Source organism: Hemiscyllium ocellatum, unplaced genomic scaffold (assembly GCF_020745735.1).
Source record: "Hemiscyllium ocellatum isolate sHemOce1 unplaced genomic scaffold, sHemOce1.pat.X.cur. scaffold_1696_pat_ctg1, whole genome shotgun sequence".
Classification (NCBI taxonomy): Eukaryota; Metazoa; Chordata; class Chondrichthyes; order Orectolobiformes; family Hemiscylliidae; genus Hemiscyllium; species Hemiscyllium ocellatum.
Genome location: NW_026867851.1, coordinates 1 through 71,208, shown reverse-complemented (window position 1 = coordinate 71,208; position 71,208 = coordinate 1). Strand labels below are relative to the sequence as shown.

At 50.1% G+C, this 71,208-nt stretch overlaps 8 non-coding genes across 8 annotated transcripts; all 8 read right to left on the bottom strand.

Annotated features, from left to right (window-relative positions):
• Window positions 1-12,468: 12,468 nt before the first annotated feature.
• trnar-ccu (transfer RNA arginine (anticodon CCU)) lies at window positions 12,469-12,541 on the bottom strand. Its single transcript has one exon. It is a non-coding gene; the product is annotated as a tRNA-Arg (tRNA).
• Window positions 12,542-31,204: 18,663 nt separating this feature from the next.
• On the bottom strand, window positions 31,205-31,277 carry trnar-ccu (transfer RNA arginine (anticodon CCU)). Its single transcript has one exon. It is a non-coding gene; the product is annotated as a tRNA-Arg (tRNA).
• Window positions 31,278-52,871: 21,594 nt separating this feature from the next.
• Window positions 52,872-52,944, bottom strand: trnar-ccu (transfer RNA arginine (anticodon CCU)). Its single transcript has one exon. It is a non-coding gene; the product is annotated as a tRNA-Arg (tRNA).
• A 1,592-nt stretch (window positions 52,945-54,536) lies between these two features.
• Window positions 54,537-54,609, bottom strand: trnar-ccu (transfer RNA arginine (anticodon CCU)). Its single transcript has one exon. It is a non-coding gene; the product is annotated as a tRNA-Arg (tRNA).
• Window positions 54,610-57,864: 3,255 nt separating this feature from the next.
• trnar-ccu (transfer RNA arginine (anticodon CCU)) lies at window positions 57,865-57,937 on the bottom strand. Its single transcript has one exon. It is a non-coding gene; the product is annotated as a tRNA-Arg (tRNA).
• Window positions 57,938-59,532: 1,595 nt separating this feature from the next.
• Window positions 59,533-59,605, bottom strand: trnar-ccu (transfer RNA arginine (anticodon CCU)). The gene has a single exon. It is a non-coding gene; the product is annotated as a tRNA-Arg (tRNA).
• A 1,595-nt stretch (window positions 59,606-61,200) lies between these two features.
• On the bottom strand, window positions 61,201-61,273 carry trnar-ccu (transfer RNA arginine (anticodon CCU)). Its single transcript has one exon. It is a non-coding gene; the product is annotated as a tRNA-Arg (tRNA).
• A 1,594-nt stretch (window positions 61,274-62,867) lies between these two features.
• On the bottom strand, window positions 62,868-62,940 carry trnar-ccu (transfer RNA arginine (anticodon CCU)). The gene has a single exon. It is a non-coding gene; the product is annotated as a tRNA-Arg (tRNA).
• Window positions 62,941-71,208: the final 8,268 nt, after the last annotated feature.

The window sequence follows — 71,208 nt, the reverse complement described above, 5'->3', positions numbered from 1 at the left end:
TGTTTGGAGGGAGATGGGCCGGGTGCTGGCAGGTGGGACTAGATTGGGTCGGGATATCTGTTCGACCGAGGGTGTGTTTGTGTGCTGTACATCTCTATGACTCGATGACTGGAAGTGTCAGTCTGAGTCAATCCGTTGTCTAGCTACGGGCAAGGTGACTCCATTGGATGATGTGAACCCAGCTGATGACTCCTTTGGCCAAAGCTAGAGAACATTCTGGAAGATCAGGGAAAAGAAGGATATGAACACACATCTGGATGCCAGTCCCTTAGCGAAGCCTTGACTGCGATCTGCAGCAGAGCTCTGACCATGTGCTCCAAACTTGTTCATAAAAACCCGAGAGTGAGGGGGGCAAGCCATTCACCCCAGCAAGTCCACACTCAGCCTCTGATGAGCATCCCATCCAGGCCCAACCACTATCCTCTCAGCCTGCATTCCCCAAAGCCAATCCAGCGAACCTGCACATCTTTGGGCTGTGGGAGGAAAGCAAAGCACCCGCAGTAGCCCATGGAGAGAAGGTGCAAACTCGACACAAACAGAAAGCCAAGGGAGGAATCAAAGTCAGGTCCCCGATGCTGCGAGGCAGCAGTGCTACCCACTGAGCCACCATGCCAGCCCCAGGAGATTCTCAGCAGGTTTTCAGCCATTGTGTCTGTGCTGTCTGTTTCAGGGAATTCAGCTTTAATCCTGCAGATCCCCAAAAGGGCTGCATAAGGCGACAGGGAACACCCCATCCCATCAACTGAATGCAGATAAGCAGTTGTTGGCAAAGCAGATTAAGGACAGACAAGGAAGAGTCAGACACCCCAGATGGGACTTGAAGCCAGAACCCCTGGCTTAGGAAGCCAGTGCCTTATCCATTAGGCCACTGGAGCTGCACAGTTCCACGCAGCATGGCAGACTTTAAATACTGCGCCCTGACCTCTCATTGTGTGTTTTTGTGGATTTTCTCCTCTCAATGCACTGTGAGGATCCAAGATGGTGGTGATCTCGGACGATGGTGTTGCAGAGCTCGGCACCACAGCACAAGCGCCCAATCCGTTCCATCGCGATATCCTAGGAGTCTGAAAATGTTGTGGAGTCCCAGGACATTGTGAAAAATCAACTTTCCTGCGTTTCCTTCGTCCAGAGATGTTGAAGACGGATGGGGCAGTGTCCGAGGCCAGGCCCCCGGCCCAGCCTGCAGGATCCTTGGGCTCGATTGCCTACCAGGCCCTGGCCAAATCTCGCGCGATCTTGGTTAAGCAGATAGAGGAGAAGCTGGCCCCGATCTCTATCGTGCTGCAGAAGCATGAACAGCAGCTGGGAGACCTGGAAAAGAGGACGGATGAGGTTGGACACAGAGGCACAGCGGTGGAAGCTGATACCGCTTCCTCTAAGGATAGGATCCAAGCATCGGAGGCTGAGGGCTGACCATACAGAGGTTTATAAAATCATGAGGAACATGAATAGGGTAAACAGCCAAGGTCTTTTCCCTGGTGTGTGGGAGTCCAGAACTAGAGGGCTTAGGTTTAAGGTGAGTGGGAAAAGATATAAAAGAGACCAAAGGGACAACATTTTCAGGCAGAAGGTGGTGTGTGTGTGTGGAATGAGCTGCCAGAGGAAGTGGTCGAGGCTGGTACAATTACATCATTTCAAAGGCATCTGGATGGGTATACGTATAGGAAGTGTTTGGAGGGAGATGGGCCGGGTGCTGGCAGGTGGGACTAGATTGGGTCGGGATATCTGTTCGACCGAGGGTGTGTTTGTGTGCTGTACATCTCTATGACTCGATGACTGGAAGTGTCAGTCTGAGTCAATCCGTTGTCTAGCTACGGGCAAGGTGACTCCATTGGATGATGTGAACCCAGCTGATGACTCCTTTGGCCAAAGCTAGAGAACATTCTGGAAGATCAGGGAAAAGAAGGATATGAACACACATCTGGATGCCAGTCCCTTAGCGAAGCCTTGACTGCGATCTGCAGCAGAGCTCTGACCATGTGCTCCAAACTTGTTCATAAAAACCCGAGAGTGAGGGGGGCAAGCCATTCACCCCAGCAAGTCCACACTCAGCCTCTGATGAGCATCCCATCCAGGCCCAACCACTATCCTCTCAGCCTGCATTCCCCAAAGCCAATCCAGCGAACCTGCACATCTTTGGGCTGTGGGAGGAAAGCAAAGCACCCGCAGTAGCCCATGGAGAGAAGGTGCAAACTCGACACAAACAGAAAGCCAAGGGAGGAATCAAAGTCAGGTCCCCGATGCTGCGAGGCAGCAGTGCTACCCACTGAGCCACCATGCCAGCCCCAGGAGATTCTCAGCAGGTTTTCAGCCATTGTGTCTGTGCTGTCTGTTTCAGGGAATTCAGCTTTAATCCTGCAGATCCCCAAAAGGGCTGCATAAGGCGACAGGGAACACCCCATCCCATCAACTGAACGCAGATAAGCAGTTGTTGGCAAAGCAGATTAAGGGCAGACAAGGAAGAGTCAGACACCCCAGATGGGACTTGAAGCCAGAACCCCGGGCTTAGGAAGCCAGTGCCTTATCCATTAGGCCACTGGAGCTGCACAATTTCACGCAGCATGGCAGACTTTAAATACTGCGCCCTGACCTCTCATTGTGTGTTTTTGTGGATTTTCTCCTCTCAATGCACTGTGAGGATCCAAGATGGTGGTGATCTCGGACGATGGTGTTGCAGAGCTCGGCACCACAGCACAAGCGCCCAATCCGTTCCATCGCGATATCCTAGGAGTCTGAAAATGTTGTGGAGTCCCAGGACATTGTGAAAAATCAACTTTCCTGCGTTTCCTTCGTCCAGAGATGTTGAAGACGGATGGGGCAGTGTCCGAGGCCAGGCCCCCGGCCCAGCCTGCAGGATCCTTGGGCTCGATTGCCTACCAGGCCCTGGCCAAATCTCGCGCGATCTTGGTTAAGCAGATAGAGGAGAAGCTGGCCCCGATCTCTATCGTGCTGCAGAAGCATGAACAGCAGCTGGGAGACCTGGAAAAGAGGACGGATGAGGTTGGACACAGAGGCACAGCGGTGGAAGCTGATACCGCTTCCTCTAAGGATAGGATCCAAGCATCGGAGGCTGAGGGCTGACCATACAGAGGTTTATAAAATCATGAGGAACATGAATAGTGTAAACAGCCAAGGTCTTTTCCCTGGTGTGTGGGAGTCCAGAACTAGAGGGCTTAGGTTTAGGGTGAGAGGGAAAAGATATAAAAGAGACCAAAGGGACAACATTTTCAGGCAGAAGGTGGTGTGTGTGTGTGGAATGAGCTGCCAGAGGAAGTGGTCGAGGCTGGTACAATTACATCATTTCAAAGGCATCTGGATGGGTATACGTATAGGAAGTGTTTGGAGGGAGATGGGCCGGGTGCTGGCAGGTGGGACTAGATTGGGTCGGGATATCTGTTCGACCGAGGGTGTGTTTGTGTGCTGTACATCTCTATGACTCGATGACTGGAAGTGTCAGTCTGAGTCAATCCGTTGTCTAGCTACGGGCAAGGTGACTCCATTGGATGATGTGAACCCAGCTGATGACTCCTTTGGCCAAAGCTAGAGAACATTCTGGAAGATCAGGGAAAAGAAGGATATGAACACACATCTGGATGCCAGTCCCTTAGCGAAGCCTTGACTGCGATCTGCAGCAGAGCTCTGACCATGTGCTCCAAACTTGTTCATAAAAACCCGAGAGTGAGGGGGGCAAGCCATTCACCCCAGCAAGTCCACACTCAGCCTCTGATGAGCATCCCATCCAGGCCCAAGCACTATCCTCTCAGCCTGCATTCCCCAAAGCCAATCCAGCGAACCTGCACATCTTTGGGCTGTGGGAGGAAAGCAAAGCACCCGCAGTAGCCCATGGAGAGAAGGTGCAAACTCGACACAAACAGAAAGCCAAGGGAGGAATCAAAGTCAGGTCCCCGATGCTGCGAGGCAGCAGTGCTCCCCACTGAGCCACCATGCCAGCCCCAGGAGATTCTCAGCAGGTTTTCAGCCATTGTGTCTGTGCTGTCTGTTTCAGGGAATTCAGCTTTGATCCTGCAGATCCCCAAAAGGGCTGCATAAGGCGACAGGGAACACCCCATCCCATCAACTGAATGCAGATAAGCAGTTGTTGGCAAAGCAGATTAAGGACAGACAAGGAAGAGTCAGACACCCCAGATGGGACTTGAACCCAGAACCCCTGGCTTAGGAAGCCAGTGCCTTATCCATTAGGACACTGGAGCTGCACAGTTCCACGCAGCATGGCAGACTTTAAATACTGCGCCCTGACCTCTCATTGTGTGTTTTTGTGGATTTTCTCCTCTCAATGCACTGTGAGGATCCAAGATGGTGGTGATCTCGGACGATGGTGTTGCAGAGCTCGGCACCACAGCACAAGCGCCCAATCCGTTCCATCGCGATATCCTAGGAGTCTGAAAATGTTGTGGAGTCCCAGGACATTGTGAAAAATCAACTTTCCTGCGTTTCCTTCGTCCAGAGATGTTGAAGACGGATGGGGCAGTGTCCGAGGCCAGGCCCCCGGCCCAGCCTGCAGGATCCTTGGGCTCGATTGCCTACCAGGCCCTGGCCAAATCTCGCGCGATCTTGGTTAAGCAGATAGAGGAGAAGCTGGCCCCGATCTCTATCGTGCTGCAGAAGCATGAACAGCAGCTGGGAGACCTGGAAAAGAGGACGGATGAGGTTGGACACAGAGGCACAGCGGTGGAAGCTGATACCGCTTCCTCTAAGGATAGGATCCAAGCATCGGAGGCTGAGGGCTGACCATACAGAGGTTTATAAAATCATGAGGAACATGAATAGGGTAAACAGCCAAGGTCTTTTCCCTGGTGTGTGGGAGTCCAGAACTAGAGGGCTTAGGTTTAAGGTGAGTGGGAAAAGATATAAAAGAGACCAAAGGGACAACATTTTCAGGCAGAAGGTGGTGTGTGTGTGTGGAATGAGCTGCCAGAGGAAGTGGTCGAGGCTGGTACAATTACATCATTTCAAAGGCATCTGGATGGGTATACGTATAGGAAGAGTTTGGAGGGAGATGGGCCGGGTGCTGGCAGGTGGGACTAGATTGGGTCGGGATATCTGTTCGACCGAGGGTGTGTTTGTGTGCTGTACATCTCTATGACTCGATGACTGGAAGTGTCAGTCTGAGTCAATCCGTTGTCTAGCTACGGGCAAGGTGACTCCATTGGATGATGTGAACCCAGCTGATGACTCCTTTGGCCAAAGCTAGAGAACATTCTGGAAGATCAGGGAAAAGAAGGATATGAACACACATCTGGATGCCAGTCCCTTAGCGAAGCCTTGACTGCGATCTGCAGCAGAGCTCTGACCATGTGCTCCAAACTTGTTCATAAAAACCCGAGAGTGAGGGGGGCAAGCCATTCACCCCAGCAAGTCCACACTCAGCCTCTGATGAGCATCCCATCCAGGCCCAACCACTATCCTCTCAGCCTGCATTCCCCAAAGCCAATCCAGCGAACCTGCACATCTTTGGGCTGTGGGAGGAAAGCAAAGCACCCGCAGTAGCCCATGGAGAGAAGGTGCAAACTCGACACAAACAGAAAGCCAAGGGAGGAATCAAAGTCAGGTCCCCGATGCTGCGAGGCAGCAGTGCTCCCCACTGAGCCACCATGCCAGCCCCAGGAGATTCTCAGCAGGTTTTCAGCCATTGTGTCTGTGCTGTCTGTTTCAGGGAATTCAGCTTTGATCCTGCAGATCCCCAAAAGGGCTGCATAAGGCGACAGGGAACACCCCATCCCACCAACTGAACGCAGATAAGCAGTTGTTGGCAAAGCAGATTAAGGACAGACAAGGAAGAGTCAGACACCCCAGATGGGACTTGAAGCCAGAACCCCTGGCTGAGGAAGCCAGTGCCTTATCCATTAGGCCACTGGAGCTGCACAGTTCCACACAGCATGGCAGACTTTAAATACTGCGCCCTGACCTCTCATTGTGTGTTTTTGTGGATTTTCTCCTCTCAATGCACTGTGAGGATCCAAGATGGTGGTGATCTCGGACGATGGTGTTGCAGAGCTCGGCACCACAGCACAAGCGCCCAATCCGTTCCATCGCGATATCCTAGGAGTCTGAAAATGTTGTGGAGTCCCAGGACATTGTGAAAAATCAACTTTCCTGCGTTTCCTTCGTCCAGAGATGTTGAAGACGGATGGGGCAGTGTCCGAGGCCAGGCCCCCGGCCCAGCCTGCAGGATCCTTGGGCTCGATTGCCTACCAGGCCCTGGCCAAATCTCGCGCGATCTTGGTTAAGCAGATAGAGGAGAAGCTGGCCCCGATCTCTATCGTGCTGCAGAAGCATGAACAGCAGCTGGGAGACCTGGAAAAGAGGACGGATGAGGTTGGACACAGAGGCACAGCGGTGGAAGCTGATACCGCTTCCTCTAAGGATAGGATCCAAGCATCGGAGGCTGAGGGCTGACCATACAGAGGTTTATAAAATCATGAGGAACATGAATAGGGTAAACAGCCAAGGTCTTTTCCCTGGTGTGTGGGAGTCCAGAACTAGAGGGCTTAGGTTTAAGGTGAGAGGGAAAAGATATAAAAGAGACCAAAGGGACAACATTTTCAGGCAGAAGGTGGTGTGTGTGTGTGGAATGAGCTGCCAGAGGAAGTGGTCGAGGCTGGTACAATTACATCATTTCAAAGGCATCTGGATGGGTATACGTATAGGAAGTGTTTGGAGGGAGATGGGCCGGGTGCTGGCAGGTGGGACTAGATTGGGTCGGGATATCTGTTCGACCGAGGGTGTGTTTGTGTGCTGTACATCTCTATGACTCGATGACTGGAAGTGTCAGTCTGAGTCAATCCGTTGTCTAGCTACGGGCAAGGTGACTCCATTGGATGATGTGAACCCAGCTGATGACTCCTTTGGCCAAAGCTAGAGAACATTCTGGAAGATCAGGGAAAAGAAGGATATGAACACACATCTGGATGCCAGTCCCTTAGCGAAGCCTTGACTGCGATCTGCAGCAGAGCTCTGACCATGTGCTCCAAACTTGTTCATAAAAACCCGAGAGTGAGGGGGGCAAGCCATTCACCCCAGCAAGTCCACACTCAGCCTCTGATGAGCATCCCATCCAGGCCCAACCACTATCCTCTCAGCCTGCATTCCCCAAAGCCAATCCAGCGAACCTGCACATCTTTGGGCTGTGGGAGGAAAGCAAAGCACCCGCAGTAGCCCATGGAGAGAAGGTGCAAACTCTACACAAACAGAAAGCCAAGGGAGGAATCAAAGTCAGGTCCCCGATGCTGCGAGGCAGCAGTGCTACCCACTGAGCCACCATGCCAGCCCCAGGAGATTCTCAGCAGGTTTTCAGCCATTGTGTCTGTGCTGTCTGTTTCAGGGAATTCAGCTTTGATCCTGCAGATCCCCAAAAGGGCTGCATAAGGCGACAGGGAACACCCCATCCCATCAACTGAACGCAGATAAGCAGTTGTTGGCGAAGCAGATTAAGGACAGACAAGGAAGAGTCAGACACCCCAGATGGGACTTGACGCCAGAACCCCTGGCTTAGGAAGCCAGTGCCTTATCCATTAGGCCACTGGAGCTGCACAACTTCACGCAGCATGGCAGACTTTAAATACTGCGCCCTGACCTCTCATTGTGTGTTTTTGTGGATTTTCTCCTCTCAATGCACTGTGAGGATCCAAGATGGTGGTGATCTCGGACGATGGTGTTGCAGAGCTCGGCACCACAGCACAAGCGCCCAATCCGTTCCATCGCGATATCCTAGGAGTCTGAAAATGTTGTGGAGTCCCAGGACATTGTGAAAAATCAACTTTCCTGCGTTTCCTTCGTCCAGAGATGTTGAAGACGGATGGGGCAGTGTCCGAGGCCAGGCCCCCGGCCCAGCCTGCAGGATCCTTGGGCTCGATTGCCTACCAGGCCCTGGCCAAATCTCGCGCGATCTTGGTTAAGCAGATAGAGGAGAAGCTGGCCCCGATCTCTATCGTGCTGCAGAAGCATGAACAGCAGCTGGGAGACCTGGAAAAGAGGACGGATGAGGTTGGACACAGAGGCACAGCGGTGGAAGCTGATACCGCTTCCTCTAAGGATAGGATCCAAGCATCGGAGGCTGAGGGCTGACCATACAGAGGTTTATAAAATCATGAGGAACATGAATAGGGTAAACAGCCAAGGTCTTTTCCCTGGTGTGTGGGAGTCCAGAACTAGAGGGCTTAGGTTTAAGGTGAGTGGGAAAAGATATAAAAGAGACCAAAGGGACAACATTTTCAGGCAGAAGGTGGTGTGTGTGTGTGGAATGAGCTGCCAGAGGAAGTGGTCGAGGCTGGTACAATTACATCATTTCAAAGGCATCTGGATGGGTATACGTATAGGAAGTGTTTGGAGGGAGATGGGCCGGGTGCTGGCAGGTGGGACTAGATTGGGTCGGGATATCTGTTCGACCGAGGGTGTGTTTGTGTGCTGTACATCTCTATGACTCGATGACTGGAAGTGTCAGTCTGAGTCAATCCGTTGTCTAGCTACGGGCAAGGTGACTCCATTGGATGATGTGAACCCAGCTGATGACCCCTTTGGCCAAAGCTAGAGAACATTCTGGAAGATCAGGGAAAAGAAGGATATGAACACACACCTGGATGCCAGTCCCTTAGCGAAGCCTTGACTGCGATCTGCAGCAGAGCTCTGACCATGTGCTCCAAACTTGTTCATAAAAACCCGAGAGTGAGGGGGGCAAGCCATTCACCCCAGCAAGTCCACACTCAGCCTCTGATGAGCATCCCATCCAGGCCCAACCACTATCCTCTCAGCCTGCATTCCCAAAGCCAATCCAGCGAACCTGCACATCTTTGGGCTGTGGGAGGAAAGCAAAGCACCCGCAGTAGCCCATGGAGAGAAGGTGCAAACTCGACACAAACAGAAAGCCAAGGGAGGAATCAAAGTCAGGTCCCCGATGCTGCGAGGCAGCAGTGCTACCCACTGAGCCACCATGCCAGCCCCAGGAGATTCTCAGCAGGTTTTCAGCCATTGTGTCTGTGCTGTCTGTTTCAGGGAATTCAGCTTTGATCCTGCAGATCCCCAAAAGGGCTGCATAAGGCGACAGGGAACACCCCATCCCATCAACTGAATGCAGATAAGCAGTTGTTGGCGAAGCAGATTAAGGACAGACAAGGAAGAGTCAGACACCCCAGATGGGACTTAAACCAGAACCCCTGACTTAGGAAGCCAGTGCCTTATCCATTAGGCCACTGGAGCTGCACAATTCACGCAGCATGGCAGACTTTAAATACTGCGCCCTGACCTCTCATTGTGTGTTTTTGTGGATTTTCTCCTCTCAATGCACTGTGAGGATCCAAGATGGTGGTGATCTCGGACGATGGTGTTGCAGAGCTCGGCACCACAGCACAAGCGCCCAATCCGTTCCATCGCGATATCCTAGGAGTCTGAAAATGTTGTGGAGTCCCAGGACATTGTGAAAAATCAACTTTCCTGCGTTTCCTTCGTCCAGAGATGTTGAAGACGGATGGGGCAGTGTCCGAGGCCAGGCCCCCGGCCCAGCCTGCAGGATCCTTGGGCTCGATTGCCTACCAGGCCCTGGCCAAATCTCGCGCGATCTTGGTTAAGCAGATAGAGGAGAAGCTGGCCCCGATCTCTATCGTGCTGCAGAAGCATGAACAGCAGCTGGGAGACCTGGAAAAGAGGACGGATGAGGTTGGACACAGAGGCACAGCGGTGGAAGCTGATACCGCTTCCTCTAAGGATAGGATCCAAGCATCGGAGGCTGAGGGCTGACCATACAGAGGTTTATAAAATCATGAGGAACATGAATAGGGTAAACAGCCAAGGTCTTTTCCCTGGTGTGTGGGAGTCCAGAACTAGAGGGCTTAGGTTTAAGGTGAGTGGGAAAAGATATAAAAGAGACCAAAGGGACAACATTTTCAGGCAGAAGGTGGTGTGTGTGTGTGGAATGAGCTGCCAGAGGAAGTGGTCGAGGCTGGTACAATTACATCATTTCAAAGGCATCTGGATGGGTATACGTATAGGAAGTGTTTGGAGGGAGATGGGCCGGGTGCTGGCAGGTGGGACTAGATTGGGTCGGGATATCTGTTCGACCGAGGGTGTGTTTGTGTGCTGTACATCTCTATGACTCGATGACTGGAAGTGTCAGTCTGAGTCAATCCGTTGTCTAGCTACGGGCAAGGTGACTCCATTGGATGATGTGAACCCAGCTGATGACCCCTTTGGCCAAAGCTAGAGAACATTCTGGAAGATCAGGGAAAAGAAGGATATGAACACACACCTGGATGCCAGTCCCTTAGCGAAGCCTTGACTGCGATCTGCAGCAGAGCTCTGACCATGTGCTCCAAACTTGTTCATAAAAACCCGAGAGTGAGGGGGGCAAGCCATTCACCCCAGCAAGTCCACACTCAGCCTCTGATGAGCATCCCATCCAGGCCCAACCACTATCCTCTCAGCCTGCATTCCCCAAAGCCAATCCAGCGAACCTGCACATCTTTGGGCTGTGGGAGGAAAGCAAAGCACCCGCAGTAGCCCATGGAAAGAAGGTGCAAACTCGACACAAACAGAAAGCCAAGGGAGGAATCAAAGTCAGGTCCCCGATGCTGCGAGGCAGCAGTGCTACCCACTGAGCCACCATGCCATCCCCAGGAGATTCTCAGCAGGTTTTCAGCCATTGTGTCTGTGCTGTCTGTTTCAGGGAATTCAGCTTTGATCCTGCAGATCCCCAAAAGGGCTGCATAAGGCGACAGGGAACACCACATCCCATCAACTGAATGCAGATAAGCAGTTGTTGGCAAAGCAGATTAAGGACAGACAAGGAAGAGTCAGACACCCCAGATGGGACTTGAAGCCAGAACCCCTGGCTTAGGAAGCCAGCGCCTTATCCATTAGGCCACTGGAGCTGCACAATTTCACGCAGCATGGCAGACTTTAAATACTGCGCCCTGACCTCTCATTGTGTGTTTTTGTGGATTTTCTCCTCTCAATGCACTGTGAGGATCCAAGATGGTGGTGATCTCGGACGATGGTGTTGCAGAGCTCGGCACCACAGCACAAGCGCCCAATCCGTTCCATCGCGATATCCTAGGAGTCTGAAAATGTTGTGGAGTCCCAGGACATTGTGAAAAATCAACTTTCCTGCGTTTCCTTCGTCCAGAGATGTTGAAGACGGATGGGGCAGTGTCCGAGGCCAGGCCCCCGGCCCAGCCTGCAGGATCCTTGGGCTCGATTGCCTACCAGGCCCTGGCCAAATCTCGCGCGATCTTGGTTAAGCAGATAGAGGAGAAGCTGGCCCCGATCTCTATCGTGCTGCAGAAGCATGAACAGCAGCTGGGAGACCTGGAAAAGAGGACGGATGAGGTTGGACACAGAGGCACAGCGGTGGAAGCTGATACCGCTTCCTCTAAGGATAGGATCCAAGCATCGGAGGCTGAGGGCTGACCATACAGAGGTTTATAAAATCATGAGGAACATGAATAGGGTAAACAGCCAAGGTCTTTTCCCTGGGGTGTGGGAGTCCAGAACTAGAGGGCTTAGGTTTAGGGTGAGAGGGAAAAGATATAAAAGAGACCAAAGGGACAACATTTTCAGGCAGAAGGTGGTGTGTGTGTGTGGAATGAGCTGCCAGAGGAAGTGGTCGAGGCTGGTACAATTACATCATTTCAAAGGCATCTGGATGGGTATACGTATAGGAAGAGTTTGGAGGGAGATGGGCCGGGTGCTGGCAGGTGGGACTAGATTGGGTCGGGATATCTGTTCGACCGAGGGTGTGTTTGTGTGCTGTACATCTCTATGACTCGATGACTGGAAGTGTCAGTCTGAGTCAATCCGTTGTCTAGCTACGGGCAAGGTGACTCCATTGGATGATGTGAACCCAGCTGATGACTCCTTTGGCCAAAGCTAGAGAACATTCTGGAAGATCAGGGAAAAGAAGGATATGAACACACATCTGGATGCCAGTCCCTTAGCGAAGCCTTGACTGCGATCTGCAGCAGAGCTCTGACCATGTGCTCCAAACTTGTTCATAAAAACCCGAGAGTGAGGGGGGCAAGCCATTCACCCCAGCAAGTCCACACTCAGCCTCTGATGAGCATCCCATCCAGGCCCAACCACTATCCTCTCAGCCTGCATTCCCCAAAGCCAATCCAGCGAACCTGCACATCTTTGGGCTGTGGGAGGAAAGCAAAGCACCCGCAGTAGCCCATGGAGAGAAGGTGCAAACTCGACACAAACAGAAAGCCAAGGGAGGAATCAAAGTCAGGTCCCCGATGCTGCGAGGCAGCAGTGCTACCCACTGAGCCACCATGCCAGCCCCAGGAGATTCTCAGCAGGTTTTCAGCCATTGTGTCTGTGCTGTCTGTTTCAGGGAATTCAGCTTTAATCCTGCAGATCCCCAAAAGAGCTGCGTAAGGCGACACCTCACCCTATCAACTGAATGCAGATAAGCAGTTGTTGGCAAAGCAGATTAAGGACAAACAAGGAAGAGTCAGACACCCCAGATGGGATTTGAACCCAGAACCCCTGGCTTAGGAGGCCAGTGCCTTATCCATTAGGCCACTGGAGCTGCACAGTTCCATGCAGCATGGCAGACTTTAAATACTGCGCCCTGACCTCTCATTGTGTGTTTTTGTGGATTTTCTCCTCTCAATGCACTGTGAGGATCCAAGATGGTGGTGATCTCGGACGATGGTGTTGCAGAGCTCGGCACCACAGCACAAGCGCCCAATCCGTTCCATCGCGATATCCTAGGAGTCTGAAAATGTTGTGGAGTCCCAGGACATTGTGAAAAATCAACTTTCCTGCGTTTCCTTCGTCCAGAGATGTTGAAGACGGATGGGGCAGTGTCCGAGGCCAGGCCCCCGGCCCAGCCTGCAGGATCCTTGGGCTCGATTGCCTACCAGGCCCTGGCCAAATCTCGCGCGATCTTGGTTAAGCAGATAGAGGAGAAGCTGGCCCCGATCTCTATCGTGCTGCAGAAGCATGAACAGCAGCTGGGAGACCTGGAAAAGAGGACGGATGAGGTTGGACACAGAGGCACAGCGGTGGAAGCTGATACCGCTTCCTCTAAGGATAGGATCCAAGCATCGGAGGCTGAGGGCTGACCATACAGAGGTTTATAAAATCATGAGGAACATGAATAGGGTAAACAGCCAAGGTCTTTTCCCTGGGGTGTGGGAGTCCAGAACTAGAGGGCTTAGGTTTAGGGTGAGAGGGAAAAGATATAAAAGAGACCAAAGGGACAACATTTTCAGGCAGAAGGTGGTGTGTGTGTGTGGAATGAGCTGCCAGAGGAAGTGGTCGAGGCTGGTACAATTACATCATTTCAAAGGCATCTGGATGGGTATACGTATAGGAAGAGTTTGGAGGGAGATGGGCCGGGTGCTGGCAGGTGGGACTAGATTGGGTCGGGATATCTGTTCGACCGAGGGTGTGTTTGTGTGCTGTACATCTCTATGACTCGATGACTGGAAGTGTCAGTCTGAGTCAATCCGTTGTCTAGCTACGGGCAAGGTGACTCCATTGGATGGTGTGAACCCAGCTGATGACCCCTTTGGCCAAAGCTAGAGAGCATTCTGGAAGATCAGGGAAAAGAAGGATATGAACACACACCTGGATGCCAGTCCCTTAGCGAAGCCTTGACTGCGATCTGCAGCAGAGCTCTGACCATGTGCTCCAAACTTGTTCATAAAAGCCCGAGAGTGAGGGGGGCAAGCCATTCACCCCAGCAAGTCCACACTCAGCCTCTGATGAGCATCCCATCCAGGCCCAACCACTATCCTCTCAGCCTGCATTCCCCAAAGCCAATCCAGCGAACTTGCACATCTTTGGGCTGTGGGAGGAAAGCAAAGCACCCGCAGTAGCCCATGGAGAGAAGGTGCAAACTCGACACAAACAGAAAGCCAAGGGAGGAATCAAAGTCAGGTCCCCGATGCTGCGAGGCAGCAGTGCAATCCACTGAGCCACCATGCCAGCCCCAGGAGATTCTCAGCAGGTTTTCAGCCATTGTGTCTGTGCTGTCTGTTTCAGGGAATTCAGCTTTAATCCTGCAGATCCCCAAAAGAGCTGCGTAAGGCGACAGGGAACACCTCACCCTATCAACTGAATGCAGATAAGCAGTTGTTGGCAAAGCAGATTAAGGACAGACAAGGAAGAGTCAGACACACCAGATGGGATTTGAACCCAGAACCCCTGGCTTAGGAGCCAGTGCCTTATCCATTAGGCCACTGGAGCTGCACAGTTCCATGCAGCATGGCAGACTTTAAATACTGCGCCCTGACCTCTCATTGTGTGTTTTTGTGGATTTTCTCCTCTCAATGCACTGTGAGGATCCAAGATGGTGGTGATCTCGGACGATGGTGTTGCAGAGCTCGGCACCACAGCACAAGCGCCCAATCCGTTCCATCGCGATATCCTAGGAGTCTGAAAATGTTGTGGAGTCCCAGGACATTGTGAAAAATCAACTTTCCTGCGTTTCCTTCGTCCAGAGATGTTGAAGACGGATGGGGCAGTGTCCGAGGCCAGGCCCCCGGCCCAGCCTGCAGGATCCTTGGGCTCGATTGCCTACCAGGCCCTGGCCAAATCTCGCGCGATCTTGGTTAAGCAGATAGAGGAGAAGCTGGCCCCGATCTCTATCGTGCTGCAGAAGCATGAACAGCAGCTGGGAGACCTGGAAAAGAGGACGGATGAGGTTGGACACAGAGGCACAGCGGTGGAAGCTGATACCGCTTCCTCTAAGGATAGGATCCAAGCATCGGAGGCTGAGGGCTGACCATACAGAGGTTTATAAAATCATGAGGAACATGAATAGGGTAAACAGCCAAGGTCTTTTCCCTGGGGTGTGGGAGTCCAGAACTAGAGGGCTTAGGTTTAGGGTGAGAGGGAAAAGATATAAAAGAGACCAAAGGGACAACATTTTCAGGCAGAAGGTGGTGTGTGTGTGTGGAATGAGCTGCCAGAGGAAGTGGTCGAGGCTGGTACAATTACATCATTTCAAAGGCATCTGGATGGGTATACGTATAGGAAGAGTTTGGAGGGAGATGGGCCGGGTGCTGGCAGGTGGGACTAGATTGGGTCGGGATATCTGTTCGACCGAGGGTGTGTTTGTGTGCTGTACATCTCTATGACTCGATGACTGGAAGTGTCAGTCTGAGTCAATCCGTTGTCTAGCTACGGGCAAGGTGACTCCATTGGATGATGTGAACCCAGCTGATGACTCCTTTGGCCAAAGCTAGAGAACATTCTGGAAGATCAGGGAAAAGAAGGATATGAACACACACCTGGATGCCAGTCCCTTAGCGAAGCCTTGACTGCGATCTGCAGCAGAGCTCTGACCATGTGCTCCAAACTTGTTGATAAAAGCCCGAGAGTGAGGGGGGCAAGCCATTCACCCCAGCAAGTCCACACTCAGCCTCTGATGAGCATCCCATCCAGGCCCAACCACTATCCTCTCAGCCTGCATTCCCCAAAGCCAATCCAGCGAACCTGCACATCTTTGGGCTGTGGGAGGAAAGCAAAGCACCCGCAGTAGCCCATGGAGAGAAGGTGCAAACTCTACACAAACAGAAAGCCAAGGGAGGAATCAAAGTCAGGTCCCCGATGCTGCGAGGCAGCAGTGCTACCCACTGAGCCACCATGCCAGCCCCAGGAGATTCTCAGCAGGTTTTCAGCCATTGTGTCTGTGCTGTCTGTTTCAGGGAATTCAGCTTTAATCCTGCAGATCCCCAAAAGAGCTGCGTAAGGCGACAGGGAACACCTCACCCTATCAACTGAATGCAGATAAGCAGTTGTTGGCAAAGCAGATTAAGGACAGACAAGGAAGAGTCAGACGCCCCAGGAGGGATTTGAACCCAGAACCCCTGGCTTAGGAGGCCAGTGCCTTATCTATTAGGCCACTGGAGCTGCACAGTTACATGCAGCATGGCGGACTTTAAATACTGCGCCCTGACCTCTCATTGTGTGTTTTTGTGGATTTTCTCCTCTCAATGCACTGTGAGGATCCAAGATGGTGGTGATCTCGGACGATGGTGTTGCAGAGCTCGGCACCACAGCACAAGCGCCCAATCCGTTCCATCGCGATATCCTAGGAGTCTGAAAATGTTGTGGAGTCCCAGGACATTGTGAAAAATCAACTTTCCTGCGTTTCCTTCGTCCAGAGATGTTGAAGACGGATGGGGCAGTGTCCGAGGCCAGGCCCCCGGCCCAGCCTGCAGGATCCTTGGGCTCGATTGCCTACCAGGCTGTCACGGGATCCATTACTTCTTCATGAAAAGACTCGATTCCTCTGTGGAATTTTACCTGATTATATTATATTGTATAAGATTAAGCTTAACAGCAATGATGCTATTAACTCGTTAAGTGTCATGGGATCTGTCTACTTCTTCATGAAAAGACTCAATTCTTCTGTGGAATTTTACCTGATTATATTAGATTGTAGCAACAATGATACTATTAACTCTTTATTGTATTTTAGCCTAGCAACAATTAAGTATAACTATGACTATGTGGCAACTGCTCTCTACCAGCTACTTATCAGCTACTTATTGTTTTCTCAGCTAATTAAGTGTTTAACGCGACCTTTAAACAATGCTGACCGAGGCACAGTTTGAGATTCCAGTTCTTTAAACAAATGATGTAATTGCTTAACTTAGACTGTAAGGGATATAAAAGCAGAGCTAAAACAGACAGAACTCACTCTTGTCTTGAAACACAGACAATGAGTCACCCAACCATCCTCTGAACCACCAGGCTTGCAGAAAAGACACATTTGTGCAAAATACGGACCGATCGGATGAAACATACGGACGGCTAAGAGCTTGCTGAAATACGCCTGCCTAAAAGATTCTCGGTTGAGGCACTGCATTCTAGCCTGAAGAAGATACAATCTGAACCAACCAGCTGATACACGCTAGTCTATGAAGATCCCATTTGGGACACTCAGGTATTAAGCTCTGCTTTTATCCTAGGTATCTTTTAAGAACATTCAAAAAGGCTGTAACGATTGTGATTAACTGAAAACATCTGATTGTGAGTATTCAACTTATTATATTGATAAATTTCTATTATATTTTACACCACACACTTCGTATTCGCCGAACCTTTATTTGATAAGATATGTTTACCTTTGTGTTGGTATGTTAAGTCTAGAACTTAGCTGAGAAGGCATTAGGATTGACTTAAAGTGAATCCCTCTCACTCCTAGGTGAAAGGATAAACTGAAGGGACCTAGAGACCTGCGATAAACCCAGCCGAGTTTGTAGCTATCAGGACCATACAGTCAATAGGGACCACTGGTAAACTTGACAGGTAACGGCCTCAGGTATATGCCCGAGGTACTGTAGTTTAATCCGGTAGTAACCCATACCTATTGAGGATATCCACCTGAATAACATAACAATTGGCGCCCAACGTGGGGCTCGAGAGATTGCACTATCTTGAACCTCACGGCGTAAATATTATCTTTGTCACCAAATAAACTCCTTCTGTAGGGATATAGCGAATAGTACAAAAAATAAAAGCCCCTCAAAAAGAAAAAGAAAATGGCCAATATACCTGCCTGTTATTTTAGAAATGATTGGGCAGAAATAGTCGCAGCAGGAAACGACAATATAGTCTCCCCACCTAACCTAAGAGGTCAGGAGGTAAGACTGAGGGCAGATGAGTCAGTCCTAGAAGGACTAAACAGACTCAATGGAGAACCTATAGCAGCAAGACTCCGATACAGGTTCAGAATAGAATATGTAGATGGAACTCACCATCACTATGATGGATGCATTCCAGCAGATGGAACTGGAAACCCCCTAGAACCAGCCCACCAGCATACCGCTGGCGTTCTACCAGCTCAACATACGGTAACAGTAATTAGAAGAGAAACAGACCTAAGGGGAAGAGAAGTACCGCTAGTACCAGGCATGTCAGAACATGCCTGGGCAGAAGATATAGCTCAGCAAATTATAGTGGCAGCAGACAGAGTGCTCCAAATACCCCAACTAAATAGAGTAGCAGCACAAGTCCTAGTGGCGCAACATGCTGTAGAAAAAGCCCGATGGCTAATCAATAATCCCAGGCCCGGACAAGCCGGACAAGCACCACAACCGGTAGCAGCCCGCCGTGTGTACGGTGATCCCTCACTGAAGAATTTTAAAATCTGCTTCCTAGACTTTCCCTCAGATGACAGAGCAGCAATAAAATATATAATTCAACATTTCGAAAAACTAAAAGCCTTCTTGGAAGGACTAACCCCCCAAGAAAATTCAGATTTATTTAAAGCCCTGGATTGTCCTGCTTTAGATCAGGAACCGCACACCACCATAAATCTAGTTACCATACTCCATGAAGCCCACAACCGGGTATATGGAACCCAAAGAGCAGAAGCAGCCAACAAGATATTCAAAACACTCCTGGAATCAGGGAGAACAATGCTCCAGGTAGCACAATCCGCTGAAGATCTAGAAATAAACTATGTCCAAGTCAGGTCGCAATTATTCAGACAATTCCAGAATGAAGGCCATGCAAACAGGCTCAGGGAAGCCACAAACAGAGCACTAGGACAGGGACAAAACCCATGGCAAGTATTCAGACAAGAATTAATCAACTTAGGAGAAGTCCTCAATCTATCCCTAGATAGAATAGGAAAACAAAATCCCCACGGACCTCAACCAGAAGCCAAGGAAAGGAAATCAGAAAAACCTAAATCAGAAACCCAGAAATCCAAGGCGCAAGGACGCCAACAAAACCAAAGAAAACCATGGACATACCGACCCCAATATGAACCATTGGTTCAGGTAGTGGAAAAAGTCCAACCCAGAAACCAGGGACCTCCCCGACAGCAGCTACCTCCTAGACCAATTCCAGGAGTAAGCCCAAACTATTTAGGGAGAAACCCCATTCCGAATTATCAAGACCCAAGAGCTAGAGGGGGATACCAACCTCCACTACAGCCAGCCCAGCAACCACAACAACCTCGGGAATATAGGCCACCCCAACAAAATTTTAGACCTAGGCCTCCAAATGGACAAGTTCAACAAGAACGATACAACCTGAGACCCAGAAACAGTCAGGGACAAGCAATAACCTCTGGATCAGCCAGAGTGCAAACACAAGGGGACGAAAGGAATACAGAAGGGCAAAGAATCCACCAGACAGGGATGGTGAGAAAACCCAGACAGACAGCAGCAGAACCATGCTACCCTCAAGAACAAGGAAAAATAGAGGGGTATAAACCCCACAGACAGCAATGGCTCACAATAATGCTAGACACAGGGGCAGAAATGTCATTAATGGACAAAAGTTTGGCAGAAAAACTAAACATACCAAAAGTAGGAACAGAACCTTATCAGGGCATAGGAGCACCTGTAAAATGGGCAGATGTAGGAAAAATCAAATTAATCCTAAAAAATGGAAAACAAATAGAGACTAAAGCTCTAATTATAGAAGGTCTAAAAGACCAGGGAGAACCAGTAATATTAGGATGGGAAGACATTAAAGGACACAAACTACTAGAACAAACAGAAGACAAAAGAACAGAAGACTTAAAAGAAATTTTAGATAAAGAAAGCAACCCCAAAATCAGAGCAAAAATAAAACACCTAGTGCAAACTCACTGGGAAATCTGGCAAAAAGACTCATACCATTGCGGTAATCTAAACATTGATCCCACTCCCACAGGAATGGGACACTTCAAAATCAAAAAGAAGTATGGCATCAACAAACCAGAGATAGCTAGGGAAATCCAAAAAGTCATAGAAAGACTTGAGGAACAGGGAGTCCTAATAGAAAAAGGATCCCCATACAATACACCCATAATTGGAATACCAAAGCCTGATAAGCCAGGAAAGTACAGACTTGTCTGTGACTACCGAGACTTGAATTCAGGATCAGTGCCCTTCTCGTCATACTTTAAAGGAGCTCAGACTACATTGAATACCTTAAGAAGGGAGAAATATAAAACTACCCTAGACTTATCAAATGGATTTTGGAGTCATCCAATCCCAAAAGAAGAGTGGCCATATACAGCCATAACAGACACCCTAGGGAGACAATTAGTTTGGACCAGACTCCCTCAGGGATACCTAAACAGCCCAGTAATATTTTCTGCAGAAGTCAGAAAAACAGTACAAAACTTAGCTCCGCCAGGACAAATAGAATGCTATGTAGATGATATTTATATCACTCATGGTGACCTAGAAGAACATTTTGCCTGCCTACATAGAATAATGGAACACCTGTACCATAAGGGATATATAATTGGACTAGCAAAATCCCAGATCGCCAGAGAAAATGTAAAATACTTAGGAGTGGAACTAACCAATGAAGGAAAAGGACAAACTGAAGAATACAGTGAAAAAATAGCTGATATTCAACCTCCTACCAAAATTAAAGAATTACAAGCAATATTAGGCCTATGTAACTATGCCAGAGACTTTGTCCCAGGATATGCAGAAATATCTAAACCCCTGTACAAAAAACTAACCGAGAAAGTATTCTCATGGACTGAAGAAGATCAAAATAACCTAAATGAACTAATCAACCAATTAAATAAAGCAGAAAACATGGGAAAGCATGAACCAGGGAAAGACATTACACTAGAAGTAATTATAGGGCAAGAAAGTGCCACCGTAAGAGTAACCAGTCAAGGACAGAACAAACCCTTCCAATATATCTCTTTAAACTTTACAGAAACAGAGAGGAAATACCCAAAAATAGAAAAAACATGGGTAGCCATAACTAGAGCAGTGGAACCCATCAGAAAAATCCAAGGGGAAGGAAAGATAATTATCCTCACGGAATTGGCAGAATTACAATCCAAACAACAAAAAATAGAAAGGAGCCAAAGGGTCCACTCGGCCAGGTATGAAAAATGGGATATCCTACTAGCTGACCCCACTATAGAAATACAGCCCCTTACAGGAAAAACAGATACTTGGTGGACACCGAAATATAAACTAGCTGCTACTGAAGAAAAAACTGAATTCAATCCAGATATGTACATCTATACAGATGGTAGTGCCCAAAGAGGCCTGGATAAACAAGGTAAAGAAGAAAAATTAACAGGAATAGGAATAGTAATTGGCACAAAACTAAACAATGAGTTCCAAGAAGAAAAGGTCTTAGAAATAAAAGGACCACTGGGAGGTTCAGCCCAGAAAACAGAAGTAAAGGCGTTAGAATTAGCCTTAAAAGAAGCAAGCCAATTTCCTGCAGAACTCCAAATTCTCGTTTGTACAGATAGCTTTTATGCCAGTAGAGGCTATAACGAGGAACTAGATAAATGGAGTGAAAAAGGATTCCATGATTGTAGGAATCACCCCATACAATATAGACAAATATGGGAAGAAATAGCTAGATTAAAAGAAAACCTCCCAAATGTAAAAGTAATACATGTCAGAGGACACCAGAAAGAAGGTGAACACAAAAAAGGAAATGATCTAGCTGACCGAGCAGCCAAAGCCGCAAGTTTGGGAAAAGAATATAAAATAAGAGTAATAACTAGGCAAATGCAAAAAGAGAATCAGGACAAAGAATTGGAAGACTTACTTCAGGGCAAGGAAGTAAAAGGATACCCTAAAAATCAGGACTACTGGGAAGAATCTGATGGGGTAGTCAAAACCAAATTTAAAGATCAAACCACAGAACAGGCTAAGATAATACCCCCTAGAAAAGGGAGAAGAGAACTTATCAAGACGGCCCACGAAGGCTTAGGGGCCGTGCATCCAGGAATAAAAACCACTCAGTCACACCTAAAGCAGAAATACTGGTGGCCTGGGATGAATGCAGAAGTTAAAAGATATTGTAATGAATGCAAAACTTGCCTAAAATATAATATCAAGGGAGGAACTAAAAAAGAATCGAAAATTATTCAGTCACAAAATATGGAGCCCGGGGATAAATGGATAATGGATTTTATCGGCCCATTGCCGACCTCTCACGGGAAAAAGCCATTTAAAAGACCGAATATATATTGCCTAGTATGTATTGATGAATGTACCGGATTCACCACCCTGATCCCAACAAAGAGTTGTAGGACACAAGATGCTATAGAAGCTAGTGAGTTGATTCTGGTCGCTAACGGGCCTCCCAGAGTAATTCATACAGACCAAGGACCTGGCTTTAAAAACCAGGACTTTAACATGTGGTGTACCGCTCATGGGATACAGCTTGAGTTTAGCACACCTTACCATCCTGAATCGGCAGGAAAGGTAGAACGGAGAAACCAAGATGTCAAACTAGCCTTGGCAAAATTATTGTGCACTCGCGGTGGTAGTTGGAGTCAATGGTTGAAGGAGGTGCAGCTGGCCATCAATAACACACCCATAGATCTCTTAGGAGCAGAGAACCATATAACTCCGCACTATTTGAGATATGGAGTACAAATGAATACAGAAAATAAGCCTGAAATAGAAACCCAAACTAAACTTAAAAAAGAATGGATAGATCTCCTAAAAACTAAAAAAGAAGAATTAAGACAACAAAGGGAACAGAAAATTCAAGAAGACAGAAAATTTTGGCAACCTAAAGTAGGAGATTGGGTACAAGAGAAAAAACAAAATAAATCAGGAAGAGCCTTTAAAGCCCGCTATCATTTGCCTCAACAGATAATCCAAGTAGGAAATAGGACAGTGACAGTCGGGAAGGAAGGTAAAGAAAGGACTTTATCTGTAGATAATATAAGACCAGTTAACAAAGACTAAGAACATGGCAGATTGGATGGCTGTATATTTAGGAGAAGAAGAGAAACACAGGGAACAAATGGAGGGATTTTTAACCTCCAAGAGAGATGTAAACAGCAGAAATGAAAAAAAATTGGAAACAAATATTTAAAGAAAAAAAAACAAAAACAGAACAATATGGAGTTAGGACAATTAGGGAAAGGCAAAAGGATACCAAAAGTAAAAAACCCTCCTAAACTTAAATAAAAAAAAACCAAGAAAGAAGAGACTAAGACGATTAAACAAAAGAAACTCACGGCAGAACGCTGCTCTAAGTGTAATATAGTTCAACACACCCTACTATTTATAGTATTAGCCTTTCTAACTATAGGATGGATACTTCAGGCAGTAATAAAGCGCAGCCTGGAATGTAACACAGGTAATAACCCCGACAGCAACAGTAACTCGACAAATTCAGCAGGAATGCCTCTAATAATAGGAGGATTAACCCTATCCAACATGGCCCTAGTAATGTTAGGACTAATTACGATAAATGTTGCGCAAGCTCAAAAATATGAAACTTGGACAGATCCAAGACCCTCAGCAGAAATAATAGGAGAAGAAATTATAGGACACACATACACCTTAGACATAATAGTCTTAAAACAGGAGCTTGTGAATGAAAACCAAGAACAAGATCAAAGAATAGATAATCTTATACAAAATTGGATAGACGAATTACTATCCTATAGTATACAAAATGTTACAACAAATGAAGAAACCTCAGAGAGAGATAGATGGCTCTACTGTTTATACAAAACGTATAACCGTTCAGACTATCAGATCCAGGATCAAAAAACCACTATAACTGCTCCTATCCTATTATTATAAAAATAACACCCATATAATTGGATGCACCGATAAAGCCACACAATGTTATAGCCCATCAGGATACAATACCGCTCTCCTCCAAAACTGCCCAAATGATAATAGAGCAAAAAGAAATGAAACCCATGGACCATGGTCCTGCAAAATTCCCAACTCAGGAAAAGTAGTATATATAGAACACGGTAGATTTAAATGTGGATACACTTATGAAGTTCCTTAGGATAATTACTATGAAAATAATACCAAACAGTATAACACTGAGGCAGAAAACCCAGATGGAAATCAAACATCTAAATGGAAATCAGTATATCAAGACTGGAAAAAATTAAAATACTTCTTAAAAGACCCACAAAGACAGGGAACTGAAATAAAAGTAGAAAATACAACTCTGTACTGCTACCATTGGGGCAGGATGTACTGCTACAAAACAAAGCAGAATGCCACCTTTTGGGAACAATCTTCTCCTGATAGATGGCTGGTGATAACCACAAATCAAAAAAAGCAGTAACAGCAACGATAATGATAATAATAATAATAATAATAGACAACAACAGGCAGAAGCATATATTAAGGATTTATTCAAAAATCAGAAAATACAATGGGAAAACTCAAAAAACCTAATAATAGAAGTGATAACAATCAAAAAAGACCAAGCCTGGCAAATTGCCTTTAATGACCTTAGAAATCAATTAAATGTAATAACTAGACGATGGTTGCATAACACCGTAAGAACAGAAAACAGGACAATAGCTGATTTAACCTCAAGGGTATACAGATCCCACGTGGAAAACAAAGATCAACAACTAAAGATCTCACTAGTAGAGATCAAATCCATCCTCACAAACGAAAATTACGAAACTAAAATAAAACAACCAATTTGGCAAAGCCTAAAAAATGGGTGGCTGAAAAAGGAAAAATGTATTCAAATTAACAATCAGCCTCAACTGATCGAATTCTCTAATTTAATCCTATTAAAACCCTGTGATAATAACACGGTTCAATATGTTAAAAAAAAGATTGCCAGATAGAGTACTTCCCATCTGGAAATACCTGGCTAACAAACCAGTCAGGAGAATTTAATGTTACGACAGGACATGTCGGATGTAATGGCAAAATTATGAGACAAAACAGAGAAACTTATAAGAACCCGGCAGAAAAAAATTAATCTAAAAATAGAAAAACCCAAACCTGACCTAGAACATTTTGAAAGAATGCTAACCATCTATTCAGAAAAGCAATGGATGGAGATAACCTTCTCGGGCCCAACGGATGACGAGAAGCTAAAGACCCTCCAGAACCTAATATCAAAAGAAAGGAAGGCTGACCAAAAAACTCTACAGGAAGAGATAAAAATATGTGTAGAAGAATCAAGAAAAAATTGGTATGATAACTTGCATATTAATGCAGGGACTATGTCAGTATTACAAACTACTGCAAACATTTGGGTGCAAATCTATGATTGGATTTATTGGATTCTATCATGGCTTGGCCTAGAATAACATATACCGCTCTTAGTGGGACTTATCCTACTCTGGGTGTTTGTGGTCGTAATTTGGCCATTTCTCAAGCCATTAAATCAAGGGATTGATTTCAGAACGAAAATAAACCACATTCTGCTTCCTCGACCGGCAAGCATGGATGAAACCACAACCAAATACCAAGAAGTCCTAGACTTCCTGGGAAAACAAAACCAAGACTTACTTGGGACTCTGAACTATTGTGAAGGAACGGGAATTCCTCGAACCAATGTGGTATTTTCTCCCACATGAAAGAACAATTTAGCCCTGTAGTCATGCCCGTAAGTCTATGGGACGCCTACTGCCACCACCTACCCATTATAGGAGGAAACATTCTGAAAGGACTCCAGCTCCTTTGGGGCTTGGTAGAATATAAATGGGTCCATTTGACCCTAGGTATAGGACTAATTCTCACAATTATGATTGGCTTTGAATTTAAACGAAGAAAATTTGAAATTACTAAGGGAGAATGGGGATCGTTTTTAACACTGATCTCCTCAACCATAATCATATCTTTTAATTACGAACCAGAATGGGCCATTTCTTGTGCTACCATTCACTTGATTCTAAAGACATTAATTGTCTGTCATTCGGTCTTAACACAGACCTCAAACCAGGATAAACCTTCGTTTGTCCAAACCAAAAACCAAACCAAACCTTTGAAACACAGACGCGACCCGTCTTTGGGTGACGCTAAATCAGAAAAACAAAATAAGTCCAAGCAGCTACCACCTTGGAAGAAACCAAAACCACAGAGAACCTGCGTACCAAAATGGAACCAAAAACTTACATTACTGGAACTCAACAAACCCTCTGCATCTATGCGAAAAAAAAACAACCTCAATATTCCTTTATCAATATCCAAAAATTAAAGAATGGGTAACTAGAAAGAAGGAAACCAACACCACACGGAATACGGATGGTGGACTGAGCCAAGAACAGTTCTAAAAGAACACAACATTGGACAATGTTTAAATTGTAATGGACGTAAAAAGGCACAGAGACTAATATGCACATTTTGCTCAATGCTATTCGAAGAATTGAATATGAACATATTACTTTCTGTATGCAAACCAACAAAGATGTTGCCAGACCCAGATTTGATCAAAGGGGAACGCATTCGACAAACACCCCTTTCAAAAGAATATATGGTACAGTATGACCGTAGAAGAGGCCATAACCTGGCTGAACACTTAATGATACTCTCCAAAGGAAAATATACCTTCGTGGACTGTCTGAACTATGTTGCAAAACTACAAAAGCGGAATGAAGAAAACCTAACTGACCTAAACATGCTCCGATCCAACATAAAACAAGACGTGTTTAATTACGTAACCAGAGAAGCCAACAGACCGTTACCTCATCCACAAATCGATATGATAACCGAATGGTCAAAATGGACATGGTCACCTAAAGCCATAGAAACGGTGGTAACTTATACATCACCGACCCATGATTGGAAATGGACGGAAAGAGAATATAAGAACCCACCTGGATACAATGACTGCCTCCTGAGGGAACTCCGGAGAAAACACAAAATATCCCCCTACATGGCATGCGAAAGAGACCGCAAACAGGATCTCAAAGACTACCATGAGTACAAAATGAGGATTCTGAATGAAAGACCAAAACGGATGGTCCAACAAACTTCATGGTACAGTTGGAAACACGATGGCTGTCAAGGCCCCGAACCAAAACCAACATGGAAACCAGAGGTCCGGCTCTTTGACCACCAACATGATTGGAAACGAAATCCACTGATGAAATTCGTCGGAACCCCAACAACTGAATCTGATCATGAAACCCGCCATGGGAAGTCTGACTCAGAATGATTTCGCATAATTAAATGAAATGTATGCGTTGATTTAATGTTGCCTTTTCCGCTTTACTCACAATAGCTCTCATAATAAGAGCGTCAACTGCAACAAACTACACCGCTGATGAATAAAGTGAAGATAATAATAATGGAGCGCAGAAAAACGAAAAACTCCTGATACATGCTGCTATTGGTACAACAATCATTGTAGAACTCTGTTCAGCTATCATTTGAACTTTTTAAAGACACATGGGGAAATCTCGCTTTTCAAGAGGGGGATGTCACGGGATCCATTACTTCTTCATGAAAAGACTCGATTCCTCTGTGGAATTTTACCTGATTATATTATATTGTATAAGATTAAGCTTAACAGCAATGATGCTATTAACTCGTTAAGTGTCATGGGATCTGTCTACTTCTTCATGAAAAGACTCAATTCTTCTGTGGAATTTTACCTGATTATATTAGATTGTAGCAACAATGATACTATTAACTCTTTATTGTATTTTAGCCTAGCAACAATTAAGTATAACTATGACTATGTGGCAACTGCTCTCTACCAGCTACTTATCAGCTACTTATTGTTTTCTCAGCTAATTAAGTGTTTAACGCGACCTTTAAACAATGCTGACCGAGGCACAGTTTGAGATTCCAGTTCTTTAAACAAATGATGTAATTGCTTAACTTAGACTGTAAGGGATATAAAAGCAGAGCTAAAACAGACAGAACTCACTCTTGTCTTGAAACACAGACAATGAGTCACCCAACCATCCTCTGAACCACCAGGCTTGCAGAAAAGACACATTTGTGCAAAATACGGACCGATCGGATGAAACATACGGACGGCTAAGAGCTTGCTGAAATACGCCTGCCTAAAAGATTCTCGGTTGAGGCACTGCATTCTAGCCTGAAGAAGATACAATCTGAACCAACCAGCTGATACACGCTAGTCTATGAAGATCCCATTTGGGACACTCAGGTATTAAGCTCTGCTTTTATCCTAGGTATCTTTTAAGAACATTCAAAAAGGCTGTAACGATTGTGATTAACTGAAAACATCTGATTGTGAGTATTCAACTTATTATATTGATAAATTTCTATTATATTTTACACCACACACTTCGTATTCGCCGAACCTTTATTTGATAAGATATGTTTACCTTTGTGTTGGTATGTTAAGTCTAGAACTTAGCTGAGAAGGCATTAGGATTGACTTAAAGTGAATCCCTCTCACTCCTAGGTGAAAGGATAAACTGAAGGGACCTAGAGACCTGCGATAAACCCAGCCGAGTTTGTAGCTATCAGGACCATACAGTCAATAGGGACCACTGGTAAACTTGACAGGTAACGGCCTCAGGTATATGCCCGAGGTACTGTAGTTTAATCCGGTAGTAACCCATACCTATTGAGGATATCCACCTGAATAACATAACAAGGCCCTGGCCAAATCTCGCGCGATCTTGGTTAAGCAGATAGAGGAGAAGCTGGCCCCGATCTCTATCGTGCTGCAGAAGCATGAACAGCAGCTGGGAGACCTGGAAAAGAGGACGGATGAGGTTGGACACAGAGGCACAGCGGTGGAAGCTGATACCGCTTCCTCTAAGGATAGGATCCAAGCATCGGAGGCTGAGGGCTGACCATACAGAGGTTTATAAAATCATGAGGAACATGAATAGGGTAAACAGCCAAGGTCTTTTCCCTGGGGTGTGGGAGTCCAGAACTAGAGGGCTTAGGTTTAGGGTGAGAGGGAAAAGATATAAAAGAGACCAAAGGGACAACATTTTCAGGCAGAAGGTGGTGTGTGTGTGTGGAATGAGCTGCCAGAGGAAGTGGTCGAGGCTGGTACAATTACATCATTTCAAAGGCATCTGGATGGGTATACGTATAGGAAGTGTTTGGAGGGAGATGGGCCGGGTGCTGGCAGGTGGGACTAGATTGGGTCGGGATATCTGTTCGACCGAGGGTGTGTTTGTGTGCTGTACATCTCTATGACTCGATGACTGGAAGTGTCAGTCTGAGTCAATCCGTTGTCTAGCTACGGGCAAGGTGACTCCATTGGATGATGTGAACCCAGCTGATGACCCCTTTGGCCAAAGCTAGAGAACATTCTGGAAGATCAGGGAAAAGAAGGATATGAACACACACCTGGATGCCAGTCCCTTAGCGAAGCCTTGACTGCGATCTGCAGCAGAGCTCTGACCATGTGCTCCAAACTTGTTGATAAAAGCCCGAGAGTGAGGGGGGCAAGCCATTCACCCCAGCAAGTCCACACTCAGCCTCTGATGAGCATCCCATCCAGGCCCAACCACTATCCTCTCAGCCTGCATTCCCCAAAGCCAATCCAGCGAACCTGCACATCTTTGGGCTGTGGGAGGAAAGCAAAGCACCCGCAGTAGCCCATGGAGAGAAGGTGCAAACTCGACACAAACAGAAAGCCAAGGGAGGAATCAAAGTCAGGTCCCCGATGCTGCGAGGCAGCAGTGCTACCCACTGAGCCACCATGCCATCTCCAGGAGATTCTCAGCAGGTTTTCAGCCATTGTGTCTGTGCTGTCTGTTTCAGGGAATTCAGCTTTAATCCTGCAGATCCCCAAAAGGGCTGCATAAGGCGACAGGGAACACCCCATCCCATCAACTGAATGCAGATAAGCAGTTGTTGGCAAAGCAGATTAAGGACAGACAAGGAAGAGTCAGACACCCCAGATAGGATTTGAACCCACAACCCCTGGCTAAGGAGGCCAGTGCCTTATCCATTAGGCCACTGGAGCTGCACAGTTCCACGCAGCATGGCAGACTTTAAATACTGCGCCCTGACCTCTCATTGTGTGTTTTTGTGGATTTTCTCCTCTCAATGCACTGTGAGGATCCAAGATGGTGGTGATCTCGGACGATGGTGTTGCAGAGCTCGGCACCACAGCACAAGCGCCCAATCCGTTCCATCGCGATATCCTAGGAGTCTGAAAATGTTGTGGAGTCCCAGGACATTGTGAAAAATCAACTTTCCTGCGTTTCCTTCGTCCAGAGATGTTGAAGACGGATGGGGCAGTGTCCGAGGCCAGGCCCCCGGCCCAGCCTGCAGGATCCTTGGGCTCGATTGCCTACCAGGCCCTGGCCAAATCTCGCGCGATCTTGGTTAAGCAGATAGAGGAGAAGCTGGCCCCGATCTCTATCGTGCTGCAGAAGCATGAACAGCAGCTGGGAGACCTGGAAAAGAGGACGGATGAGGTTGGACACAGAGGCACAGCGGTGGAAGCTGATACCGCTTCCTCTAAGGATAGGATCCAAGCATCGGAGGCTGAGGGCTGACCATACAGAGGTTTATAAAATCATGAGGAACATGAATAGGGTAAACAGCCAAGGTCTTTTCCCTGGGGTGTGGGAGTCCAGAACTAGAGGGCTTAGGTTTAGGGTGAGTGGGAAAAGATATAAAAGAGACCAAAGGGACAACATTTTCAGGCAGAAGGTGGTGTGTGTGTGTGGAATGAGCTGCCAGAGGAAGTGGTCGAGGCTGGTACAATTACATCATTTCAAAGGCATCTGGATGGGTATACGTCTAGGAAGTGTTTGGAGGGAGATGGGCCGGGTGCTGGCAGGTGGGACTAGATTGGGTCGGGATATCTGTTCGACCGAGGGTGTGTTTGTGTGCTGTACATCTCTATGACTCGATGACTGGAAGTGTCAGTCTGAGTCAATCCGTTGTCTAGCTACGGGCAAGGTGACTCCATTGGATGATGTGAACCCAGCTGATGACCCCTTTGGCCAAAGCTAGAGAACATTCTGGAAGATCAGGGAAAAGAAGGATATGAACACACACCTGGATGCCAGTCCCTTAGCGAAGCCTTGACTGCGATCTGCAGCAGAGCTCTGACCATGTGCTCCAAACTTGTTCATAAAAACCCGAGAGTGAGGGGGGCAAGCCATTCACCCCAGCAAGTCCACACTCAGCCTCTGATGAGCATCCCATCCAGGCCCAACCACTATCCTCTCAGCCTGCATTCCCCAAAGCCAATCCAGCGAACTTGCACATCTTTGGGCTGTGGGAGGAAAGCAAAGCACCCGCAGTAGCCCATGGAGAGAAGGTGCAAACTCGACACAAACAGAAAGCCAAGGGAGGAATCAAAGTCAGGTCCCCGATGCTGCGAGGCAGCAGTGCTACCCACTGAGCCACCATGCCAGCCCCAGGAGATTCTCAGCAGGTTTTCAGCCATTGTGTCTGTGCTGTCTGTTTCAGGGAATTCAGCTTTGATCCTGCAGATCCCCAAAAGGGCTGCATAAGGCGACAGGGAACACCCCACCCATCAACTGAATGCAGATAAGCAGTTGTTGGCAAAGCAGATTAAGGACAGACAAGGAAGAGTCAGACACCCCAGATGGGATTTGAACCCACAACCCCTGGCTTAGGAGGCCAGTGCCTTATCCATTAGGCCACTGGAGCTGCACAGTTCCATGCAGCATGGCAGACTTTAAATACTGCGCCCTGACCTCTCATTGTGTGTTTTTGTGGATTTTCTCCTCTCAATGCACTGTGAGGATCCAAGATGGTGGTGATCTCGGACGATGGTGTTGCAGAGCTCGGCACCACAGCACAAGCGCCCAATCCGTTCCATCGCGATATCCTAGGAGTCTGAAAATGTTGTGGAGTCCCAGGACATTGTGAAAAATCAACTTTCCTGCGTTTCCTTCGTCCAGAGATGTTGAAGACGGATGGGGCAGTGTCCGAGGCCAGGCCCCCGGCCCAGCCTGCAGGATCCTTGGGCTCGATTGCCTACCAGGCCCTGGCCAAATCTCGCGCGATCTTGGTTAAGCAGATAGAGGAGAAGCTGGCCCCGATCTCTATCGTGCTGCAGAAGCATGAACAGCAGCTGGGAGACCTGGAAAAGAGGACGGATGAGGTTGGACACAGAGGCACAGCGGTGGAAGCTGATACCGCTTCCTCTAAGGATAGGATCCAAGCATCGGAGGCTGAGGGCTGACCATACAGAGGTTTATAAAATCATGAGGAACATGAATAGGGTAAACAGCCAAGGTCTTTTCCCTGGTGTGTGGGAGTCCAGAACTAGAGGGCTTAGGTTTAGGGTGAGAGGGAAAAGATATAAAAGAGACCAAAGGGACAACATTTTCAGGCAGAAGGTGGTGTGTGTGTGTGGAATGAGCTGCCAGAGGAAGTGGTCGAGGCTGGTACAATTACATCATTTCAAAGGCATCTGGATGGGTATACGTATAGGAAGTGTTTGGAGGGAGATGGGCCGGGTGCTGGCAGGTGGGACTAGATTGGGTCGGGATATCTGTTCGACCGAGGGTGTGTTTGTGTGCTGTACATCTCTATGACTCGATGACTGGAAGTGTCAGTCTGAGTCAATCCGTTGTCTAGCTACGGGCAAGGTGAGTCCATTGGATGGTGTGAACCCAGCTGATGACCCCTTTGGCCAAAGCTAGAGAACATTCTGGAAGATCAGGGAAAAGAAGGATATGAACACACACCTGGATACCAGTCCCTTAGCGAAGCCTTGACTGCGATCTGCAGCAGAGCTCTGACCATGTGCTCCAAACTTGTTCATAAAAGCCCGAGAGTGAGGGGGGCAAGCCATTCACCCCAGCAAGTCCACACTCAGCCTCTGATGAGCATCCCATCCAGGCCCAACCACTATCCTCTCAGCCTGCATTCCCCAAAGCCAATCCAGCGAACCTGCACATCTTTGGGCTGTGGGAGGAAAGCAAAGCACCCGCAGTAGCCCATGGAGAGAAGGTGCAAACTCGACACAAACAGAAAGCCAAGGGAGGAATCAAAGTCAGGTCCCCGATGCTGCGAGGCAGCAGTGCTACCCACTGAGCCACCATGCCAGCCCCAGGAGATTCTCAGCAGGTTTTCAGCCATTGTGTCTGTGCTGTCTGTTTCAGGGAATTCAGCTTTGATCCTGCAGATCCCCAAAAGGGCTGCATAAGCCGACAGGGAACACCCCATCCCATCAACTGAATGCAGATAAGCAGTTGTTGGCGAAGCAGATTAAGAGCAGACAAGGAAGAGTCAGACACCCCAGATGGGACTTGAACCCAGAACCCCTGGCTTAGGAAGCCAGTGCCTTATCCATTAGGCCACTGGAGCTGCACAGTTCCATGCAGCATGGCAGACTTTAAATACTGCGCCCTGACCTCTCATTGTGTGTTTTTGTGGATTTTCTCCTCTCAATGCACTGTGAGGATCCAAGATGGTGGTGATCTCGGACGATGGTGTTGCAGAGCTCGGCACCACAGCACAAGCGCCCAATCCGTTCCATCGCGATATCCTAGGAGTCTGAAAATGTTGTGGAGTCCCAGGACATTGTGAAAAATCAACTTTCCTGCGTTTCCTTCGTCCAGAGATGTTGAAGACGGATGGGGCAGTGTCCGAGGCCAGGCCCCCGGCCCAGCCTGCAGGATCCTTGGGCTCGATTGCCTACCAGGCCCTGGCCAAATCTCGCGCGATCTTGGTTAAGCAGATAGAGGAGAAGCTGGCCCCGATCTCTATCGTGCTGCAGAAGCATGAACAGCAGCTGGGAGACCTGGAAAAGAGGACGGATGAGGTTGGACACAGAGGCACAGCGGTGGAAGCTGATACCGCTTCCTCTAAGGATAAGATCCAAGCATCGGAGGCTGAGGGCTGACCATACAGAGGTTTATAAAATCATGAGGAACATGAATAGGGTAAACAGCCAAGGTCTTTTCCCTGGGTGTGGGAGTCCAGAACTAGAGGGCTTAGGTTTAGGGTGAGAGGGAAAAGATATAAAAGAGACCAAAGGGACAACATTTTCAGGCAGAAGGTGGTGTGTGTGTGTGTGGAATGAGCTGCCAGAGGAAGTGGTCGAGGCTGGTACAATTACATCATTTCAAAGGCATCTGGATGGGTATACGTATAGGAAGTGTTTGGAGGGAGATGGGCCGGGTGCTGGCAGGTGGGACTAGATTGGGTCGGGATATCTGTTCGACCGAGGGTGTGTTTGTGTGCTGTACATCTCTATGACTCGATGACTGGAAGTGTCAGTCTGAGTCAATCCGTTGTCTAGCTACGGGCAAGGTGACTCCATTGGATGATGTGAACCCAGCTGATGACCCCTTTGGCCAAAGCTAGAGAACATTCTGGAAGATCAGGGAAAAGAAGGATATGAACACACACCTGGATGCCAGTCCCTTAGCGAAGCCTTGACTGCGATCTGCAGCAGAGCTCTGACCATGTGCTCCAAACTTGTTCATAAAACCCGAGAGTGAGGGGGGCAAGCCATTCACCCCAGCAAGTCCACACTCAGCCTCTGATGAGCATCCCATCCAGGCCCAACCACTATCCTCTCAGCCTGCATTCCCCAAAGCCAATCCAGCGAACCTGCACATCTTTGGGCTGTGGGAGGAAAGCAAAGCACCCGCAGTACCCCATGGAGAGAAGGTGCAGACTCGACACAAACAGAAAGCCAAGGGAGGAATCAAAGTCAGGTCCCCGATGCTGCGAGGCAGCAGTGCTACCCACTGAGCCACCATGCCAGCCCCAGGAGATTCTCAGCAGGTTTTCAGCCATTGTGTCTGTGCTGTCTGTTTCAGGGAATTCAGCTTTAATCCTGCAGATCCCCAAAAGGGCTGCATAAGGAGACAGGGAACACCCCACCCATCAACTGAATGCAGATAAGCAGTTGTTGGCAAAGCAGATTAAGGACAGACAAGGAAGAGTCAGACACCCCAGATAGGATTTGAACCCAGAACCCCTGGCTTAGGAGGCCAGTGCCTTATCCATTAGGCCACTGGAGCTGCACAGTTCCACGCAGCATGGCAGACTTTAAATACTGCGCCCTGACCTCTCATTGTGTGTTTTTGTGGATTTTCTCCTCTCAATGCACTGTGAGGATCCAAGATGGTGGTGATCTCGGACGATGGTGTTGCAGAGCTCGGCACCACAGCACAAGCGCCCAATCCGTTCCATCGCGATATCCTAGGAGTCTGAAAATGTTGTGGAGTCCCAGGACATTGTGAAAAATCAACTTTCCTGCGTTTCCTTCGTCCAGAGATGTTGAAGACGGATGGGGCAGTGTCCGAGGCCAGGCCCCCGGCCCAGCCTGCAGGATCCTTGGGCTCGATTGCCTACCAGGCCCTGGCCAAATCTCGCGCGATCTTGGTTAAGCAGATAGAGGAGAAGCTGGCCCCGATCTCTATCGTGCTGCAGAAGCATGAACAGCAGCTGGGAGACCTGGAAAAGAGGACGGATGAGGTTGGACACAGAGGCACAGCGGTGGAAGCTGATACCGCTTCCTCTAAGGATAGGATCCAAGCATCGGAGGCTGAGGGCTGACCATACAGAGGTTTATAAAATCATGAGGAACATGAATAGGGTAAACAGCCAAGGTCTTTTCCCTGGGGTGTGGGAGTCCAGAACTAGAGGGCTTAGGTTTAGGGTGAGAGGGAAAAGATATAAAAGAGACCAAAGGGACAACATTTTCAGGCAGAAGGTGGTGTGTGTGTGTGGAATGAGCTGCCAGAGGAAGTGGTCGAGGCTGGTACAATTACATCATTTCAAAGGCATCTGGATGGGTATACGTATAGGAAGTGTTTGGAGGGAGATGGGCCGGGTGCTGGCAGGTGGGACTAGATTGGGTCGGGATATCTGTTCGACCGAGGGTGTGTTTGTGTGCTGTACATCTCTATGACTCGATGACTGGAAGTGTCAGTCTGAGTCAATCCGTTGTCTAGCTACGGGCAAGGTGAGTCCATTGGATGGTGTGAACCCAGCTGATGACCCCTTTGGCCAAAGCTAGAGAACATTCTGGAAGATCAGGGAAAAGAAGGATATGAACACACACCTGGATACCAGTCCCTTAGCGAAGCCTTGACTGCGATCTGCAGCAGAGCTCTGACCATGTGCTCCAAACTTGTTCATAAAAACCCGAGAGTGAGGGGGGCAAGCCATTCACCCCAGCAAGTCCACACTCAGCCTCTGATGAGCATCCCATCCAGGCCCAACCACTATCCTCTCAGCCTGCATTCCCCAAAGCCAATCCAGCGAACCTGCACATCTTTGGGCTGTGGGAGGAAAGCAAAGCACCCGCAGTAGCCCATGGAGAGAAGGTGCAAACTCGACACAAACAGAAAGCCAAGGGAGGAATCAAAGTCAGGTCCCCGATGCTGCGAGGCAGCAGTGCTACCCACTGAGCCACCATGCCAGCCCCAGGAGATTCTCAGCAGGTTTTCAGCCATTGTGTCTGTGCTGTCTGTTTCAGGGAATTCAGCTTTGATCCTGCAGATCCCCAAAAGGGCTGCATAAGGCGACAGGGAACACCCCACCCATCAACTGAATGCAGATAAGCAGTTGTTGGCGAAGCAGATTAAGGACAGACAAGGAAGAGTCAGACACCCCAGATGGGACTTGAACCCAGAACCCCTGGCTTAGGAAGCCAGTGCCTTATCCATTAGGCCACTGGAGCTGCACAGTTCCATGCAGCATGGCAGACTTTAAATACTGCGCCCTGACCTCTCATTGTGTGTTTTTGTGGATTTTCTCCTCTCAATGCACTGTGAGGATCCAAGATGGTGGTGATCTCGGACGATGGTGTTGCAGAGCTCGGCACCACAGCACAAGCGCCCAATCCGTTCCATCGCGATATCCTAGGAGTCTGAAAATGTTGTGGAGTCCCAGGACATTGTGAAAAATCAACTTTCCTGCGTTTCCTTCGTCCAGAGATGTTGAAGACGGATGGGGCAGTGTCCGAGGCCAGGCCCCCGGCCCAGCCTGCAGGATCCTTGGGCTCGATTGCCTACCAGGCCCTGGCCAAATCTCGCGCGATCTTGGTTAAGCAGATAGAGGAGAAGCTGGCCCCGATCTCTATCGTGCTGCAGAAGCATGAACAGCAGCTGGGAGACCTGGAAAAGAGGACGGATGAGGTTGGACACAGAGGCACAGCGGTGGAAGCTGATACCGCTTCCTCTAAGGATAAGATCCAAGCATCGGAGGCTGAGGGCTGACCATACAGAGGTTTATAAAATCATGAGGAACATGAATAGGGTAAACAGCCAAGGTCTTTTCCCTGGGGTGTGGGAGTCCAGAACTAGAGGGCTTAGGTTTAGGGTGAGTGGGAAAAGATATAAAAGAGACCAAAGGGACAACATTTTCAGGCAGAAGGTGGTGTGTGTGTGTGTGGAATGAGCTGCCAGAGGAAGTGGTCGAGGCTGGTACAATTACATCATTTCAAAGGCATCTGGATGGGTATACGTATAGGAAGTGTTTGGAGGGAGATGGGCCGGGTGCTGGCAGGTGGGACTAGATTGGGTCGGGATATCTGTTCGACCGAGGGTGTGTTTGTGTGCTGTACATCTCTATGACTCGATGACTGGAAGTGTCAGTCTGAGTCAATCCGTTGTCTAGCTACGGGCAAGGTGACTCCATTGGATGATGTGAACCCAGCTGATGACCCCTTTGGCCAAAGCTAGAGAACATTCTGGAAGATCAGGGAAAAGAAGGATATGAACACACACCTGGATGCCAGTCCCTTAGCGAAGCCTTGACTGCGATCTGCAGCAGAGCTCTGACCATGTGCTCCAAACTTGTTCATAAAACCCGAGAGTGAGGGGGGCAAGCCATTCACCCCAGCAAGTCCACACTCAGCCTCTGATGAGCATCCCATCCAGGCCCAACCACTATCCTCTCAGCCTGCATTCCCCAAAGCCAATCCAGCGAACCTGCACATCTTTGGGCTGTGGGAGGAAAGCAAAGCACCCGCAGTACCCCATGGAGAGAAGGTGCAGACTCGACACAAACAGAAAGCCAAGGGAGGAATCAAAGTCAGGTCCCCGATGCTGCGAGGCAGCAGTGCTACCCACTGAGCCACCATGCCAGCCCCAGGAGATTCTCAGCAGGTTTTCAGCCATTGTGTCTGTGCTGTCTGTTTCAGGGAATTCAGCTTTAATCCTGCAGATCCCCAAAAGGGCTGCGTAAGGCGACAGGGAACACCCCACCCATCAACTGAATGCAGATAAGCAGTCGTTGGCAAAGCAGATTAAGGACAGACAAGGAAGAGTCAGACACCCCAGATGGGTCTTGAACCCAGAACCCCTGGCTTAGGAAGCCAGTGCCTTATCCATTAGGCCACTGGAGCTGCACAGTTCCAGGCAGCATGGCAGACTTTAAATACTGCGCCCTGACCTCTCATTGTGTGTTTTTGTGGATTTTCTCCTCTCAATGCACTGTGAGGATCCAAGATGGTGGTGATCTCGGACGATGGTGTTGCAGAGCTCGGCACCACAGCACAAGCGCCCAATCCGTTCCATCGCGATATCCTAGGAGTCTGAAAATGTTGTGGAGTCCCAGGACATTGTGAAAAATCAACTTTCCTGCGTTTCCTTCGTCCAGAGATGTTGAAGACGGATGGGGCAGTGTCCGAGGCCAGGCCCCCGGCCCAGCCTGCAGGATCCTTGGGCTCGATTGCCTACCAGGCCCTGGCCAAATCTCGCGCGATCTTGGTTAAGCAGATAGAGGAGAAGCTGGCCCCGATCTCTATCGTGCTGCAGAAGCATGAACAGCAGCTGGGAGACCTGGAAAAGAGGACGGATGAGGTTGGACACAGAGGCACAGCGGTGGAAGCTGATACCGCTTCCTCTAAGGATAGGATCCAAGCATCGGAGGCTGAGGGCTGACCATACCGAGGTTTATAAAATCATGAGGAACATGAATAGGGTAAACAGCCAAGGTCTTTTCCCTGGGGTGTGGGAGTCCAGAACTAGAGGGCTTAGGTTTAGGGTGAGAGGGAAAAGATATAAAAGAGACCAAAGGGACAACATTTTCAGGCAGAAGGTGGTGTGTGTGTGTGGAATGAGCTGCCAGAGGAAGTGGTCGAGGCTGGTACAATTACATCATTTCAAAGGCATCTGGATGGGTATACGTATAGGAAGTGTTTGGAGGGAGATGGGCCGGGTGCTGGCAGGTGGGACTAGATTGGGTCGGGATATCTGTTCGACCGAGGGTGTGTTTGTGTGCTGTACATCTCTATGACTCGATGACTGGAAGTGTCAGTCTGAGTCAATCCGTTGTCTAGCTACGGGCAAGGTGACTCCATTGGATGATGTGAACCCAGCTGATGACTCCTTTGGCCAAAGCTAGAGAACATTCTGGAAGATCAGGGAAAAGAAGGATATGAACACACATCTGGATGCCAGTCCCTTAGCGAAGCCTTGACTGCGATCTGCAGCAGAGCTCTGACCATGTGCTCCAAACTTGTTCATAAAAAGCCCGAGAGTGAGGGGGGCAAGCCATTCACCCCAGCAAGTCCACACTCAGCCTCTGATGAGCATCCCATCCAGGCCCAACCACTATCCTCTCAGCCTGCATTCCCCAAAGCCAATCCAGCGAACCTGCACATCTTTGGGCTGTGGGAGGAAAGCAAAGCACCCGCAGTAGCCCATGGAGAGAAGGTGCAAACTCGACACAAACAGAAAGCCAAGGGAGGAATCAAAGTCAGGTCCCCGATGCTGCGAGGCAGCAGTGCTACCCACTGAGCCACCATGCCAGCCCCAGGAGATTCTCAGCAGGTTTTCAGCCATTGTGTCTGTGCTGTCTGTTTCAGGGAATTCAGCTTTAATCCTGCAGATCCCCAAAAGGGCTGCGTAAGGCGACAGGGAACACCCCATCCCATCAACTGAATGCAGATAAGCAGTTGTTGGCAAAGCAGATTAAGGACAGACAAGGAAGAGTCAGACACCCAGATGGGACTTGAACCCAGAACCCCTGGCTTAGGAAGCCAGCGCCTTATCCATTAGGCCACTGGAGCTGCACAATTTCACGCAGCATGGCAGACTTTAAATACTGCGCCCTGACCTCTCATTGTGTGTTTTTGTGGATTTTCTCCTCTCAATGCACTGTGAGGATCCAAGATGGTGGTGATCTCGGACGATCGTGTTGCAGAGCTCGGCACCACATCACAAGCGCCCAATCCGTTCCATCGCGATATCCTAGGAGTCTGAAAATGTTGTGGAGTCCCAGGACATTGTGAAAAATCAACTTTCCTGCGTTTCCTTCGTCCAGAGATGTTGAAGACGGATGGGGCAGTGTCCGAGGCCAGGCCCCCGGCCCAGCCTGCAGGATCCTTGGGCTCGATTGCCTACCAGGCCCTGGCCAAATCTCGCGCGATCTTGGTTAAGCAGATAGAGGAGAAGCTGGCCCCGATCTCTATCGTGCTGCAGAAGCATGAACAGCAGCTGGGAGACCTGGAAAAGAGGACGGATGAGGTTGGACACAGAGGCACAGCGGTGGAAGCTGATACCGCTTCCTCTAAGGATAGGATCCAAACATCGGAGGCTGAGGGCTGACCATACAGAGGTTTATAAAATCATGAGGAACATGAATAGGGTAAACAGCCAAGGTCTTTTCCCTGGGGTGTGGGAGTCCAGAACTAGAGGGCTTAGGTTTAGGGTGAGAGGGAAAAGATATAAAAGAGACCAAAGGGACAACATTTTCAGGCAGAAGGTGGTGTGTGTGTGTGGAATGAGCTGCCAGAGGAAGTGGTCGAGGCTGGTACAATTACATCATTTCAAAGGCATCTGGATGGGTATACGTATAGGAAGTGTTTGGAGGGAGATGGGCCGGGTGCTGGCAGGTGGGACTAGATTGGGTCGGGATATCTGTTCGACCGAGGGTGTGTTTGTGTGCTGTACATCTCTATGACTCGATGACTGGAAGTGTCAGTCTGAGTCAATCCGTTGTCTAGCTACGGGCAAGGTGACTCCATTGGATGATGTGAACCCAGCTGATGACTCCTTTGGCCAAAGCTAGAGAACATTCTGGAAGATCAGGGAAAAGAAGGATATGAACACACATCTGGATGCCAGTCCCTTAGCGAAGCCTTGACTGCGATCTGCAGCAGAGCTCTGACCATGTGCTCCAAACTTGTTCATAAAAACCCGAGAGTGAGGGGGGCAAGCCATTCACCCCAGCAAGTCCACACTCAGCCTCTGATGAGCATCCCATCCAGGCCCAACCACTATCCTCTCAGCCTGCATTCCCCAAAGCCAATCCAGCGAACCTGCACATCTTTGGGCTGTGGGAGGAAAGCAAAGCACCCGCAGTAGCCCATGGAGAGAAGGTGCAAACTCGACACAAACAGAAAGCCAAGGGAGGAATCAAAGTCAGGTCCCCGATGCTGCGAGGCAGCAGTGCTACCCACTGAGCCACCATGCCAGCCCCAGGAGATTCTCAGCAGGTTTTCAGCCATTGTGTCTGTGCTGTCTGTTTCAGGGAATTCAGCTTTAATCCTGCAGATCCCCAAAAGTGCTGCGTAAGGCGAGAGAGAACAACCCATCCCATCAACTGAATGCAGATAAGCAGTTGTTGGCGAAGCAGATTAAGGACAGACAAGGAAGAGTCAGACACCCCAGATGGGATTTGAACCCAGAACCCCTGGCTTAGGAAGGCAGCGCCTTATCCATTAGGCCACTGGAGCTGCACAGTTCCATGCAGCATGGCAGACTTTAAATACTGCGCCCTGACCTCTCATTGTGTGTTTTTGTGGATTTTCTCCTCTCAATGCACTGTGAGGATCCAAGATGGTGGTGATCTCGGACGATGGTGTTGCAGAGCTCGGCACCACAGCACAAGCGCCCAATCCGTTCCATCGCGATATCCTAGGAGTCTGAAAATGTTGTGGAGTCCCAGGACATTGTGAAAAATCAACTTTCCTGCGTTTCCTTCGTCCAGAGATGTTGAAGACGGATGGGGCAGTGTCCGAGGCCAGGCCCCCGGCCCAGCCTGCAGGATCCTTGGGCTCGATTGCCTACCAGGCCCTGGCCAAATCTCGCGCGATCTTGGTTAAGCAGATAGAGGAGAAGCTGGCCCCGATCTCTATCGTGCTGCAGAAGCATGAACAGCAGCTGGGAGACCTGGAAAAGAGGACGGATGAGGTTGGACACAGAGGCACAGCGGTGGAAGCTGATACCGCTTCCTCTAAGGATAGGATCCAAGCATCGGAGGCTGAGGGCTGACCATACAGAGGTTTATAAAATCATGAGGAACATGAATAGGGTAAACAGCCAAGGTCTTTTCCCTGGGGTGTGGGAGTCCAGAACTAGAGGGCTTAGGTTTAGGGTGAGAGGGAAAAGATATAAAAGAGACCAAAGGGACAACATTTTCAGGCAGAAGGTGGTGTGTGTGTGTGGAATGAGCTGCCAGAGGAAGTGGTCGAGGCTGGTACAATTACATCATTTCAAAGGCATCTGGATGGGTATACGTATAGGAAGAGTTTGGAGGGAGATGGGCCGGGTGCTGGCAGGTGGGACTAGATTGGGTCGGGATATCTGTTCGACCGAGGGTGTGTTTGTGTGCTGTACATCTCTATGACTCGATGACTGGAAGTGTCAGTCTGAGTCAATCCGTTGTCTAGCTACGGGCAAGGTGACTCCATTGGATGATGTGAACCCAGCTGATGACTCCTTTGGCCAAAGCTAGAGAACATTCTGGAAGATCAGGGAAAAGAAGGATATGAACACACATCTGGATGCCAGTCCCTTAGCGAAGCCTTGACTGCGATCTGCAGCAGAGCTCTGACCATGTGCTCCAAACTTGTTCATAAAAACCCGAGAGTGAGGGGGGCAAGCCATTCACCCCAGCAAGTCCACACTCAGCCTCTGATGAGCATCCCATCCAGGCCCAACCACTATCCTCTCAGCCTGCATTCCCCAAAGCCAATCCAGCGAACCTGCACATCTTTGGGCTGTGGGAGGAAAGCAAAGCACCCGCAGTAGCCCATGGAGAGAAGGTGCAAACTCGACACAAACAGAAAGCCAAGGGAGGAATCAAAGTCAGGTCCCCGATGCTGCGAGGCAGCAGTGCTACCCACTGAGCCACCATGCCAGCCCCAGGAGATTCTCAGCAGGTTTTCAGCCATTGTGTCTGTGCTGTCTGTTTCAGGGAATTCAGCTTTGATCCTGCAGATCCCCAAAAGGGCTGCATAAGGCGACAGGGAACACCCCATCCCATCAACTGAACGCAGATAAGCAGTTGTTGGCGAAGCAGATTAAGGACAGACAAGGAAGAGTCAGACACCCCAGATGGGACTTGAACCCAGAACCCCTGGCTTAGGAAGCCAGTGCCTTATCCATTAGGCCACTGGAGCTGCACAGTTTCACGCAGCATGGCAGACTTTAAATACTGCGCCCTGACCTCTCATTGTGTGTTTTTGTGGATTTTCTCCTCTCAATGCACTGTGAGGATCCAAGATGGTGGTGATCTCGGACGATCGTGTTGCAGAGCTCGGCACCACAGCACAAGCGCCCAATCCGTTCCATCGCGATATCCTAGGAGTCTGAAAATGTTGTGGAGTCCCAGGACATTGTGAAAAATCAACTTTCCTGCGTTTCCTTCGTCCAGAGATGTTGAAGACGGATGGGGCAGTGTCCGAGGCCAGGCCCCCGGCCCAGCCTGCAGGATCCTTGGGCTCGATTGCCTACCAGGCCCTGGCCAAATCTCGCGCGATCTTGGTTAAGCAGATAGAGGAGAAGCTGGCCCCGATCTCTATCGTGCTGCAGAAGCATGAACAGCAGCTGGGAGACCTGGAAAAGAGGACGGATGAGGTTGGACACAGAGGCACAGCGGTGGAAGCTGATACCGCTTCCTCTAAGGATAGGATCCAAGCATCGGAGGCTGAGGGCTGACCATACAGAGGTTTATAAAATCATGAGGAACATGAATAGGGTAAACAGCCAAGGTCTTTTCCCTGGGGTGTGGGAGTCCAGAACTAGAGGGCTTAGGTTTAGGGTGAGAGGGAAAAGATATAAAAGAGACCAAAGGGACAACATTTTCAGGCAGAAGGTGGTGTGTGTGTGTGGAATGAGCTGCCAGAGGAAGTGGTCGAGGCTGGTACAATTACATCATTTCAAAGGCATCTGGATGGGTATACGTATAGGAAGAGTTTGGAGGGAGATGGGCCGGGTGCTGGCAGGTGGGACTAGATTGGGTCGGGATATCTGTTCGACCGAGGGTGTGTTTGTGTGCTGTACATCTCTATGACTCGATGACTGGAAGTGTCAGTCTGAGTCAATCCGTTGTCTAGCTACGGGCAAGGTGACTCCATTGGATGATGTGAACCCAGCTGATGACTCCTTTGGCCAAAGCTAGAGAACATTCTGGAAGATCAGGGAAAAGAAGGATATGAACACACATCTGGATGCCAGTCCCTTAGCGAAGCCTTGACTGCGATCTGCAGCAGAGCTCTGACCATGTGCTCCAAACTTGTTCATAAAAACCCGAGAGTGAGGGGGGCAAGCCATTCACCCCAGCAAGTCCACACTCAGCCTCTGATGAGCATCCCATCCAGGCCCAACCACTATCCTCTCAGCCTGCATTCCCCAAAGCCAATCCAGCGAACCTGCACATCTTTGGGCTGTGGGAGGAAAGCAAAGCACCCGCAGTAGCCCATGGAGAGAAGGTGCAAACTCGACACAAACAGAAAGCCAAGGGAGGAATCAAAGTCAGGTCCCCGATGCTGCGAGGCAGCAGTGCTACCCACTGAGCCACCATGCCAGCCCCAGGAGATTCTCAGCAGGTTTTCAGCCATTGTGTCTGTGCAGTCTCTTTCAGGGAATTCAGCTTTAATCCTGCAGATCCCCAAAAGGGCTGCGTAAGGCGACAGGGAACACCCCATCCCATCAACTGAACGCAGATAAGCAGTTGTTGGCAAAGCAGATTAAGGACAGACAAGGAAGAGTCAGACACCCCAGATGGGATTTGAACCCAGAACCCCTGGCTTAGGAAGCCAGCGCCTTATCCATTAGGCCACTGGAGCTGCACAGTTTCATGCAGCATGGCAGACTTTAAATACTGCGCCCTGACCTCTCATTGTGTGTTTTTGTGGATTTTCTCCTCTCAATGCACTGTGAGGATCCAAGATGGTGGTGATCTCGGACGATGGTGTTGCAGAGCTCGGCACCACAGCACAAGCGCCCAATCCGTTCCATCGCGATATCCTAGGAGTCTGAAAATGTTGTGGAGTCCCAGGACATTGTGAAAAATCAACTTTCCTGCGTTTCCTTCGTCCAGAGATGTTGAAGACGGATGGGGCAGTGTCCGAGGCCAGGCCCCCGGCCCAGCCTGCAGGATCCTTGGGCTCGATTGCCTACCAGGCCCTGGCCAAATCTCGCGCGATCTTGGTTAAGCAGATAGAGGAGAAGCTGGCCCCGATCTCTATCGTGCTGCAGAAGCATGAACAGCAGCTGGGAGACCTGGAAAAGAGGACGGATGAGGTTGGACACAGAGGCACAGCGGTGGAAGCTGATACCGCTTCCTCTAAGGATAGGATCCAAGCATCGGAGGCTGAGGGCTGACCATACAGAGGTTTATAAAATCATGAGGAACATGAATAGGGTAAACAGCCAAGGTCTTTTCCCTGGGGTGTGGGAGTCCAGAACTAGAGGGCTTAGGTTTAGGGTGAGAGGGAAAAGATATAAAAGAGACCAAAGGGACAACATTTTCAGGCAGAAGGTGGTGTGTGTGTGTGGAATGAGCTGCCAGAGGAAGTGGTCGAGGCTGGTACAATTACATCATTTCAAAGGCATCTGGATGGGTATACGTATAGGAAGTGTTTGGAGGGAGATGGGCCGGGTGCTGGCAGGTGGGACTAGATTGGGTCGGGATATCTGTTCGACCGAGGGTGTGTTTGTGTGCTGTACATCTCTATGACTCGATGACTGGAAGTGTCAGTCTGAGTCAATCCGTTGTCTAGCTACGGGCAAGGTGACTCCATTGGATGATGTGAACCCAGCTGATGACTCCTTTGGCCAAAGCTAGAGAACATTCTGGAAGATCAGGGAAAAGAAGGATATGAACACACATCTGGATGCCAGTCCCTTAGCGAAGCCTTGACTGCGATCTGCAGCAGAGCTCTGACCATGTGCTCCAAACTTGTTCATAAAACCCGAGAGTGAGGGGGGCAAGCCATTCACCCCAGCAAGTCCACACTCAGCCTCTGATGAGCATCCCATCCAGGCCCAACCACTATCCTCTCAGCCTGCATTCCCCAAAGCCAATCCAGCGAACCTGCACATCTTTGGGCTGTGGGAGGAAAGCAAAGCACCCGCAGTAGCCCATGGAGAGAAGGTGCAAACTCGACACAAACAGAAAGCCAAGGGAGGAATCAAAGTCAGGTCCCCGATGCTGCGAGGCAGCAGTGCTACCCACTGAGCCACCATGCCAGCCCCAGGAGATTCTCAGCAGGTTTTCAGCCATTGTGTCTGTGCTGTCTGTTTCAGGGAATTCAGCTTTAATCCTGCAGATCCCCAAAAGGGCTGCGTAAGGCGACAGGGAACACCCCATCCCATCAACTGAATGCAGATAAGCAGTTGTTGGCAAAGCAGATTAAGGACAGACAAGGAAGAGTCAGACACCCCAGATGGGATTTGAACCCAGAACCCCTGGCTTAGGAGCCAGTGCCTTATCCATTAGGCCACTGGAGCTGCACAGTTTCATGCAGCATGGCAGACTTTAAATACTGCGCCCTGACCTCTCATTGTGTGTTTTTGTGGATTTTCTCCTCTCAATGCACTGTGAGGATCCAAGATGGTGGTGATCTCGGACGATGGTGTTGCAGAGCTCGGCACCACAGCACAAGCGCCCAATCCGTTCCATCGCGATATCCTAGGAGTCTGAAAATGTTGTGGAGTCCCAGGACATTGTGAAAAATCAACTTTCCTGCGTTTCCTTCGTCCAGAGATGTTGAAGACGGATGGGGCAGTGTCCGAGGCCAGGCCCCCGGCCCAGCCTGCAGGATCCTTGGGCTCGATTGCCTACCAGGCCCTGGCCAAATCTCGCGCGATCTTGGTTAAGCAGATAGAGGAGAAGCTGGCCCCGATCTCTATCGTGCTGCAGAAGCATGAACAGCAGCTGGGAGACCTGGAAAAGAGGACGGATGAGGTTGGACACAGAGGCACAGCGGTGGAAGCTGATACCGCTTCCTCTAAGGATAGGATCCAAGCATCGGAGGCTGAGGGCTGACCATACAGAGGTTTATAAAATCATGAGGAACATGAATAGGGTAAACAGCCAAGGTCTTTTCCCTGGGTGTGGGAGTCCAGAACTAGAGGGCTTAGGTTTAGGGTGAGAGGGAAAAGATATAAAAGAGACCAAAGGGACAACATTTTCAGGCAGAAGGTGGTGTGTGTGTGTGGAATGAGCTGCCAGAGGAAGTGGTCGAGGCTGGTACAATTACATCATTTCAAAGGCATCTGGATGGGTATACGTCTAGGAAGTGTTTGGAGGGAGATGGGCCGGGTGCTGGCAGGTGGGACTAGATTGGGTCGGGATATCTGTTCGACCGAGGGTGTGTTTGTGTGCTGTACATCTCTATGACTCGATGACTGGAAGTGTCAGTCTGAGTCAATCCGTTGTCTAGCTACGGGCAAGGTGACTCCATTGGATGATGTGAACCCAGCTGATGACTCCTTTGGCCAAAGCTAGAGAACATTCTGGAAGATCAGGGAAAAGAAGGATATGAACACACATCTGGATGCCAGTCCCTTAGCGAAGCCTTGACTGCGATCTGCAGCAGAGCTCTGACCATGTGCTCCAAACTTGTTCATAAAAGCCCGAGAGTGAGGGGGGCAAGCCATTCACCCCAGCAAGTCCACACTCAGCCTCTGATGAGCATCCCATCCAGGCCCAACCACTATCCTCTCAGCCTGCATTCCCCAAAGCCAATCCAGCGAACCTGCACATCTTTGGGCTGTGGGAGGAAAGCAAAGCACCCGCAGTAGCCCATGGAGAGAAGGTGCAAACTCGACACAAACAGAAAGCCAAGGGAGGAATCAAAGTCAGGTCCCCGATGCTGCGAGGCAGCAGTGCTACCCACTGAGCCACCATGCCAGCCCCAGGCGATTCTCAGCAGGTTTTCAGCCATTGTGTCTGTGCTGTCTGTTTCAGGGAATTCAGCTTTGATCCTGCAGATCCCCAAAAGAGCTGCATAAGGCGACAGGGAACACCCCACCCATCAACTGAATGCAGATAAGCAGTTGTTGGCAAAGCAGATTAAGGACAGACAAGGAAGAGTCAGACACCCCAGATGGGATTTGAACCCAGAACCCCTGGCTTAGGAGCCAGTGCCTTATCCATTAGGCCACTGGAGCTGCACAGTTTCATGCAGCATGGCAGACTTTAAATACTGCGCCCTGACCTCTCATTGTGTGTTTTTGTGGATTTTCTCCTCTCAATGCACTGTGAGGATCCAAGATGGTGGTGATCTCGGACGATGGTGTTGCAGAGCTCGGCACCACAGCACAAGCGCCCAATCCGTTCCATCGCGATATCCTAGGAGTCTGAAAATGTTGTGGAGTCCCAGGACATTGTGAAAAATCAACTTTCCTGCGTTTCCTTCGTCCAGAGATGTTGAAGACGGATGGGGCAGTGTCCGAGGCCAGGCCCCCGGCCCAGCCTGCAGGATCCTTGGGCTCGATTGCCTACCAGGCCCTGGCCAAATCTCGCGCGATCTTGGTTAAGCAGATAGAGGAGAAGCTGGCCCCGATCTCTATCGTGCTGCAGAAGCATGAACAGCAGCTGGGAGACCTGGAAAAGAGGACGGATGAGGTTGGACACAGAGGCACAGCGGTGGAAGCTGATACCGCTTCCTCTAAGGATAGGATCCAAGCATCGGAGGCTGAGGGCTGACCATACAGAGGTTTATAAAATCATGAGGAACATGAATAGGGTAAACAGCCAAGGTCTTTTCCCTGGGTGTGGGAGTCCAGAACTAGAGGGCTTAGGTTTAGGGTGAGAGGGAAAAGATATAAAAGAGACCAAAGGGACAACATTTTCAGGCAGAAGGTGGTGTGTGTGTGTGGAATGAGCTGCCAGAGGAAGTGGTCGAGGCTGGTACAATTACATCATTTCAAAGGCATCTGGATGGGTATACGTATAGGAAGAGTTTGGAGGGAGATGGGCCGGGTGCTGGCAGGTGGGACTAGATTGGGTCGGGATATCTGTTCGACCGAGGGTGTGTTTGTGTGCTGTACATCTCTATGACTCGATGACTGGAAGTGTCAGTCTGAGTCAATCCGTTGTCTAGCTACGGGCAAGGTGACTCCATTGGATGATGTGAACCCAGCTGATGACTCCTTTGGCCAAAGCTAGAGAACATTCTGGAAGATCAGGGAAAAGAAGGATATGAACACACATCTGGATGCCAGTCCCTTAGCGAAGCCTTGACTGCGATCTGCAGCAGAGCTCTGACCATGTGCTCCAAACTTGTTCATAAAAGCCCGAGAGTGAGGGGGGCAAGCCATTCACCCCAGCAAGTCCACACTCAGCCTCTGATGAGCATCCCATCCAGGCCCAACCACTATCCTCTCAGCCTGCATTCCCCAAAGCCAATCCAGCGAACCTGCACATCTTTGGGCTGTGGGAGGAAAGCAAAGCACCCGCAGTAGCCCATGGAGAGAAGGTGCAAACTCGACACAAACAGAAAGCCAAGGGAGGAATCAAAGTCAGGTCCCCGATGCTGCGAGGCAGCAGTGCTACCCACTGAGCCACCATGCCAGCCCCAGGAGATTCTCAGCAGGTTTTCAGCCATTGTGTCTGTGCTGTCTGTTTCAGGGAATTCAGCTTTAATCCTGCAGATCCCCAAAAGGGCTGCGTAAGGCGACAGGGAACACCCCATCCACTGAATGCAGATAAGCAGTTGTTGGCAAAGCAGATTAAGGACAGACAAGGAAGAGTCAGACACCCAGATGGGACTTGAACCCAGAACCCCTGGCTTAGGAAGCCAGCGCCTTATCCATTAGGCCACTGGAGCTGCACAGTTTCATGCAGCATGGCAGACTTTAAATACTGCGCCCTGACCTCTCATTGTGTGTTTTTGTGGATTTTCTCCTCTCAATGCACTGTGAGGATCCAAGATGGTGGTGATCTCGGACGATGGTGTTGCAGAGCTCGGCACCACAGCACAAGCGCCCAATCCGTTCCATCGCGATATCCTAGGAGTCTGAAAATGTTGTGGAGTCCCAGGACATTGTGAAAAATCAACTTTCCTGCGTTTCCTTCGTCCAGAGATGTTGAAGACGGATGGGGCAGTGTCCGAGGCCAGGCCCCCGGCCCAGCCTGCAGGATCCTTGGGCTCGATTGCCTACCAGGCCCTGGCCAAATCTCGCGCGATCTTGGTTAAGCAGATAGAGGAGAAGCTGGCCCCGATCTCTATCGTGCTGCAGAAGCATGAACAGCAGCTGGGAGACCTGGAAAAGAGGACGGATGAGGTTGGACACAGAGGCACAGCGGTGGAAGCTGATACCGCTTCCTCTAAGGATAGGATCCAAGCATCGGAGGCTGAGGGCTGACCATACAGAGGTTTATAAAATCATGAGGAACATGAATAGGGTAAACAGCCAAGGTCTTTTCCCTGGGGTGGGAGTCCAGAACTAGAGGGCTTAGGTTTAGGGTGAGAGGGAAAAGATATAAAAGAGACCAAAGGGACAACATTTTCAGGCAGAAGGTGGTGTGTGTGTGTGGAATGAGCTGCCAGAGGAAGTGGTCGAGGCTGGTACAATTACATCATTTCAAAGGCATCTGGATGGGTATACGTATAGGAAGAGTTTGGAGGGAGATGGGCCGGGTGCTGGCAGGTGGGACTAGATTGGGTCGGGATATCTGTTCGACCGAGGGTGTGTTTGTGTGCTGTACATCTCTATGACTCGATGACTGGAAGTGTCAGTCTGAGTCAATCCGTTGTCTAGCTACGGGCAAGGTGACTCCATTGGATGATGTGAACCCAGCTGATGACTCCTTTGGCCAAAGCTAGAGAACATTCTGGAAGATCAGGGAAAAGAAGGATATGAACACACATCTGGATGCCAGTCCCTTAGCGAAGCCTTGACTGCGATCTGCAGCAGAGCTCTGACCATGTGCTCCAAACTTGTTCATAAAAGCCCGAGAGTGAGGGGGGCAAGCCATTCACCCCAGCAAGTCCACACTCAGCCTCTGATGAGCATCCCATCCAGGCCCAACCACTATCCTCTCAGCCTGCATTCCCCAAAGCCAATCCAGCGAACCTGCACATCTTTGGGCTGTGGGAGGAAAGCAAAGCACCCGCAGTAGCCCATGGAGAGAAGGTGCAAACTCGACACAAACAGAAAGCCAAGGGAGGAATCAAAGTCAGGTCCCCGATGCTGCGAGGCAGCAGTGCTACCCACTGAGCCACCATGCCAGCCCCAGGAGATTCTCAGCAGGTTTTCAGCCATTGTGTCTGTGCTGTCTGTTTCAGGGAATTCAGCTTTAATCCTGCAGATCCCCAAAAGGGCTGCGTAAGGCGACAGGGAACACCCCACCCATCAACTGAATGCAGATAAGCAGTTGTTGGCAAAGCAGATTAAGGACAGACAAGGAAGAGTCAGACACCCCAGATGGGATTTGAACCCAGAACCCCTGGCTTAGGAAGCCAGCGCCTTATCCATTAGGCCACTGGAGCTGCACAGTTTCATGCAGCATGGCAGACTTTAAATACTGCGCCCTGACCTCTCATTGTGTGTTTTTGTGGATTTTCTCCTCTCAATGCACTGTGAGGATCCAAGATGGTGGTGATCTCGGACGATCGTGTTGCAGAGCTCGGCACCACAGCACAAGCGCCCAATCCGTTCCATCGCGATATCCTAGGAGTCTGAAAATGTTGTGGAGTCCCAGGACATTGTGAAAAATCAACTTTCCTGCGTTTCCTTCGTCCAGAGATGTTGAAGACGGATGGGGCAGTGTCCGAGGCCAGGCCCCCGGCCCAGCCTGCAGGATCCTTGGGCTCGATTGCCTACCAGGCCCTGGCCAAAACTCGCGCGATCTTGGTTAAGCAGATAGAGGAGAAGCTGGCCCCGATCTCTATCGTGCTGCAGAAGCATGAACAGCAGCTGGGAGACCTGGAAAAGAGGACGGATGAGGTTGGACACAGAGGCACAGCGGTGGAAGCTGATACCGCTTCCTCTAAGGATAGGATCCAAGCATCGGAGGCTGAGGGCTGACCATACAGAGGTTTATAAAATCATGAGGAACATGAATAGGGTAAACAGCCAAGGTCTTTTCCCTGGGGTGTGGGAGTCCAGAACTAGAGGGCTTAGGTTTAGGGTGAGAGGGAAAAGATATAAAAGAGACCAAAGGGACAACATTTTCAGGCAGAAGGTGGTGTGTGTGTGTGGAATGAGCTGCCAGAGGAAGTGGTCGAGGCTGGTACAATTACATCATTTCAAAGGCATCTGGATGGGTATACGTATAGGAAGAGTTTGGAGGGAGATGGGCCGGGTGCTGGCAGGTGGGACTAGATTGGGTCGGGATATCTGTTCGACCGAGGGTGTGTTTGTGTGCTGTACATCTCTATGACTCGATGACTGGAAGTGTCAGTCTGAGTCAATCCGTTGTCTAGCTACGGGCAAGGTGACTCCATTGGATGATGTGAACCCAGCTGATGACCCCTTTGGCCAAAGCTAGAGAACATTCTGGAAGATCAGGGAAAAGAAGGATATGAACACACATCTGGATGCCAGTCCCTTAGCGAAGCCTTGACTGCGATCTGCAGCAGAGCTCTGACCATGTGCTCCAAACTTGTTCATAAAAGCCCGAGAGTGAGGGGGGCAAGCCATTCACCCCAGCAAGTCCACACTCAGCCTCTGATGAGCATCCCATCCAGGCCCAACCACTATCCTCTCAGCCTGCATTCCCCAAAGCCAATCCAGCGAACCTGCACATCTTTGGGCTGTGGGAGGAAAGCAAAGCACCCGCAGTAGCCCATGGAGAGAAGGTGCAAACTCTACACAAACAGAAAGCCAAGGGAGGAATCAAAGTCAGGTCCCCGATGCTGCGAGGCAGCAGTGCTACCCACTGAGCCACCATGCCAGCCCCAGGAGATTCTCAGCAGGTTTTCAGCCATTGTGTCTGTGCTGTCTGTTTCAGGGAATTCAGCTTTAATCCTGCAGATCCCCAAAAGGGCTGCGTAAGGCGACAGGGAACACCTCACCCTATCAACTGAACGCAGATAAGCAGTTGTTGGCAAAGCAGATTAAGGACAGACAAGGAAGAGTCAGACACCCCAGATGGGATTTGAACCCAGAACCCCTGGCTTAGGAGGCCAGTGCCTTATCCATTAGGCCACTGGAGCTGCACAGTTCCATGCAGCATGGCAGACTTTAAATACTGCGCCCTGACCTCTCATTGTGTGTTTTTGTGGATTTTCTCCTCTCAATGCACTGTGAGGATCCAAGATGGTGGTGATCTCGGACGATGGTGTTGCAGAGCTCGGCACCACAGCACAAGCGCACAATCCGTTCCATCGCGATATCCTAGGAGTCTGAAAATGTTGTGGAGTCCCAGGACATTGTGAAAAATCAACTTTCCTGCGTTTCCTTCGTCCAGAGATGTTGAAGACGGATGGGGCAGTGTCCGAGGCCAGGCCCCCGGCCCAGCCTGCAGGATCCTTGGGCTCGATTGCCTACCAGGCCCTGGCCAAATCTCGCGCGATCTTGGTTAAGCAGATAGAGGAGAAGCTGGCCCCGATCTCTATCGTGCTGCAGAAGCATGAACAGCAGCTGGGAGACCTGGAAAAGAGGACGGATGAGGTTGGACACAGAGGCACAGCGGTGGAAGCTGATACCGCTTCCTCTAAGGATAGGATCCAAGCATCGGAGGCTGAGGGCTGACCATACAGAGGTTTATAAAATCATGAGGAACATGAATAGGGTAAACAGCCAAGGTCTTTTCCCTGGGTGTGGGAGTCCAGAACTAGAGGGCTTAGGTTTAGGGTGAGAGGGAAAAGATATAAAAGAGACCAAAGGGACAACATTTTCAGGCAGAAGGTGGTGTGTGTGTGTGGAATGAGCTGCCAGAGGAAGTGGTCGAGGCTGGTACAATTACATCATTTCAAAGGCATCTGGATGGGTATACGTATAGGAAGAGTTTGGAGGGAGATGGGCCGGGTGCTGGCAGGTGGGACTAGATTGGGTCGGGATATCTGTTCGACCGAGGGTGTGTTTGTGTGCTGTACATCTCTATGACTCGATGACTGGAAGTGTCAGTCTGAGTCAATCCGTTGTCTAGCTACGGGCAAGGTGACTCCATTGGATGATGTGAACCCAGCTGATGACCCCTTTGGCCAAAGCTAGAGAACATTCTGGAAGATCAGGGAAAAGAAGGATATGAACACACACCTGGATGCCAGTCCCTTAGCGAAGCCTTGACTGCGATCTGCAGCAGAGCTCTGACCATGTGCTCCAAACTTGTTCATAAAAGCCCGAGAGTGAGGGGGGCAAGCCATTCACCCCAGCAAGTCCACACTCAGCCTCTGATGAGCATCCCATCCAGGCCCAACCACTATCCTCTCAGCCTGCATTCCCCAAAGCCAATCCAGCGAACCTGCACATCTTTGGGCTGTGGGAGGAAAGCAAAGCACCCGCAGTAGCCCATGGAGAGAAGGTGCAAACTCGACACAAACAGAAAGCCAAGGGAGGAATCAAAGTCAGGTCCCCGATGCTGCGAGGCAGCAGTGCTACCCACTGAGCCACCATGCCAGCCCAGGAGATTCTCAGCAGGTTTTCAGCCATTGTGTCTGTGCTGTCTGTTTCAGGGAATTCAGCTTTGATCCTGCAGATCCCCAAAAGAGCTGCGTAAGGCGACAGGGAACACCCCACCCATCAACTGAATGCAGATAAGCAGTTGTTGGCAAAGCAGATTAAGGACAGACAAGGAAGAGTCAGACACCCCAGATGGGATTTGAACCCAGAACCCCTGGCTTAGGAGGCCAGTGCCTTATCCATTAGGCCACTGGAGCTGCACAGTTCCATGCAGCATGGCAGACTTTAAATACTGCGCCCTGACCTCTCATTGTGTGTTTTTGTGGATTTTCTCCTCTCAATGCACTGTGAGGATCCAAGATGGTGGTGATCTCGGACGATGGTGTTGCAGAGCTCGGCACCACAGCACAAGCGCCCAATCCGTTCCATCGCGATATCCTAGGAGTCTGAAAATGTTGTGGAGTCCCAGGACATTGTGAAAAATCAACTTTCCTGCGTTTCCTTCGTCCAGAGATGTTGAAGACGGATGGGGCAGTGTCCGAGGCCAGGCCCCCGGCCCAGCCTGCAGGATCCTTGGGCTCGATTGCCTACCAGGCCCTGGCCAAATCTCGCGCGATCTTGGTTAAGCAGATAGAGGAGAAGCTGGCCCCGATCTCTATCGTGCTGCAGAAGCATGAACAGCAGCTGGGAGACCTGGAAAAGAGGACGGATGAGGTTGGACACAGAGGCACAGCGGTGGAAGCTGATACCGCTTCCTCTAAGGATAGGATCCAAGCATCGGAGGCTGAGGGCTGACCATACAGAGGTTTATAAAATCATGAGGAACATGAATAGGGTAAACAGCCAAGGTCTTTTCCCTGGGGTGTGGGAGTCCAGAACTAGAGGGCTTAGGTTTAGGGTGAGAGGGAAAAGATATAAAAGAGACCAAAGGGACAACATTTTCAGGCAGAAGGTGGTGTGTGTGTGTGGAATGAGCTGCCAGAGGAAGTGGTCGAGGCTGGTACAATTACATCATTTCAAAGGCATCTGGATGGGTATACGTATAGGAAGAGTTTGGAGGGAGATGGGCCGGGTGCTGGCAGGTGGGACTAGATTGGGTCGGGATATCTGTTCGACCGAGGGTGTGTTTGTGTGCTGTACATCTCTATGACTCGATGACTGGAAGTGTCAGTCTGAGTCAATCCGTTGTCTAGCTACGGGCAAGGTGACTCCATTGGATGATGTGAACCCAGCTGATGACCCCTTTGGCCAAAGCTAGAGAACATTCTGGAAGATCAGGGAAAAGAAGGATATGAACACACACCTGGATGCCAGTCCCTTAGCGAAGCCTTGACTGCGATCTGCAGCAGAGCTCTGACCATGTGCTCCAAACTTGTTCATAAAACCCGAGAGTGAGGGGGGCAAGCCATTCACCCCAGCAAGTCCACACTCAGCCTCTGATGAGCATCCCATCCAGGCCCAACCACTATCCTCTCAGCCTGCATTCCCCAAAGCCAATCCAGCGAACCTGCACATCTTTGGGCTGTGGGAGGAAAGCAAAGCACCCGCAGTACCCCATGGAAAGAAGGTGCAAACTCGACACAAACAGAAAGCCAAGGGAGGAATCAAAGTCAGGTCCCCGATGCTGCGAGGCAGCAGTGCTACCCACTGAGCCACCATGCCAGCCCCAGGAGATTCTCAGCAGGTTTTCAGCCATTGTGTCTGTGCTGTCTGTTTCAGGGAATTCAGCTTTGATCCTGCAGATCCCCAAAAGGGCTGCGTAAGGCGACAGGGAACACCTCACCCTATCAACTGAATGCAGATAAGCAGTTGTTGGCAAAGCAGATTAAGGACAGACAAGGAAGAGTCAGACACCCCAGATGGGATTTGAACCCAGAACCCCTGGCTTAGGAAGCCAGCGCCTTATCCATTAGGCCACTGGAGCTGCACAGTTTCATGCAGCATGGCAGACTTTAAATACTGCGCCCTGACCTCTCATTGTGTGTTTTTGTGGATTTTCTCCTCTCAATGCACTGTGAGGATCCAAGATGGTGGTGATCTCGGACGATGGTGTTGCAGAGCTCGGCACCACAGCACAAGCGCCCAATCCGTTCCATCGCGATATCCTAGGAGTCTGAAAATGTTGTGGAGTCCCAGGACATTGTGAAAAATCAACTTTCCTGCGTTTCCTTCGTCCAGAGATGTTGAAGACGGATGGGGCAGTGTCCGAGGCCAGGCCCCCGGCCCAGCCTGCAGGATCCTTGGGCTCGATTGCCTACCAGGCCCTGGCCAAATCTCGCGCGATCTTGGTTAAGCAGATAGAGGAGAAGCTGGCCCCGATCTCTATCGTGCTGCAGAAGCATGAACAGCAGCTGGGAGACCTGGAAAAGAGGACGGATGAGGTTGGACACAGAGGCACAGCGGTGGAAGCTGATACCGCTTCCTCTAAGGATAGGATCCAAGCATCGGAGGCTGAGGGCTGACCATACAGAGGTTTATAAAATCATGAGGAACATGAATAGGGTAAACAGCCAAGGTCTTTTCCCTGGGGTGTGGGAGTCCAGAACTAGAGGGCTTAGGTTTAGGGTGAGAGGGAAAAGATATAAAAGAGACCAAAGGGACAACATTTTCAGGCAGAAGGTGGTGTGTGTGTGTGGAATGAGCTGCCAGAGGAAGTGGTCGAGGCTGGTACAATTACATCATTTCAAAGGCATCTGGATGGGTATACGTATAAGAAGTGTTTGGAGGGAGATGGGCCGGGTGCTGGCAGGTGGGACTAGATTGGGTCGGGATATCTGTTCGACCGAGGGTGTGTTTGTGTGCTGTACATCTCTATGACTCGATGACTGGAAGTGTCAGTCTGAGTCAATCCGTTGTCTAGCTACGGGCAAGGTGACTCCATTGGATGATGTGAACCCAGCTGATGACTCCTTTGGCCAAAGCTAGAGAACATTCTGGAAGATCAGGGAAAAGAAGGATATGAACACACATCTGGATGCCAGTCCCTTAGCGAAGCCTTGACTGCGATCTGCAGCAGAGCTCTGACCATGTGCTCCAAACTTGTTCATAAAAGCCCGAGAGTGAGGGGGGCAAGCCATTCACCCCAGCAAGTCCACACTCAGCCTCTGATGAGCATCCCATCCAGGCCCAACCACTATCCTCTCAGCCTGCATTCCCCAAAGCCAATCCAGCGAACCTGCACATCTTTGGGCTGTGGGAGGAAAGCAAAGCACCCGCAGTAGCCCATGGAGAGAAGGTGCAAACTCGACACAAACAGAAAGCCAAGGGAGGAATCAAAGTCAGGTCCCCGATGCTGCGAGGCAGCAGTGCTACCCACTGAGCCACCATGCCAGCCCCAGGAGATTCTCAGCAGGTTTTCAGCCATTGTGTCTGTGCTGTCTGTTTCAGGGAATTCAGCTTTAATCCTGCAGATCCCCAAAAGAGCTGCGTAAGGCGACACCTCACCCTATCAACTGAATGCAGATAAGCAGTTGTTGGCAAAGCAGATTAAGGACAGACAAGGAAGAGTCAGACACCCCAGATGGGATTTGAACCCAGAACCCCTGGCTTAGGAGGCCAGTGCCTTATCCATTAGGCCACTGGAGCTGCACAGTTCCATGCAGCATGGCAGACTTTAAATACTGCGCCCTGACCTCTCATTGTGTGTTTTTGTGGATTTTCTCCTCTCAATGCACTGTGAGGATCCAAGATGGTGGTGATCTCGGACGATGGTGTTGCAGAGCTCGGCACCACAGCACAAGCGCCCAATCCGTTCCATCGCGATATCCTAGGAGTCTGAAAATGTTGTGGAGTCCCAGGACATTGTGAAAAATCAACTTTCCTGCGTTTCCTTCGTCCAGAGATGTTGAAGACGGATGGGGCAGTGTCCGAGGCCAGGCCCCCGGCCCAGCCTGCAGGATCCTTGGGCTCGATTGCCTACCAGGCCCTGGCCAAATCTCGCGCGATCTTGGTTAAGCAGATAGAGGAGAAGCTGGCCCCGATCTCTATCGTGCTGCAGAAGCATGAACAGCAGCTGGGAGACCTGGAAAAGAGGACGGATGAGGTTGGACACAGAGGCACAGCGGTGGAAGCTGATACCGCTTCCTCTAAGGATAGGATCCAAGCATCGGAGGCTGAGGGCTGACCATACAGAGGTTTATAAAATCATGAGGAACATGAATAGGGTAAACAGCCAAGGTCTTTTCCCTGGGGTGTGGGAGTCCAGAACTAGAGGGCTTAGGTTTAGGGTGAGAGGGAAAAGATATAAAAGAGACCAAAGGGACAACATTTTCAGGCAGAAGGTGGTGTGTATGTGTGGAATGAGCTGCCAGAGGAAGTGGTCGAGGCTGGTACAATTACATCATTTCAAAGGCATCTGGATGGGTATACGTATAGGAAGAGTTTGGAGGGAGATGGGCCGGGTGCTGGCAGGTGGGACTAGATTGGGTCGGGATATCTGTTCGACCGAGGGTGTGTTTGTGTGCTGTACATCTCTATGACTCGATGACTGGAAGTGTCAGTCTGAGTCAATCCGTTGTCTAGCTACGGGCAAGGTGACTCCATTGGATGATGTGAACCCAGCTGATGACCCCTTTGGCCAAAGCTAGAGAGCATTCTGGAAGATCAGGGAAAAGAAGGATATGAACACACACCTGGATGCCAGTCCCTTAGCGAAGCCTTGACTGCGATCTGCAGCAGAGCTCTGACCATGTGCTCCAAACTTGTTGATAAAAGCCCGAGAGTGAGGGGGGCAAGCCATTCACCCCAGCAAGTCCACACTCAGCCTCTGATGAGCATCCCATCCAGGCCCAACCACTATCCTCTCAGCCTGCATTCCCCAAAGCCAATCCAGCGAACTTGCACATCTTTGGGCTGTGGGAGGAAAGCAAAGCACCCGCAGTAGCCCATGGAGAGAAGGTGCAAACTCGACACAAACAGAAAGCCAAGGGAGGAATCAAAGTCAGGTCCCCGATGCTGCGAGGCAGCAGTGCTACCCACTGAGCCACCATGCCAGCCCCAGGAGATTCTCAGCAGGTTTTCAGCCATTGTGTCTGTGCTGTCTGTTTCAGGGAATTCAGCTTTAATCCTGCAGATCCCCAAAAGAGCTGCGTAAGGCGACAGGGAACACCTCACCCTATCAACTGAATGCAGATAAGCAGTTGTTGGCAAAGCAGATTAAGGACAGACAAGGAAGAGTCAGACACCCCAGATGGGATTTGAACCCAGAACCCCTGGCTTAGGAGGCCAGTGCCTTATCCATTAGGCCACTGGAGCTGCACAGTTCCATGCAGCATGGCAGACTTTAAATACTGCGCCCTGACCTCTCATTGTGTGTTTTTGTGGATTTTCTCCTCTCAATGCACTGTGAGGATCCAAGATGGTGGTGATCTCGGACGATGGTGTTGCAGAGCTCGGCACCACAGCACAAGCGCCCAATCCGTTCCATCGCGATATCCTAGGAGTCTGAAAATGTTGTGGAGTCCCAGGACATTGTGAAAAATCAACTTTCCTGCGTTTCCTTCGTCCAGAGATGTTGAAGACGGATGGGGCAGTGTCCGAGGCCAGGCCCCCGGCCCAGCCTGCAGGATCCTTGGGCTCGATTGCCTACCAGGCCCTGGCCAAATCTCGCGCGATCTTGGTTAAGCAGATAGAGGAGAAGCTGGCCCCGATCTCTATCGTGCTGCAGAAGCATGAACAGCAGCTGGGAGACCTGGAAAAGAGGACGGATGAGGTTGGACACAGAGGCACAGCGGTGGAAGCTGATACCGCTTCCTCTAAGGATAGGATCCAAGCATCGGAGGCTGAGGGCTGACCATACAGAGGTTTATAAAATCATGAGGAACATGAATAGGGTAAACAGCCAAGGTCTTTTCCCTGGGGTGTGGGAGTCCAGAACTAGAGGGCTTAGGTTTAGGGTGAGAGGGAAAAGATATAAAAGAGACCAAAGGGACAACATTTTCAGGCAGAAGGTGGTGTGTGTGTGTGGAATGAGCTGCCAGAGGAAGTGGTCGAGGCTGGTACAATTACATCATTTCAAAGGCATCTGGATGGGTATACGTATAGGAAGAGTTTGGAGGGAGATGGGCCGGGTGCTGGCAGGTGGGACTAGATTGGGTCGGGATATCTGTTCGACCGAGGGTGTGTTTGTGTGCTGTACATCTCTATGACTCGATGACTGGAAGTGTCAGTCTGAGTCAATCCGTTGTCTAGCTACGGGCAAGGTGACTCCATTGGATGATGTGAACCCAGCTGATGACCCCTTTGGCCAAAGCTAGAGAACATTCTGGAAGATCAGGGAAAAGAAGGATATGAACACACACCTGGATGCCAGTCCCTTAGCGAAGCCTTGACTGCGATCTGCAGCAGAGCTCTGACCATGTGCTCCAAACTTGTTGATAAAAGCCCGAGAGTGAGGGGGGCAAGCCATTCACCCCAGCAAGTCCACACTCAGCCTCTGATGAGCATCCCATCCAGGCCCAACCACTATCCTCTCAGCCTGCATTCCCCAAAGCCAATCCAGCGAACCTGCACATCTTTGGGCTGTGGGAGGAAAGCAAAGCACCCGCAGTAGCCCATGGAGAGAAGGTGCAAACTCTACACAAACAGAAAGCCAAGGGAGGAATCAAAGTCAGGTCCCCGATGCTGCGAGGCAGCAGTGCTACCCACTGAGCCACCATGCCAGCCCCAGGAGATTCTCAGCAGGTTTTCAGCCATTGTGTCTGTGCTGTCTGTTTCAGGGAATTCAGCTTTAATCCTGCAGATCCCCAAAAGAGCTGCGTAAGGCGACAGGGAACACCTCACCCTATCAACTGAATGCAGATAAGCAGTTGTTGGCAAAGCAGATTAAGGACAGACAAGGAAGAGTCAGACACCCCAGATGGGATTTGAACCCAGAACCCCTGGCTTAGGAGGCCAGTGCCTTATCCATTAGGCCACTGGAGCTGCACAGTTCCATGCAGCATGGCAGACTTTAAATACTGCGCCCTGACCTCTCATTGTGTGTTTTTGTGGATTTTCTCCTCTCAATGCACTGTGAGGATCCAAGATGGTGGTGATCTCGGACGATGGTGTTGCAGAGCTCGGCACCACAGCACAAGCGCCCAATCCGTTCCATCGCGATATCCTAGGAGTCTGAAAATGTTGTGGAGTCCCAGGACATTGTGAAAAATCAACTTTCCTGCGTTTCCTTCGTCCAGAGATGTTGAAGACGGATGGGGCAGTGTCCGAGGCCAGGCCCCCGGCCCAGCCTGCAGGATCCTTGGGCTCGATTGCCTACCAGGCCCTGGCCAAATCTCGCGCGATCTTGGTTAAGCAGATAGAGGAGAAGCTGGCCCCGATCTCTATCGTGCTGCAGAAGCATGAACAGCAGCTGGGAGACCTGGAAAAGAGGACGGATGAGGTTGGACACAGAGGCACAGCGGTGGAAGCTGATACCGCTTCCTCTAAGGATAGGATCCAAGCATCGGAGGCTGAGGGCTGACCATACAGAGGTTTATAAAATCATGAGGAACATGAATAGGGTAAACAGCCAAGGTCTTTTCCCTGGGGTGTGGGAGTCCAGAACTAGAGGGCTTAGGTTTAGGGTGAGAGGGAAAAGATATAAAAGAGACCAAAGGGACAACATTTTCAGGCAGAGGTGGTGTGTGTGTGTGGAATGAGCTGCCAGAGGAAGTGGTCGAGGCTGGTACAATTACATCATTTCAAAGGCATCTGGATGGGTATACGTATAGGAAGAGTTTGGAGGGAGATGGGCCGGGTGCTGGCAGGTGGGACTAGATTGGGTCGGGATATCTGTTCGACCGAGGGTGTGTTTGTGTGCTGTACATCTCTATGACTCGATGACTGGAAGTGTCAGTCTGAGTCAATCCGTTGTCTAGCTACGGGCAAGGTGACTCCATTGGATGATGTGAACCCAGCTGATGACCCCTTTGGCCAAAGCTAGAGAACATTCTGGAAGATCAGGGAAAAGAAGGATATGAACACACACCTGGATGCCAGTCCCTTAGCGAAGCCTTGACTGCGATCTGCAGCAGAGCTCTGACCATGTGCTCCAAACTTGTTGATAAAAGCCCGAGAGTGAGGGGGGCAAGCCATTCACCCCAGCAAGTCCACACTCAGCCTCTGATGAGCATCCCATCCAGGCCCAACCACTATCCTCTCAGCCTGCATTCCCCAAAGCCAATCCAGCGAACCTGCACATCTTTGGGCTGTGGGAGGAAAGCAAAGCACCCGCAGTAGCCCATGGAGAGAAGGTGCAAACTCGACACAAACAGAAAGCCAAGGGAGGAATCAAAGTCAGGTCCCCGATGCTGCGAGGCAGCAGTGCTACCCACTGAGCCACCATGCCAGCCCCAGGAGATTCTCAGCAGGTTTTCAGCCATTGTGTCTGTGCTGTCTGTTTCAGGGAATTCAGCTTTAATCCTGCAGATCCCCAAAAGAGCTGCGTAAGGCGACAGGGAACACCTCACCCTATCAACTGAATGCAGATAAGCAGTTGTTGGCAAAGCAGATTAAGGACAGACAAGGAAGAGTCAGACACCCCAGATGGGATTTGAACCCAGAACCCCTGGCTTAGGAGGCCAGTGCCTTATCCATTAGGCCACTGGAGCTGAACAGTTCCATGCAGCATGGCAGACTTTAAATACTGCGCCCTGACCTCTCATTGTGTGTTTTTGTGGATTTTCTCCTCTCAATGCACTGTGAGGATCCAAGATGGTGGTGATCTCGGACGATGGTGTTGCAGAGCTCGGCACCACAGCACAAGCGCCCAATCCGTTCCATCGCGATATCCTAGGAGTCTGAAAATGTTGTGGAGTCCCAGGACATTGTGAAAAATCAACTTTCCTGCGTTTCCTTCGTCCAGAGATGTTGAAGACGGATGGGGGCAGTGTCCGAGGCCAGGCCCCCGGCCCAGCCTGCAGGATCCTTGGGCTCGATTGCCTACCAGGCCCTGGCCAAATCTCGCGCGATCTTGGTTAAGCAGATAGAGGAGAAGCTGGCCCCGATCTCTATCGTGCTGCAGAAGCATGAACAGCAGCTGGGAGACCTGGAAAAGAGGACGGATGAGGTTGGACACAGAGGCACAGCGGTGGAAGCTGATACCGCTTCCTCTAAGGATAGGATCCAAGCATCGGAGGCTGAGGGCTGACCATACAGAGGTTTATAAAATCATGAGGAACATGAATAGGGTAAACAGCCAAGGTCTTTTCCCTGGGGTGTGGGAGTCCAGAACTAGAGGGCTTAGGTTTAGGGTGAGAGGGAAAAGATATAAAAGAGACCAAAGGGACAACATTTTCAGGCAGAAGGTGGTGTGTGTGTGTGGAATGAGCTGCCAGAGGAAGTGGTCGAGGCTGGTACAATTACATCATTTCAAAGGCATCTGGATGGGTATACGTATAGGAAGAGTTTGGAGGGAGATGGGCCGGGTGCTGGCAGGTGGGACTAGATTGGGTCGGGATATCTGTTCGACCGAGGGTGTGTTTGTGTGCTGTACATCTCTATGACTCGATGACTGGAAGTGTCAGTCTGAGTCAATCCGTTGTCTAGCTACGGGCAAGGTGACTCCATTGGATGATGTGAACCCAGCTGATGACCCCTTTGGCCAAAGCTAGAGAACATTCTGGAAGATCAGGGAAAAGAAGGATATGAACACACACCTGGATGCCAGTCCCTTAGCGAAGCCTTGACTGCGATCTGCAGCAGAGCTCTGACCATGTGCTCCAAACTTGTTGATAAAAGCCCGAGAGTGAGGGGGGCAAGCCATTCACCCCAGCAAGTCCACACTCAGCCTCTGATGAGCATCCCATCCAGGCCCAACCACTATCCTCTCAGCCTGCATTCCCCAAAGCCAATCCAGCGAACCTGCACATCTTTGGGCTGTGGGAGGAAAGCAAAGCACCCGCAGTAGCCCATGGAGAGAAGGTGCAAACTCGACACAAACAGAAAGCCAAGGGAGGAATCAAAGTCAGGTCCCCGATGCTGCGAGGCAGCAGTGCTACCCACTGAGCCACCATGCCAGCCCCAGGAGATTCTCAGCAGGTTTTCAGCCATTGTGTCTGTGCTGTCTGTTTCAGGGAATTCAGCTTTAATCCTGCAGATCCCCAAAAGAGCTGCGTAAGGCGACACCTCACCCTATCAACTGAATGCAGATAAGCAGTTGTTGGCAAAGCAGATTAAGGACAGACAAGGAAGAGTCAGACACCCCAGACGGCATTTGAACCCAGAACCCCTGGTTTAGGAGGCCAGTGCCTTATCCATTAGGCCACTGGAGCTGCACAGTTCCATGCAGCATGGCAGACTTTAAATACTGCGCCCTGACCTCTCATTGTGTGTTTTTGTGGATTTTCTCCTCTCAATGCACTGTGAGGATCCAAGATGGTGGTGATCTCGGACGATGGTGTTGCAGAGCTCGGCACCACAGCACAAGCGCACAATCCGTTCCATCGCGATATCCTAGGAGTCTGAAAATGTTGTGGAGTCCCAGGACATTGTGAAAAATCAACTTTCCTGCGTTTCTTCGTCCAGAGATGTTGAAGACGGATGGGGCAGTGTCCGAGGCCAGGCCCCGGCCCAGCCTGCAGGATCCTTGGGCTCGATTGCCTACCAGGCCCTGGCCAAATCTCGCGCGATCTTGGTTAAGCAGATAGAGGAGAAGCTGGCCCCGATCTCTATCGTGCTGCAGAAGCATGAACAGCAGCTGGGAGACCTGGAAAAGAGGACGGATGAGGTTGGACACAGAGGCACAGCGGTGGAAGCTGATACCGCTTCCTCTAAGGATAGGATCCAAGCATCGGAGGCTGAGGGCTGACCATACAGAGGTTTATAAAATCATGAGGAACATGAATAGGGTAAACAGCCAAGGTCTTTTCCCTGGGGTGTGGGAGTCCAGAACTAGAGGGCTTAGGTTTAGGGTGAGAGGGAAAAGATATAAAAGAGACCAAAGGGACAACATTTTCAGGCAGAAGGTGGTGTGTGTGTGTGGAATGAGCTGCCAGAGGAAGTGGTCGAGGCTGGTACAATTACATCATTTCAAAGGCATCTGGATGGGTATACGTATAGGAAGAGTTTGGAGGGAGATGGGCCGGGTGCTGGCAGGTGGGACTAGATTGGGTCGGGATATCTGTTCGACCGAGGGTGTGTTTGTGTGCTGTACATCTATATGACTCGATGACTGGAAGTGTCAGTCTGAGTCAATCCGTTGTCTAGCTACGGGCAAGGTGACTCCATTGGATGATGTGAACCCAGCTGATGACCCCTTTGGCCAAAGCTAGAGAACATTCTGGAAGATCAGGGAAAAGAAGGATATGAACACACACCTGGATGCCAGTCCCTTAGCGAAGCCTTGACTGCGATCTGCAGCAGAGCTCTGACCATGTGCTCCAAACTTGTTGATAAAAGCCCGAGAGTGAGGGGGGCAAGCCATTCACCCCAGCAAGTCCACACTCAGCCTCTGATGAGCATCCCATCCAGGCCCAACCACTATCCTCTCAGCCTGCATTCCCCAAAGCCAATCCAGCGAACCTGCACATCTTTGGGCTGTGGGAGGAAAGCAAAGCACCCGCAGTAGCCCATGGAGAGAAGGTGCAAACTCGACACAAACAGAAAGCCAAGGGAGGAATCAAAGTCAGGTCCCCGATGCTGCGAGGCAGCAGTGCTACCCACTGAGCCACCATGCCAGCCCAGGAGATTCTCAGCAGGTTTTCAGCCATTGTGTCTGTGCTGTCTGTTTCAGGGAATTCAGCTTTAATCCTGCAGATCCCAAAAGAGCTGCGTAAGGCGACAGGGAACACCCCACCCCATCAACTGAATGCAGATAAGCAGTTGTTGGCAAAGCAGATTAAGGACAGACAAGGAAGAGTCAGACACCCCAGACGGCATTTGAACCCAGAACCCCTGGCTTAGGAGGCCAGTGCCTTATCCATTAGGCCACTGGAGCTGCACAGCTGCATGCAGCATGGCAGACTTTAAATACTGCGCCCTGACCTCTCATTGTGTGTTTTGTGGATTTTCTCCTCTCAATGCACTGTGAGGATCCAAGATGGTGGTGATCTCGGACGATGGTGTTGCAGAGCTCGGCACCACAGCACAAGCGCACAATCCGTTCCATCGCGATATCCTAGGAGTCTGAAAATGTTGTGGAGTCCCAGGACATTGTGAAAAATCAACTTTCCTGCGTTTCCTTCGTCCAGAGATGTTGAAGACGGATGGGGGCAGTGTCCGAGGCCAGGCCCCCGGCCCAGCCTGCAGGATCCTTGGGCTCGATTGCCTACCAGGCCCTGGCCAAATCTCGCGCGATCTTGGTTAAGCAGATAGAGGAGAAGCTGGCCCCGATCTCTATCGTGCTGCAGAAGCATGAACAGCAGCTGGGAGACCTGGAAAAGAGGACGGATGAGGTTGGACACAGAGGCACAGCGGTGGAAGCTGATACCGCTTCCTCTAAGGATAGGATCCAAGCATCGGAGGCTGAGGGCTGACCATACAGAGGTTTATAAAATCATGAGGAACATGAATAGGGTAAACAGCCAAGGTCTTTTCCCTGGGGTGTGGGAGTCCAGAACTAGAGGGCTTAGGTTTAGGGGTGAGAGGGAAAAGATATAAAAGAGACCAAAGGGACAACATTTTCAGGCAGAAGGTGGTGTGTGTGTGTGGAATGAGCTGCCAGAGGAAGTGGTCGAGGCTGGTACAATTACATCATTTCAAAGGCATCTGGATGGGTATACGTATAGGAAGAGTTTGGAGGGAGATGGGCCGGGGTGCTGGCAGGTGGGACTAGATTGGGTCGGGATATCTGTTCGACCGAGGGTGTGTTTGTGTGCTGTACATCTCTATGACTCGATGACTGGAAGTGTCAGTCTGAGTCAATCCGTTGTCTAGCTACGGGCAAGGTGACTCCATTGGATGATGTGAACCCAGCTGATGACCCCTTTGGCCAAAGCTAGAGAACATTCTGGAAGATCAGGGAAAAGAAGGATATGAACACACACCTGGATGCCAGTCCCTTAGCGAAGCCTTGACTGCGATCTGCAGCAGAGCTCTGACCATGTGCTCCAAACTTGTTGATAAAAGCCCGAGAGTGAGGGGGGGCAAGCCATTCACCCCAGCAAGTCCACACTCAGCCTCTGATGAGCATCCCATCCAGGCCCAACCACTATCCTCTCAGCCTGCATTCCCAAAGCCAATCCAGCGAACCTGCACATCTTTGGGCTGTGGGAGGAAAGCAAAGCACCCGCAGTAGCCCATGGAGAGAAGGTGCAAACTCGACACAAACAGAAAGCCAAGGGAGGAATCAAAGTCAGGTCCCGATGCTGCGAGGCAGCAGTGCTACCCACTGAGCCGCCATGCCAGCCCCAGGAGATTCTCAGCAGGTTTTCAGCCATTGTGTCTGTGCTGTCTGTTTCAGGGAATTCAGCTTTAATCCTGCAGATCCCCAAAAGAGCTGCGTAAGGCGACAGGGAACACCTCACCCTATCAACTGAATGCAGATAAGCAGTTGTTGGCAAAGCAAATTAAGGACAGACAAGGAAGAGTCAGACACCCCAGATGGGATTTGAACCCAAAACCCCTGGCTTAAGAGGACAGTGCCTTATCCATTAGGCCACTGGAGCTGCACAGTTCCATGCAGCATGGCAGACTTTAAATACTGCGCCCTGACCTCTCATTGTGTGTTTTTGTGGATTTTCTCCTCTCAATGCACTGTGAGGATCCAAGATGGTGGTGATCTCGGACGATGGTGTTGCAGAGCTCGGCACCACAGCACAAGCGCCCAATCCGTTCCATCGCGATATCCTAGGAGTCTGAAAATGTTGTGGAGTCCCAGGACATTGTGAAAAATCAACTTTCCTGCGTTTCCTTCGTCCAGAGATGTTGAAGACGGATGGGGCAGTGTCCGAGGCCAGGCCCCCGGCCCAGCCTGCAGGATCCTTGGGCTCGATTGCCTACCAGGCCCTGGCCAAATCTCGCGCGATCTTGGTTAAGCAGATAGAGGAGAAGCTGGCCCCGATCTCTATCGTGCTGCAGAAGCATGAACAGCAGCTGGGAGACCTGGAAAAGAGGACGGATGAGGTTGGACACAGAGGCACAGCGGTGGAAGCTGATACCGCTTCCTCTAAGGATAGGATCCAAGCATCGGAGGCTGAGGGCTGACCATACAGAGGTTTATAAAATCATGAGGAACATGAATAGGGTAAACAGCCAAGGTCTTTTCCCTGGGGTGTGGGAGTCCAGAACTAGAGGGCTTAGGTTTAGGGTGAGAGGGAAAAGATATAAAAGAGACCAAAGGGACAACATTTTCAGGCAGAAGGTGGTGTGTGTGTGTGGAATGAGCTGCCAGAGGAAGTGGTCGAGGCTGGTACAATTACATCATTTCAAAGGCATCTGGATGGGTATACGTATAGGAAGAGTTTGGAGGGAGATGGGCCGGGTGCTGGCAGGTGGACTAGATTGGGTCGGGATATCTGTTCGACCGAGGGTGTGTTTGTGTGCTGTACATCTCTATGACTCGATGACTGGAAGTGTCAGTCTGAGTCAATCCGTTGTCTAGCTACGGGCAAGGTGACTCCATTGGATGATGTGAACCCAGCTGATGACCCCTTTGGCCAAAGCTAGAGAACATTCTGGAAGATCAGGAAAAGAAGGATATGAACACACACCTGGATGCCAGTCCCTTAGCGAAGCCTTGACTGCGATCTGCAGCAGAGCTCTGACCATGTGCTCCAAACTTGTTGATAAAAGCCCGAGAGTGAGGGGGGCAAGCCAGTCACCCCAGCAAGTCCACACTCAGCCTCTGATGAGCATCCCATCCAGGCCCAACCACTATCCTCTCAGCCTGCATTCCCCAAAGCCAATCCAGCGAACCTGCACATCTTTGGGCTGTGGGAGGAAAGCAAAGCACCCGCAGTAGCCCATGGAGAGAAGGTGCAAACTCGACACAAACAGAAAGCCAAGGGAGGAATCAAAGTCAGGTCCCCGATGCTGCGAGGCAGCAGTGCTACCCACTGAGCCACCATGCCAGCCCCAGGAGATTCTCAGCAGGTTTTCAGCCATTGTGTCTGTGCTGTCTGTTTCAGGGAATTCAGCTTTAATCCTGCAGATCCCCAAAAGAGCTGCGTAAGGCGACAGGGAACACCTCACCCTATCAACTGAATGCAGATAAGCAGTTGTTGGCAAAGCAGATTAAGGACAGACAAGGAAGAGTCAGACACCCAGATGGATTTGAACCCAGAACCCCTGCTTAGGAGGCCAGTGCCTTATCCATTAGGCCACTGGAGCTGCACAGTTCCATGCAGCATGGCAGACTTTAAATACTGCGCCCTGACCTCTCATTGTGTGTTTTTGTGGATTTTCTCCTCTCAATGCACTGTGAGGATCCAAGATGGTGGTGATCTCGGACGATGGTGTTGCAGAGCTCGGCACCACAGCACAAGCGCCCAATCCTTTCCATCGCGATATCCTAGGAGTCTGAAAATGTTGTGGAGTCCCAGGACATTGTGAAAAATCAACTTTCCTGCGTTTCCTTCGTACCAGAGATGTTGAAGACGGATGGGGCAGTGTCCGAGCCAGCGCCCCGGCCCAGCCGCAGGATCCTTGGCTCGATTGCCTACCAGGCCCTGGCCAAATCTCGCGCGATCTTGGTTAAGCAGATAGAGGAGAAGCTGGCCCCGATCTCTATCGTGCTGCAGAAGCATGAACAGCACTGTGAGACCTGGAAAAGAGGACGGATGAGGTTGGACCAGAGGCACAGCGGTGGAAGCTGATACCGCTTCCTCTAAGGATAGGATCCAAGCATCGGAGGCTGAGGGCTGACCATACAGAGTTTTATAAATCATGAGGAACATGAATAGGGTAAACAGCCAAGGTCTTTTTCCCTGGGGTGTGGAGTCCAGAACTAGAGGGCTTAGTTTAGGGGTGAGAGGGAAAAGATATAAAAGAGACCAAAGGGACAACATTTCAGGCAGAAGTGGTGTGTGTGTGTGGAATGAGCTGCCAGAGGAAGTGGTCGAGGCTGGTACAATTACATCATTTCAAAGGCATCTGGATGGGTAACACGTATAGGAAGTGTTTGGAGGGAGATGGGCCGGGTGCTGGCAGGGTGGGACTAGATGGGTCGGATATCTGTTTCGACCGAGGGTGTGTTTTGTGGCTGTACATCTATATGACTCGATGACTGGAAGTGTCCAGTCTGAGTCAATCCGTTGTCTAGCTACGGGCAAGGTGACCCATTGGATGATGTGAACCCAGCTGATGACCCCTTTGGCCAAAGCTAGAGAACATTCTGGAAGATCAGGGAAAAGAAGGATATGAACACACACCTGGATGCCAGTCCCTAGCGAAGCTTGACTGCGATCTGCAGCAGAGCTCTGACCATGTGCACCAAACTTGTTGATAAAAGCCCCCGAGAGTGAGGGGGTCAAGCCATTTCACCCCAGCAAGTCCACACTCAGCCTCTGATGAGCATCCCATCCAGGCCCAACCACTATCCTCTCAGCCTGCATTCCCCAAAGCCAATCCAGCGAACCTGCACAATCTTTGGGTGGGGAGGAAAGCAAAGCACCCGCAGTAGCCCATGGAGAGAAGGTGCAAACTCGACACAAACAGAAAAGCCAAGGGAGGAATCAAAGTCAGGTCCCCGATGCTGCGAGGCAGCAGTGCTACCCACTGAGCCACCATGCCAGCCCCAGGAGATTCTCAGCAGGTTTTCAGCCATTGTGTCTGTGCTGTCTGTTTCAGGGAATTCAGCTTTAATCTGCAGATCCCCAAAAGAGCTGCGAGAAGGCGACACCCTCACACCCTATCAACTGAATGCAGATAAGCAGTTGTTGCAAAGCAGATTAAGGACAGACAAGGAAGAGTCAGACACGCCCAGATGGGATTTGAACCCA